The 72,089-nt window shown below is 39.7% G+C and overlaps 2 protein-coding genes across 3 annotated transcripts; both read left to right on the top strand.

Annotated features, from left to right (window-relative positions):
- Positions 1–13,787: 13,787 nt before the first annotated feature.
- On the top strand, positions 13,788–17,363 carry LOC116423441 (protein Wfdc21-like). The gene is made up of 3 exons (XM_031967571.1): positions 13,788–13,980; positions 15,541–15,641; positions 17,276–17,363. The coding sequence occupies exons 1-2, from the start codon at positions 13,887–13,889 to the stop codon at positions 15,639–15,641; spliced, it is 195 nt and encodes a 64-aa protein (XP_031823431.1). The 5' UTR covers positions 13,788–13,886; the 3' UTR covers positions 17,276–17,363.
- Positions 17,364–44,977: 27,614 nt separating this feature from the next.
- Positions 44,978–71,411, top strand: HEATR6 (HEAT repeat containing 6). 2 transcript variants are annotated; one of them, XM_031967569.1, is made up of 20 exons: positions 44,978–45,221; positions 47,215–47,322; positions 49,473–49,613; positions 50,321–50,436; positions 52,050–52,164; positions 53,658–53,759; positions 54,060–54,197; positions 55,002–55,297; positions 55,511–55,688; positions 57,166–57,372; positions 57,799–57,898; positions 58,769–59,124; positions 60,682–60,804; positions 61,402–61,488; positions 63,394–63,528; positions 64,146–64,268; positions 66,749–66,873; positions 67,126–67,222; positions 68,276–68,480; positions 69,246–71,411. In XM_031967569.1, the coding sequence occupies exons 1-20, from the start codon at positions 45,015–45,017 to the stop codon at positions 69,800–69,802; spliced, it is 3,516 nt and encodes a 1,171-aa protein (XP_031823429.1). In that variant the 5' UTR covers positions 44,978–45,014; the 3' UTR covers positions 69,803–71,411. The 2 variants fall into 2 exon arrangements, with proteins under 2 accessions (XP_031823429.1, XP_031823430.1); XM_031967570.1 differs by lacking the exons at positions 44,978–45,221; positions 47,215–47,322; positions 49,473–49,613; positions 52,050–52,164 and having other exon boundaries at positions 50,347–50,436.
- The last annotated feature ends 678 nt before the right edge of the window (positions 71,412–72,089 follow it).

The raw sequence follows: 72,089 nt of genomic DNA, 5'->3' as shown, positions 1-72,089 counted from the left end.
GGGGTAAAGGATTTTGAGGCTTTTTTTTTTTCTGCATGTCACTTTCTATTTGCATGTTATTTGTCCTCTCTGGGCCTGTTTCCTAATTCATAAAATGAGGAAATTGAGGTAGGTGCCTGAAGTTTTTAGTTTCAGTGGCCAATTTCTGGACATTTAATATAGGCACCCACTCTCTAGTCTTCCCAAATCAGTTTTTTACAGGTACATTATGCAATCCGGTCATTTTTACTGCTAATATTTGTTTTTCTCTCTGTCACAACAAAGATTTAGTGTTGGCACTTTGTTTTAAGGCTGGACATAGGACTTCAGTATAATTCCCCATATCAAAGCAGGAAATTTTCCTAGTGTTTCCTATTTGGGCAGGCCAGATTTGGGCCAGAGGTATGTTAAAACCAGTTCAAACCAGCTAGGGTATGATTATTCACCTCTTGAAAATGGGTAAGCATTGGAGGTCAGGTGATCATCCAATAATTATTTTTTTTTTGGAGAAAAAATGGGGTTAAATGACCTGACCAGATACACATAGTTTGTACATGTTAAGCTTCTGAATTTGAATTAATGTCCTTGTGGCTCCAGGGCCGGTACTGTATCCCCTACCCCCATTTGAATGCTTTAACCCATGAAGTGGATTTCCAAGAGGTAACAGAGATTTGAATCCCCTAGCTGGACCCCAGAGCACATAGCTCTAACAGTGGCTAGCTCAAGTCCTTCTCCAGGTTGAAGGCAACTTTGATGACAATCAGACCGTGGTCCCTTTCATTAGGTCCAGGTTTCTATATAGCCTAATGGAGAACATGGGCCTCTTAGAATGGGACCACACTATTGGTAGGGATATGAGCCAGTGGAAGAACCTAGAAATCCTCAAATCTCTTCAGGGGAATCAGAAAATCCTGCTGAAGGGATGGAATGTGCCATAATTATCCTTGAGGCAGCAGAGTCAGGACAGTCACTGTTCCTTATAAGATCTTGATTGATAAAAAGTTATAAGTTCAATCATAGTTGCTTCAAGCCCCATTGAAAATTGAAAAATTTCTAACATTTAGGTAGAGTTTGGATTCTGCCTAAACTGAATAGTTATTTCTTTCCTAGGAATAACTTTTTGTTTTTTGTTTTACTATTTTCTCAGTGCTGGACCAAGTTATGACCCAGATGAAAATAAATATGATAAATAATAGCCTTAATCACCAAATGGGTGTGGTCTTAAACTGAGCCTTGGGAAAGTCTGCAGCTTAAAAAAGCCTGGGTCTCCCATTGCATCCAGGGCCATCTCCAGGCATCCTGATCTAGATCTGGCCACTGACCCAGATGGCTCTGGAGGAGATAGTGAGGCAGATGACCTTGCACAGCCTCCCTCACTTCAATCCGAGTCATTTGCATGTCTCCTTCTGGCCTCTCTTTGTAGTTGAAGCAAAATTCAGGCAATTAAAAAGTTGAGATAAAACATCAACAACAGAAGATTATATTATAATGTTGAGGAATAATCAAGCCTTAAAGTGTTAGATAAATGCTAGCAATTATTGTTATTATGAAGGAAGCTAGGAAGCACAGTGGATAGAGCGCTGGGCCCACAAGCTTGTATAAATTTGGCCTTTGATGTTTACTAGCTGTGTGACTCTGGACAAGTCACTTTACCCTGTTTGCCTCAGTTTCCTTATCTGTAAAATGAACTGGAGAAGGAAATGGCAAACCATTCCAGTGTCTTTGCAGGAAAACTCCAAATGGGGTCATGAAGAGTGAAAAGACTGAAAAACAACGATTATTATTGTTCTTGTTATTAGTATTGTTATTATTACTCTATGTCCTTTCCCAGAATAAATTCTATTTTATGTAGATTGAATATTAATATTGTTGTTTGTCTCTTGTTCTGGAAGAGGACCATGATATCAGGGAGAGGCTGCCATGACATGCAAATGACTCGGATTGAAGTGAGGGAGGCTGTGCAAGGTCATCTGTCTCACTGTCTCCTCCAGAGCCATCTGGGTCAGTGGCCAGATCTAGATCAGGATGCCTGGAGATGGCCCTGGATGCAATGGGAGACCCAGGCTTTTTAAAGCTGCAGACTTTCCCAAGGCTCAGTTTAAGACCACACCCATTTGGTGATTAAGGCTATTATTTATCATATTTATTTTCATCTGGGTCATAACTTGGTCCAGCACTGAGAAAATAGTAAAACAAAAAACAAAAAGTTGTTCCTAGGAAAGAAAATCACTGAGACAATCGCTGGGAGCCCTTGTCGTGTCAAAAGTTTTGACATGGGTATTTTTTCCTTGGGTCCTTTCAAACTCCCTTCTTTGACTTCTCTCCCAATTCCTAGGAAACTTTCTTTTCCATTTCACTAGTCGCTTCTGACTTGTTGATGTTCGGACATTTTCAATTATTTCCAACTCTTCATGACCTGTTCTGGGGTTTTCTTGGCAAAGTCATGGCCATTCCCTTTTCCAGCTCATTTGACATATGAAAAAACTGAGGCAAGCAGGGTTAATTGACTTGACCATAATTACACAGCTGGGAAGTCTCTGAGACCATATTTAATCTCAGATCTTCCCAATTCTAGGCTGGTTACTCTATCCACTTTGTCATTTAGCTGCCCTATCCTTGTACTAGCAATGCTTAATCAAAGGCCATGCTGTCTTAGCCCATCCACACTTATTCTGTCCCATGGAAGTCTCCATGTATGATAACTGTCTTTTCCTTAATTCTACTCTAAATGCCAATCAAACAAGTCAACAACTGGGCTTCCTTAGAGAAGTAAAGGGGTAATTAAAACAGTCCAAAATATAAAAAAGAATGATCATTACCATTCAGTTCTTCTCAGCAAACATGTTAATCCTGTATTGTTTGCAGAGCCTTCTTTTGGAAGAGAAGTTCCATTCTGATACCCCTGCCCTCATGGTGTTTTGTGCTCCAATTAACCATCCTCACAACTTCTCTTAAAATTTTTTTTATTATATTTATACTTAGATTCTTAGGGTTAGCAATTTTATTTTATTTTTTTTAAAAAGTTTTATATTTTCAAAACCTATACATGGATAATTTGACAATATTGATCTCACATAGCCTTGTTTCAGATTTTCTCTTCCTTCCCCCTACTCTCTCCCCTAGATGGCAATTAATCCAATATATCTTAAACATGTTAAAATATATGTTAAATCCAATATGTATAAATATATTTATACAATTCTCTTGCTGCACAAGAGACATCAGATCAAAAAAAAAAAGTAAATGAGTAAGGAAACAAAATGCAAGTGAACAACAACAAAAAGAGTCTCACTACTTCTCACACATGACCTTCCATCTCCCATCCCCATGTCTTTGTCCAGATTGTCCCAGCATACCCACAGCACATGTCTCCTCCCTTCCACCTGTCAGAATCTCTGATCTTCTCCCATTTACAGGACATTCCTTGCTCCCTCCCACACACACGTAGCCGAAGCTGTCTGGTCTTCCTCCAAATATTTTGCATAATGCCTACATGCAAACCTCACAGGTGTGCCTAGAATGGCTTGCCAACACATCCTTAGCACAGCTGCAGTACCTCGTCATCTCTCCAAGGAGAAGGAAAGGACCCCACTGATAATGAATGTTGCTCATTCACCTGATGTTCTAGCCACACCTAGGACGTTCATATTATCTCCCCTGATAGAACAGTCATTTCAAATTATGTGCTGATGTGCTCATGAAGGTTTTGGAGCAAGGTCAAAACTCTTTTCAATACTAGGCCACCAAAATGTTTGTGGCAGCTCTGTTTGTAGTGGCTAGAAACTGGAAAACGAATGGATGCCCATCAATTGGAGAATGGTTGGGTAAATTGTGGTATATGAATGTTATGGAATATTATTGTTCTGTAAGAAATGACCAGCAGGATGAATACAGAGAGGCCTGGAGAGACTTATATGAACTGATGCTGAGTGAAATGAGCAGAACCAGGAGATCATTATGTACTCCAACAACAATACTGTATGAGGATGTATTCTGATGGAAGTGGATTTCTTCGACAAAGAGAAGATCAGTTTCAATTGATCAATGATGGACAGAAGCAGCTACACCCAAAGAAAGAACACTGGGAAATGAATATAAACTGTTTGTATTTTTGTTTTTCTTCCCGGGTTATTTTTACCTTCTGAATCCAATTCTTCCTGTGCAACAAGAGAACTGTTTGGTTCTGCACACATACATTGTATCTAGGATATACTGCGACCTATTTAACATGTATAAGATTGCTTGCCATCTGGGGGAGGGGGTGGAGGGAGGGAGGGGAAAAATCAGAACAGAAGTGAGTGTAAGGGATAATGTTGTAAAAAATTAACCCGACATGGGTTCTGTCAATAAAAAGTTATTTAAAAAAAATACTAGGCCACTTAAATTTCTGGTATGGTAAATAGTAACAGATAAAACCTACCTAAACAAAAATCTTTTTGGTGAGAGGACACCTTCTTTAATTTAAAGAATCTTAAAGGATCCTGAGATCAAAAAGTTTAAGAACCACTGTGATAGAATGTAAGCTCCTTGTGGGCAAGATCCTTGTATGCTTAGGACCTAGAATTTAATGAAGAATTCTCAGTTCTGGACTGTGTATAACTTCTTTTGCATATATTTGTTTGCATGTTTTCTTCTCAAAATTATAAACTCCTTGAGTAGTCTGTCTTTTTCCCTTTTTTGTGTCTAGCATAGTATTTGGCACATAGGAGACACTTAGGGAAATGTTTATTGAGGGACTGATTTTTTTTTTCTTTTTCTTTTTCTTTTATTTTTTTTCTGAGGCAATTGGGGTTAAGTGACTTGCCCAGGATCACACAGCCAGGAAGTGTTAAGTATCTGAGGCCAGATTTGAACTCAGGTCCTCCTGACTTCAGGGTTGGTGCTCTATCCACTATACCAACTAGCTGCCCCGATTGATTTTTAATAGATAGGTAGGGAAATGTACCTTTGACCCCTAAAGGAAAGTCACTCAATTTGCCTGAATTCCAATTTCCTCATCTACAAAATGAAGGGTTAGGACTAAATAGACTCTGAGATCTTTTCTAGCTCAAATTTATGGCTTTATGAATGAAATAAACACAGATGGCTACATTTAAAATGTCATATATAGTAAGTGCATGAGAGATGATCAACCAAGTATTTTGTGAACTCTGAGCAGGAAGGCCTTTGTCGGGGAGGCAGGGGCAAACTTAAGGGAGGTTTTATGCAGAAGATGGCATTCAAAGTGATTTTGAAGGGGCCACTTCAGGGACAGGGGACTATAAGGCAGGAGAATGCAGTGCATTTGAAAAGACAGAAAGTAATCTAGTTCAAATGAAGTGTGCGGAGGCCAATAATGTGAAATAAGTGATTAGTATTTCTAACTTGTGGGTCTTAGGCCATGCTTTTTTTCCAATTCAGGCTCCCCTCTGTCTCCGGTCTAGCTTTGCTCTCTTGAGATACTCCACCTTGATTTCTAGGTCCTCTTTATGCATTGTCTTCTCACATTGGAATATAAACACCTTGAGGATAGAGACTGTCTTGTTTGCCTGCACTTAGCAAAATGCCTGGCACATAGTAAGCACATGATGAATCTTCATGGATTGCTCTATCTAGACTAGATAGAGTAGTGAGTGGCTAGGATTGAGGAAAGCTTCAAATGTCAGACAGGGAAAACTGAACTTCATTCTGGAGGCACAGAGTGAGTGATACAATCATCTCAGATACGATTGATGAGCAAGAAAAATGATTCTGAGCAAGGTGTGAAGGACATATTCAAAGTGGGCAAGTATAGGTGGAAAAACTTTAGGAAACTATTATAGAAGTCTACTTTACTCACATGAGCTCAGTAGGAATGGAAAGGAGGGAACATATTCAAGAAATATTGAGAGATGGAATTGATTAAATTTAGTAATTGATGGTATATAAGATGTAAGGGAGAGGGGAACGTCAAAGACAATCCAAAATTATGAGTATTCAAGCCAGGGTATGTGTGGTGCTTTGGAGAGAACTAGCGAATTCAGAAAGACGATGACGACTTAGAAAGAATGGTCTTGTCCATTTTGAGATGCTTGGGGGATACCAAGGCACAGACATCCTGGAGGCAGTTTCAGAATGAAAGTCTGAAATTCAAGAAGAGGTCAGATTTGGAGAAACAGATTATGGGATCATCTATATGGAGAATATAGATAAAAGATAAGAATGAATGAGGTTGGGGTAGCTAGGTGGCACAGGGGATAGAGCACCTGCCCAGAAGTGAAGAGGACCTGAGTTCAAATCTGGCTTCAGACACTTAACACGTCCTAATTGTGTGACCTTGGGCAAGTCACTTAACCCCAACTGTCTCAAAAAAAAAAAAAAAGAATGAATGAGGTTACCATGGGAATAGAATGGCCAAGACAAGGAAGCTAAAGACATAGCTTCATTAAGAGTGTGTAAGAGGGCTCATTTCTTTATGAACACCACCTATGGACTACATTCATAATTGCAATTCCTGGTCCTCTCCAAGGTACTTACTGGAGAGTGCTTCTGGGTGTGTGGAAGAGCTTTGTGATTTAGTCATATGAATTAAACCCTAAGTGGTCCCTTGGCTCACTATCCTTGTGTCACCATGAGGGAAGGCTGGGTCAGTTAAAAGAAGAAACTGTTTCTGTTTAGGTGTTTAGGTTTTGACCCTTCTAGATGGGAAGTAGTGCACTCTATTTCTAAATTTTCATGAAGAGGGATAGGGGAATCAGCAGTCCTTATACTCTCTCCCCTCCCTTATACTCTGTTGCCTCCCTCAGGGAATATGGCTTCAGTTAGATGAATTTGTACTCAATCCCCTGACTGGATGTTCCACTTTCCTTTCTTGAAGAAGTACAAACACCATTTAAAAAACTTTTTTAAAAAAGCTTTTTATTTTCAAAATGTATGCATGGATAATTTTTCAACATTGACCCTTGCATAGCCTTGTGTTTCAGATTTTCCCCTCCTTCCCATCCCCTCTCCTAGATGGCAAGCAATCCAATATATGTTATACATATTAGAATATATGTTAAATCCAATATGTGTAAGCATATTTCTACAATTCTCTTGCTGCACAAGAAAAATCAGATCAAAAAGGAAGTAAATGAGTAAGAAAACAAAATGCAAGTAAACAACAACAAAAAGAGTGAGAATGTAATGTTGTGATCCACACTCAGTTCCTACAATCCTCTCTCTGGGTATAGATGGCTCTCTTGATCACAAGATCATTGAAACTGGCATCAGTCATCTCATTGTTGGAAAGAGTCATGCTCATCAGAATTGATTATCATATAATATTGATCCAAACACCATTCTTGAAGGGGACATGGCTAAGTTTGAAGGTAAACTTGTGAATTTGACAGATACAGACTTCCCGGTTCCAATGAGAAGAACAGATGATCATGATGATGGCAGCAGTAGGCAGAAAACCTGTCCTGGAGAGGCACTTGGTTAACTTGTTTTGGAACTCAGCCTGCTTGTAATGGCATTACAATTACAATAAAATTTTACCCCTTGACTAGGAAATGGGTTCAAGCCTACAAATTCTTTTGAGACACCTTGTGATACAGGTCTATGACCCCAAACTTTTGGGGTCCCCTTTCCCAACCTCAACAGGAACAATGGGTAAAAGTTAAGTGATACAATCCTGGTCTGTTAATGAGCACTTGTGTGTTTTTTATGTTTTTTTTTATTTCTTGTATGTGTGGCCCCATATAAGATTAATATTGCATATATATAGTACTTTTAAAAATTCTATTCATATGGAGAAGCCCTATCCATGAACCATCAAGTAAAATTATCCCTGGGAAATTAATGAGCCAGCTTTTAAGCATAAGAAAAAGAGTCTGGCTCTCTTTCCCTGGATTTATTGTTTAGTCACTTCAGTTGCATTCAAGTTTTCATGAACCTAATTGTAGTGTTTTGTGCAATGATACTGAAGTAGTTTGTCAATTCTTTCCCCAGATCATTTTACAAATGAGGAAACTGAGGCAAATAGGATTAAGTGACTTGGCCAGGGTCACACAATTGATTAGTGTCTAATTTGAACTCAGGAGAATGAGCTTTCCTAACTCCAGGTCTATCATATCCAGCTATGCACCACGCCACCTTAACCCAATACAAATGGCATGTGTAGGTGGCCTTAGTGGAAATGGAAATGGTACAGTACTACTAACCCCTAAAGGTATAGCAGCAATTCTAAAGGTTAGAATAGGTTGGACACATGATGAGAATCAAGAAAGATGAAGGAGGTGTTAGAGTAGTATGGGGAAGAGAATGTGATATTTCTAAAGCCAAGGAAGGAGGATGTATACAATAGGAAGGAATAATCTTCGGTATTAAAGGCTGCAAAATTTAAAAAGAAAGAACAAAACATCATTGTAGTTGATATTTATGGGATCATTGGTGACCTTTTAGAAAGTATTTTCAGTAGATTAAGGAGACAAAAGTGACAGGAGTTGAAAAGAAAGAGTTTATAAGAAGAAGGATTGAATATAGATAGCTTTTTAAAGAAGTTAAGCAGGGAAAGGAAAAAAAAAGATGGAATAGTAACTGGATAAATTTAAAAGATTAATTGACGCCCCCCCCTTTTTTTTTTAGCACTGGGGAAAACAGAGACTGTTTGTAGGCAAACGATAAAAAAATTAGGGAAGAGGAAGAATATACATGAATGATAGAAAGCAAATAATGGAGTCCCATTCTAGAAGAATTAAGAGGAAGATACAAAGAAATTTACCAAGAGGGATTAACTGCAATAAGTGGTAAAAAGAACTCTTTTGTGATCAGAAGGAAGCAACAAAAGCTGTTTGATAAAATGAGAAATCCCAAAGACTGGAGGAGGGTGTCTGACAGATCTTAGAGCCTATGACCTCAATTTTAGTAGAGGCTATTCCAACTGCCTTGAGGGGAAAAAAAAGAAGCTCTTTGGAATAAAAAGCATGAGGGATAAGATAGAAAATTTTAAAAAGATCCAAGTTGCAATAGGCCATGTATTCTTCTTCTGGAACTCTGGAACTATCAATTCAACAATAATAAATTAGGCATCTGCTCTGTTCAAAGCACTGTACCAAATGCTGGAGATACACAGACCAAAATTCTGCCCTCAAGGAGTTTACATTACTCTGAGGGGATATATTCTGTGCACAGAAAAATATATTACAGAAATGGAAGGAGAATCTAGGAAGACTTCATGGAGGAAATGATACTTCAGTCTTGTCTTGAAAGAAGATAAAGATTCTGAAAAGAAGAAATGAACAGAGAATATATGGCAGACTTGGGAGATGACAAAATGAAAAGTTGAGTTTGAGCAGATTATTTCCAGTCCTTCATGGCTGGAATGTAGAGTATTGGTGGGGCAATAATATCAAAAAAGATGAGCCTGAGAAAAATTAAGATTGTTGGTAACCTTTGAGAGAGCAAGTTCAGTAAAGCAGTGGTATGAAAAGTCAGACTGCAAGGAGTCACAAAGTGAGTGGATAGTGAAGAAGTAAAAACACACAATATAAATGAGTTTTCTAGAATGATGGCAATAAAATGGAGGATAATTTGAAGATGGTAGCTTGAGGAAACAAACAGTTAAGTGAAACCTTTGGTTTTCTCTTTTAAATGTTAAAAAAACATCAGGTAGAAAGGAGGTTGAATAAGATTAGAAGATCTCAAACAGCAAAGGATTCAAGGTACAATTAGAAAAGTTGGCCAGAAGGACCACTTCCTCCTCAAAGACTGAAACAAAGAAGTTGAAGAACAGTTCAAGATGTTAAAGAGACAAATGGGCTGTTTTCTCCCTGAAGGTGTGGCCCTTTGCTGATGAAAAGTTGTGAGGCCAGTTTGGGGAGCTTCCTTAGAGAAGCAAAATGTTGGTACCATCACCAGGAGGGATAATAGATGGCCAATGAGGTAAGAATAAAAGGATCCCCCTGCTATGCTGAAGACCCCATCCAGGCTAAATGATATCAGTGGATTTAACAAAGTCATGTAATGCCCTCAAATGACTTTCATTTGAGGGTGGATGGTGACTATGATGTAGGGGTAAAGAAAGGATGGGTACCAACGTAGGGCAAAGGGATAAATGAGTCAAAGGTGAAAGATAGAATACTGTGGAACTGGTCAACTGCAGGATCAGTACTTTAAAGGAAAGAAAATAAGGTCAAAATAGAAGTACTTAGACTGAGTGAATAGGATAGGATAGAAGGACTGGAAATCACAATGAGAATGTAGGTTTATTAGGAATGATGCAGAAGGAGGAATGAAAAGTTGAAATAATAATCAGAGAGGAATTTCAAAGTTTTTAAACAGGGAGGTGCTGAGATCTATGGTATGACCATACCTGTGGGTAGTCAAGGGTAATAAATCTAAAAGGTCATGGGAATGGAGGAGGCTGATCAACTGAGAAGCAACAGTATCAAAATTCTCAGTTCTGAGGATTAGGATTGAAATAAAGACTGATTTATAGCTAAAGAATGCCACAGGAAAAAGCATTGAGACAAAGTTTTATGGATGCATGGAGTATACTTCTCTGGGTAAGTAGAATCTAGAAATGGCAATAAGGAACTAAAAATACATTAACTCTTTCTGGCCCAGTATGATGGGCATGAGAGGAGAAACAACTAGCAACTGGAAAGGTAGGTTAGGGATATAGCATCTTTTGTGACAGCCAGTTTTCTGTTAACTCAAGAAAATGAAAAAAATCCAGAAAGAGATCTAGGATGAGAATTTGTTAATGAGAGGACAATGATTCTAGATACCAAAGTGAGTTGTAGGAAGGGATGGGCAAAAGAGGACAGAGATTTAAGAATTGGCAGAATTAATAATGAAGAGGTTAAAAGCACATGCAAAGATGATCACTTTAGCTTGTAATGCCTCAGTTTCCCTGAATTGTTCTGCCTCAGTTTTCTGGGTGGCAATCCCTCCCCCCTTTCTTGCTTCATTGGGACTGAGAGAATAGGGGCCTCTGGCCACTCTCATATTACAAAGAGTCATAAAACTCCAGATGGCTTATCTCAAATGCTTGAGTATTTCCTGGTCTCAGACTTCCTGTCTCCAGCTCAACCACCTTCTTGATGCTCAACCTGTCAGAATTAAAAAGTTATGGTCCTTCCTGAAATTTCCACTCACCCAGCGTTCTGTCCCACCTTGCCTTTGTTTCTCTCATAGCTGGAGCCCTATAAAAGTCTCTGGAATTACTTGCGGGTGGCTGGATGCTTTGAGACAACAATCCCATTCAGCTGGCTATGGCTAGTCCAAATTCTTCACTATAAAAATATTAAAAACTCTAATCTCTGTCTTGCCTCAGTTTCTCCAGCATTACAAACTCTTCTCAGCAATATAGTGATTCAAGACAACTCCAAAAGACTTGTGATGGAAAATGCCATCCATATCCAGAGAAAGAACTATGGAGTCTGAATGCAAATTGAAGCAAATTATTTTCATTTTTCAAAATTTGTGTTTTAAAATTTTTCTTTCTTATGATGTTCCCCTTTTTTCCTGATTCTTCTTTCATAACATATCTAATGTGGAAATATATTTAATATGATTATATATGTATAGCCTGTATCATTGCTCTCTGTCATAGGGAGTGGAGACAGAACAGAGGAAAAGAGAAAGATCTGGAACATAAAATCTTACAAAAATGAAGGTGAAAACTATTTTTACATGTAATTGGGGGAAAATACTATTAAGTGCAGGGGGTGGGGGGAGAAAGCACACACAGAGAGGTTCACAGGGCCATTTAGAACAAGAAGTAATCTCAGAAGTCATCTAATCTAATGCTCCATATGTTGCAAATGACAAAATGAGTACAAAGAAGTTAAAATTCACAGTTCAACAGGTATTAAGTTGCAGGGGCACAATTTGACCCCAGGGCCACTGATTAAATCCATGACTCTTTCTACTGCCTCATGAGGAGGAGGAGAAGATTAACAGACAGTGACCTTGAACCACAGACATTAGGAAATGCAAGCTCAGCCGTTAAAAGGCTTCCTTATTAGCATTATCTATAGTCATAACACATTTTGCTTGCCTAATAAATTTATATTTTATCTAATGGAAATGCTTTCAAAGCATAGTTAATCTAAAATGAATTCAATTATAATTGGAAATGAAAGTTTGCCAGCCACAACATATTCCAGGGTCTTAAAATGATGAAAACCAGTATTAGATTAGGACTCTGGAACAGAGGCAATTAAATCATATGGCGATAGTCCTCAGGGAAGGCTAGTCAGGGCAAAATGGTTGTAAAGTAGCAGAATAAAAAATTAAAGTGGCTGACCACAGTATTGACCTGGGTTTCTAGGAAGTGAGAAAACAAGTAATAAAGAGTATGAAACCTCAATCCAGTAGTTATTCTCACCCTTGAAAACACTTTGACGGTTCCAGCATTAGTCTTATGGTGGAGAGATCTGTACTAAGTCTCAACCTGGGTGGTCTAGGTGGACCTTGGTGTCTCTGTTGGGTTTCCAGCATTATATACAAAAAGAAGAGGGGAATAAAGGAGCTATAAAGGACTTTAGAAAAATCTCATCCCACTCCATTTTATAGAAGAAGAAAATGAGAAAGTCATACAAACTCTCTTCAACTGTAAAAGGAGAATTAAATTAGATTGAGAATTCTTTACCTTTTTTATGTATTGCGGAGCCTTAGGTAGTCTGGTGAAGTCTATGAACCCCTTCTCAAAATAATGGTTTTATAAGTATAAAATAAAATACATAGGTTTAGAAAGAAAGACAATTACATTGAATAAAATCATCAAGCTATTGAAAAACCAATTCATGAACCCTAAGACTAGATTATCAATTGATAAGACTTCTGGGTCTAGACCCTGAAATTTTTAGAAAGAAATCAGGATACTTCTTTTGAATCAACTCAAAAGAAGTTATAAAGGGTGAAGATCTAGGGAAAGTTTGATGTGAAAGGGAGAATGTTGGAGTGGAGAGTGGAAAGGAGTCATTTATAGAAAAGAAAAGTGTGGGAAATCATTTGCCCATAACATGAATTGGTGGCTAAGGTGAATTTGAACCTAAGTGCTTTTAACTTCAAATCAACTTCTTGTTTCTGCAAAATGTGAGAAGTCACACAGAGGTGAATACTCTACTCTTCTAGTGATTTACATTTTGAAATAGGAAGCTTTTTTACCTGATGCCTAGAATTCACTCCTTCTTCACTTCTGTTGATTAAAATCCTTAGCTTTCTTAATGGCCTAGCTTAGGGGATTTCCAGATCTATCTCCTACCTTCCTCCCCTAGTTAGTACTCTATCCTCCCCTCTGAAAATTCCCATGCATAGATTTATCTGCTTATTTGGAGAATATAAGCCCCTCTAGAACAGGGACTGTTTTTTGTTTTATGTGTCCCTGAAGCCTTAAACTTGGTAGTTGCTGAATAAATAATCATGGGATTGGACTGGATTAAAACAAATTATTCTTATTAGATCAAAACAGACCAAAACAGAAATTTCAAATAATGTAAAAAAAAAAGTAAAAAATTTCAGGTCTTAGGGAAGATATTTGAAGGCAGGTGAGACTGTCTAATTCTAGGTCACTAACCTACTTTCCACCTTATATTTAATCTTCAACATGACCTGTAATTTAATACTTAATTGAGATTCTGTCAGGAGAAGGTGGGAAGGAAAAAGGAACAGTCAGTAACTTTGTTTGTTCTGCCATTCACTGGCTTCCTTTTTTGTTTATTTTTCCTTTTCTTTCTTTCTTTGGGCTGTACTTGGCTCAAAGGGCCTGTTTTCAGTACACAGTATTTACATATGAATTTGGCAACATGAATCACACTTTCCAGAAATGTCAGTTCATTGCCAGGGCCCATCCTCTCTAGGTAACTATGCCCTGCCCTGAACCTGAATTCTCATGAGATTCAGTATAAATACTAGCTCTGGCCTGACTTTCTGGTTATCTGAAGGCTTTGGGATCCAACATGAAGTTGTCAAGTGGCCTCCTCTTTCTTCTGGTCCTCCTTACCTTCAGCATTGGCCAGCAAGAAGCTAGGGAGATCCGTGCTTCACTCTTGGGTAAGTCAGAAAAAAAGTTCTCTTTAGAGAAGGCAACCAGAAAGAAGGAAAATGAAAGACCAAAGCAGGGAATCCTGAGACATCTTCTGCATGAAATCACCAGATAAGGGATGACTTTACCAACACTATCCTTTCCACATCAAACTTTCCCTAGATCTTCACCCTTTATAACTTCCTTTTGAGTTGCTTCAAAAGAAGTATCCTGATTTCTTTCTAAAAATTTCAGGGTCTAGACCCAGAAGTCTTATCAATTGATAATATAATCTTAGGGTCCGTGAATTGGTTTTTCAATAGCTTGATGATTTTATTCAATGTAATTGTCTTTCTTTCTAAACCTATGTATTTTATTTTATACTTATAAAACCATTATTTTGAGAAGGGGTTCATAGACTTCACCAGACTACCTAAGAGCTCCACAACACACAAAAAGGTAAAGAATTCTCAATCTAATCTAATTCTCCTTTTACAGTGAAGAGAGTTTGTGTGATTTTCTCATAGTCACATAAGTAGAAATAACTTGGAGATTCTTCCAGTACTAGTTTGATGACTCTTTAATCCTTTCTCCTTTATATCTTCAATCTCATCCTTTCCTACCTTTTCTATCAGTCACCCTTTCTCTTGTGTCTTCAAACTTTTCCTCTCCATTGGTTTGCATGTGTCATTTAAATTAAAGCCAATATGTAAATACAAAACTTCCCACAAAACCTTAAGAAGGATAGGATCTGCTGTCCTATCTCTTTATTCCAATGCCAGACTTATAGAAAGATTAATTTATATTCATTGTATCTACTTCCAGCCACTTACTTTTTCCTTGAATCCTTTTGGACTCCATCCTTACATCATTTTGCTAAAACTGTTGTGTCAAAGGTCAGCAATAACATCCCTAATCAGCAAATTTAAATTACTCCCCCCACCAAGTCCTCATCCTCTTTAACTTTTCTTCAATTTCTAACAGTGGTAATCACTTTCTTTTTGAAACCCTAACGTTTGACTTCAATAAAATTACCTTAGCCTCATTTTCTATCTTTCTATCTTTCTCTCCCACCATAATATGCACATTTCCCACATTATTGTCCTTGACTTTTCAACTGTTCCTTTTTCATAGGAGTTCTATGATCCTGTTCCTTCTTTTGGTTTCAAGGATCACCTTTACATATATGATTCCCAAATCTATATCTCCAGCTTTGATCTATTTCCCAAACTCCAGAATTTCTAATTATGTTACACACACACACACACACACACACACACGAAAAGACCTCTCCCCCAAACAACAACAGTAACCTTATTATTCATTGGCAGTTCTGACTAAAGAGCTGAAATGAGCAAAAACACAAGATTTGTTTAAATTAAAAGTTCCAAATACTGGACCAGGGACAGCAGTTCTATCAGGAACCGGATTAAAATATAGTTAGGAAATATTTAACAAAACAAAAATACAACAGATAATGTTAGCAGGTGGTTTTCTAAATCAAAATGAATCCTTATGCATAGCTGGTCTTACTTGCTGTTACATACTATATGGTTAATTTTCTCCCTTTGATTTTTCCCTGATGTTAGGAAAATGTGTAGAGCTCTGTTATGGGGACTGGGACTGTGAGCCTCATGAAAAGTGCATCAGCAATGGATGTGACCACTATTGCTCAGAAGGTTATTTTTAGGTAAGAGAACTGAGCTTTACCTTGGCAGAAGTCTAGTTAACCATTGATGAGCAAAAGCCTAATTGTGTCTCTGGGCATCTCTTCCTTCTTGGGGTCTCCTCATCAAACTCTCACCCCTCCACTTAACTGTCCTTCTCAAGGAAAATGCTGGCATTGAAGGGAAAGATTGATTTCTCTAACATTTCATTCATCTTTTTATCTTCTCTCATTTAAGTAAACTGAGAAAACAATACATATAGTAATAATAATAATAATAATAATATCAACTAGTCAAATTGCTTCTTCCCCCCTCAATTAGGAAATATTTGATAACAGCATTTCTTCCAAGCACTTTCATAAATATGGAGAAGGAGGTTTTGAGGTCATTTAATTAAGAGGCCTCTCATTTTATAGATGGCCCAGAAACAGGAAAGGATTGTTTAAGACCCCATAGCTAGAAAGTGGCAGAGCCAGGGATGAGGCAACATCACATACTGAAATGATCATTGGCTCTGGCTCAGAGAATCTGGATTCAAATTCTATCTGTGATGCTTTCTTCCTGGGTAATCTGGGACAAGTTTATTAATCTCTACTGTGGTCACAGTGCTCATCTGGAAAATAAGGGGTAGGATTAGATCATCTCTGACATCTCTTCTAGCTCTGAATCTGTGGTTTTATCAACTAGATAGTCTTTGGGGTTCCTTCCAATATTTGATCTATGGGCCAATGATTTGAACTAGAGTAACCAGTGGATTAATTCCACAATCTTGCCAGATAGGAATCTTGACTCTGATACTAAGAGTAGTCACTTATTTAGCTTTGTAACCCTGGTCTGGTCAATACACTCACTGAACTGCAGCTTCTTCATCTGTAAAAAGGGATAGTGATATTTGTGATACCAACCTTACAAGGTGATATAAAATTCAAATGAGTTATATTTATAAAATGCTTTGCAGATCTTAAAAGTCTACATGAATACCAATTTATTTTTAAATTATCTGGTACTGCTTTGCTTTATAGGTATGTCTCTGCTTTTAGTACCTTCTAAGTTTATAACAAATTGAGGGCAGGTATCTTATCTTTCAGGGGGATTTGTATAATATTTAAAGCATCATGATAATAACTGTTCAGTGATGAAAGTAAACAATTTAGGAAATGAGGATATGGGAATTTGGGCTATTCCACTTATGCCTGACTTTCATTCCCAGCTGGCTTTCTTGGATATGACACAGATTAATATTAATTAATTTAATAATTTTCCTCAGTTACATTCAAAACCATTTTTTCATTTGTTTTTAAGATTTTTGAGTTCTACATTCTCTCCCTTATTCACTCCCACAATTAAGAAACCACATGCAAAGTTATGACACAGACTATTGCAGAAAGGAACCAATTGGATCAAAAATTGTCGACCATAGAAAGAAGGTACTCTCCAGTATGATCTAAATGAGCCAGAAAGGCCCTAGGGAACACTTGAAATTGCTCTTGGCAAGGGAGACCACGGTTCCCTCAGAGATCCTGTCACATGCTTCTGTCAATATGATGACTATGGATAGTGGAAAGCCGCTAGACAGGTCAGGGCAGCTGTAGACTCACTCAGTATGTAAGAATTTGGCTTTAATTTTGTATGTGTTTTTGTTTGTTTCATTTACCAGAATCACACTAGAGAAGAAATCACTGAAGAAAAGTCCACTGGGAGTTGATCATATGTTGCTGGAGTTCTTACCTTAGAAAATCAGATAATTTAACATGTATAGGACTGCTTGCCATCTGGGGGAGGGAGTAGAGGGAGGGAGGGGAAAAATTGGAACAGAAGTGAGTGCAAGGGATAATGTTGTAAAAAAATGACCCTGGCATGGGTTCTGTCAATAAAAAGTTATTTGTAAATATAAATTAATTAATAAAAAAAAAAAAAGAAAGAAAATCAGATAGATAATGGAAGCTTGTGGGGGAGGGGGATGGGCTGTGAGGGTGGGGAAGGAGAAGGTGGACAGGAAGTGAAAGATTAAAGGGTGGGAGAGAAAGGGAAGGCCAGGCTTCTATCTTAATAAATCATTAACAATGCAAGAACTCAAGCCTTACTTGCATTCCTTGAGAGGTTGCTGTATTATTCCCCAATTCAAACTAATGGCCCTTAAACTTTGCCAAGATTTAAAGCCTGTGAAATAGGTTTCAAAGAGATTTTTTTTTATTCATATTAATTCCATTCCTCCCACAACAACCCCCTCCTTTCCCCCACCTTGTTTCTTATAGTTCTCTAGGTCCAAAGCATCCCAAGGAAAGCACTTTCCCTTATTAAAATGCGTAAGGAGTCTTGTGACGGGTGGCTGGTCCCATTTAGAAATCAAGACTCTGAAAGTATGGGTATGACTGAGGAAGTCCACCTTCCATTGTTGCTTTCATATTTTATCTAGTTTGGAAGGATGACATTCAGTTTCTCAAGCTAAGTCTGCGTCCTAATAACCATACCCATTACTTTCCCATAAAGTACACTGTGCCAGTCAATATCTTCTGACCAAAGACTCAGTGAAGCAAATGACTTAATTAAATTAAGATTTAATTAATTAGATTGGCAGAATCTTTACTTGAATGTGACATAAATTTTACATCCCATACAATATCCCATTCCAACTACAGGGATACAAACAGGCTGCAATTCATTCTCTGTCTCTGTCTCTGTCTTCCTCTCTTTCCTCTTCCTTTCTTCCTCCTTCCTCTCTCTCTTTCATATTCTCTCTTACCTTTCCTCCTGACCTCCTTTCTCTCTCCCTCTCTCTACTTTTCTCTCTGTCTCTGTGTGTTTATCTATTTCTTTCTTTGTCTCTCTGTCTCTGTCACTTTCTTCCTGTCTGTCTGTCTTTTTCCTCTAATTAGATACTTATGGAAATAACTCAATTATCATTCTTCACTGAGATTAGAAAATGCTATGGAAACTTTTAGTCACTTTCCTGAACTCTGATATATTGGCAAAGGGAGACACAGGAAAATGACTCTAAATCCTAAAATGCTCTGATCCACTGAGGTCTATATTCTGTAGCCCCTAGCCCACTGAAACCCTGCTAAAATGCCTAAAACAAAGGGCCTATGGCAAACTTGACTGCCACAAATCTAATACCACCAATGGGAGGGAACCAGATAATTGTATCCCTGCTTGCTTCCTCTCCATTTTGCCTTCAGACTAGTGTTTTTCTACACATATCTTACCAGTTCATCAAATAAATCTGATTCGATTCTGAAGGAGCATCACCAATAATGTAGTCTCCACCATCTCCCATCTTCTCCACAAACTCCTCCTCCACCACAGCAAATATACCCACTCAGGTCTCATAGATCAGATGTTAAAGGAAAACTACATCAATCATCACTTTTTTCCCCGCAATAATCTTGTCATCCACCAACAATATTTTGCAAATGTATCCTGAATTGTAATTTAGGAAGATCACAGATCGCTTGTAGCCACAATGCCTTACTCCAACCAGAGTTGAATAGTGTTGCCCACAATAATGGAAGTTATTGTTAGAAAACAGGCTAGCCAAGCATGAGAGGACTGGAAAACTTCTCCCACTTGATGGGATCTTTCTTTCGTTTCTCTAAAATGCAATTTGATGTGACTCAGGGATGATGATGCATGATCATGGCAGGAAAGAGCCTCCACTCTCTAGCTGCCTCTGAGTTCTGACTTCTACCCTTAAGGAAATGACTAAGATTCTGGCTACCTAAGCTGTCTGTGAAGGGAAGACATATGTCTGCTCTCTCAGCAGGGCTGAAAAAGAGCTTCCAGGTTCTCAGTCCCTCATTCAGCCTGCTAGTGTAATTGTAAGAATTGCATTTGGAATCCTACCTTTGGATTCCATTGCAGAGAGATTCCTGAAGTGAGGCTTGCTATTAGAAACCATAATTCCCGCTCCTTCCATATTGCCCTGTCTTGTTCTTAGTCCTCAGGGACCCCTCCATATACCACAAATAATCATCGCAGCATGGTGGCCATCCCTCATTCATTTGTCCTTGCACTATTTACAATCCACTGAAAGGTAACATGAGAAACTAGAAAGAGCATGCGATCTGTAGTCAGGCTGTAAGTCTCTGTGACTTACTGCAAGTGTAATTTTAGAGGAATCACTTAAATTCTCTAAGCCTCAACTTCCTCATCTACAAACTTAGGGGAAGTCAAAGAGATCATAAAAAAGGGAAAAAGATCCACATATGCAAAAATGTGGTAGCTCTTTTTGTAATGGCAAAGAACTGGAAACTGAATGGATGCCCATCATTTGGAGAATGGCTGAATATGTTATGGAATATGAATGTAATGGAATATTATTGTTCTATAAGAAATGATTATTAGCAGAATGATTTCAGAGAGATCTGGAGAGACTTATATGAACTAATGCTAAGTGAAATGAACAGAACCAGGAGATCATTATACACAGCAACAACAAGATTATATGATAATCAATTCTGATGAATGTGGTTCTTTTCAACAATGAGGTGATTCAGGCCAGTTGCAATGGTTTGGTGATGAAGAGAGCCATTTAAACCCAGAGAGAAGACTGTGGGGATTGAGTGTGGATCACAACATAATATTTTCATTTTTTTGTTGTTTTTTGCTTGCATTTTGTTCTCTTTCTTATTTTTTTTCCTTTTTCATCTGATTTTTCTTGTGCAGCATGATAACTGTGGAAATATGTATAGAAGAATTACATGTTTAACCTATTGGATTACTTGCTATCTAGGGGAGGGGATGGGGGAAAGGGAGGGAAAAATATTTGGAACATAAGGTTTTACAAGGGTGAATGTTGAAAATTATCTATACATCTGTTTTGAAAATAAAAAGTTTTAATTAAAAAAAAATTAGGAACAATATATTAGATGACCTTTAAGATCCCCCAGGTCAAAATCTACCATCCCAAATCTTGTTTAATCATACAGTGTTGGTTGTCTTTGTAGAGTTCCCACCATAGCACATGGCAAAAATAAAAAAAATAAAAATAAAAAAGTTTAATAAGTCACTTAGAGGAAGGAGAGCTGAGCTAAGATGTAAGACACCAGGGTTTTAATCACAGTTCTCCAGGTAACCAACTTTAGAATCCTAAACAAGTCAATCTCTTTCCCTTTCTGGGCTTAAGTTTCCATCTCCACAAAAAAAAAAGGAGCAAGTTCAATTAGATGACCTTTAAAGTCTCTGACCCTTAAGTCTCTGAAAACGAGTGAGTTATAATTCTGACAAAATGAAACTGACATTTGGGCAACTCTAACAGTCTCCAGTTCAATTCTAAAACTGGAAGAAAAAGAAAAACACTGAGGTTGCATAGCCTCGAAAGTGGGGTCCATACTATTTAAGAAATGTAAGTTCTCTGGAAAGCTAGATGGTATAGTGGATAGAACACCAGCCCAGACGACAAGAAGGACCTGAGTTCAAATGTTGCCTCACACACTTAACACTTCCTAGCTATGTGACACTCTGGGAAGTTACTTAACCCCAATTGCCTCAGGAGAAAGAAAGAAAGAAAGAAAGAAAGAAAGAAAGAAAGAAAGAAAGAAAGAAAGAAAGAAAGAAAGAAAGGAAGGAAGGAAGGAAGAAAGAAAGAAAGAGAGGAAGGAAGGAAGGAAGGAAGGAAGGAAGGAAGAAAGGAAGGAAGGAAGGAAGGAAGGAAGAAAGAAAGAAAGAAAGAAAGAAAGAAAGAAAGAAGAGAAAGAACGAAGGGAAAGAAAGAAAGAAAAAGAAAGAAAGAAAGAGAGAGAGAGGAAGGGAGGAAGGAAGGGAGGGAGGGAGGGAAGGATGGAAGGAGGGAAGAAAGAAGAAAGAAAGGAAGGAAGAAAGAAATGAATGTTCTCAATTTCTACAACAAACAGAAAAAGAAGAAATAGACAAGTTGTGGTTAGAGAGAGTTTGTTATGGTTAATGAACTTAAAGATTTGAGTAATTCAACAAAGAACTATCTAGCACAGTGGAAGTGAATTACATGTGGAGGAAGAATTCACAACTTCTGGGCCTAGAAGTCTTTTTTGCAGCTCTATTTGGGAGCAAAACTTCAGCTGCATGTATTACTCAACTGGGTTCCCAGAATCTTTTCACCACAGCTCCCTTTTCTGCTGCTAAGGGTTCTATTTTTCAAGGTTGCTCCCTCCCTGAAGTACCTGTCTTTTATACTCATGTCTTTCTGTGTGAGTGTCACTCATCCCTCAAATGTGCCTAAAGTTTTTTCAAACTAACTCTCTTACTGCTGTTACAGGCAAGTTGATGTTAGATGCCATGTCCAATGGCAGAAGAGTATGAAAGAGAGAATTGCATCCTCCTATCCTGCAAAGGTTGCCTTCCCAAAGGACTTCTGAGTCTATTCTCCCCCCAAATCAAATATTATCCTTAGGGCTTATCTATTTAAAGCCCTACACAGGCCTGAACACTTGTTCCTTCAAGGAGGTTGCTTTCTTAATGCATAGACTGGGGAGTAGGAGCATCTTTATTGATAATTAACCCCTTGAGATTTCATTCTAAGCCCTTTGGGCTGGGAAGTTGGACAAAAATCAACTTCCTTCTACCTTATTGGGCACTGGAACACTTTAAAATAAATATATTGTCAACCACCAAGTATTTATTGAGTAGCAGTCATAAGGCAATCAGTGGGATAATAGAGCTCTGTCCAAGATGAATTTTTCCCAGCATTCATGAGAATCACAGGATTGCAGAATTGGAAGGAACTTCAAGGACTTCCTCATTCAAATCACATCTGAAAAAAAAAATTCCCTGTACTAAACACTCTACTTGTGGTCAAGCTCATATCATTCTGTTGTAGGACTTTTCCAATTTTTTTTTTTCTGTGTTCTGTAAGACCTCAGGAACACTGGAATTGCAACCACTTATCATCACAGAGTTATATTAGAGTGTTCAACACATAGTGAATGTGAACAGGCTGGAACATAGAACATAGGACCTACAATAAAGGACTTTGAAGAAAAAAGATCAAAAGGTGCCATTAAAAAAATGTATGATAGGAAGAGAAAAAAGATGAGCGTTAGTCTTTTGTGATAAGTAAGAACCAGAGTCATTTACTGGTACCTTCGCAACATTGGTTAGACTCTTGATAGGGAGGCATGGCAGGTTATATACTGGATGATGGGAAGGAACTTCCAAGCAAGTTAATGATTCACTGAACTTAAATAGGGGTTGGTCATCCCTCTGTGGCAGGCGTCTCCATCAGTTTCAAGTATGGGCAGAGATAGACAGAGAAAACTGCTCCAAACAATGTCATTGTTCCATAATATCATTAATACCTTATAACCAAATATCACCAATCCCTCCATGTAGCCCCCAAACACAATTCCCTAAAACAAATATTGATGAAGCACCAGCAAGCTCTTTGCAAGGCACTAAAGTAGTGCCTAGGGTAGCTAGGTAGCATAGTGGATAGTCATGGGCCCAAGTCAAGAAGACTCATTTTCATGAGTTCAAATCTGACCTCAGACTCTTAAGCAGCTGTGTGACTCTGGGCAAGACACTTAACTCTGTTTCAGTTTCCTCATTTATAAAATGAATTGGAAAAGAAAGTGATGAATCACTTCAATGTCTTTGCCAAGAAAACCCTAAGTGAGGTCTTTGAAGGAATTGTCTGACTGAAAAAAATAACAACATTGTTCTTGGGGGACATAAAAAATGCAAAAGGATAGTTGTTACCATCAAGCAGCTTACATTCACTGGGTGATAGGGAAGGTGGGGGGGAAGAAATGAGGTAGACAGGATATAATATTCACACAGATAAATCAATACAAGGTAAAAAGCATCCGAGCATCACTTAATAGTTCTAAAGTCCTTCCATAATTAATTTTCCATTAATTGCCCATTTGTAATGTTGATCCTTTAGAAATAACCCAGATCCAGGTAGAGTATATTGTAATATAGAGTTGTGTTGGGGGGAGCTGAGTGGTGCAGTGGATAGAGCACCAGCCCTGAAGTCAGGAGGACCTGAGTTCAAATCTAGCCTCAAGCACTTAATACTTCCTAGGTGCATGACCTTGGGCAAGTCACTTAACCCCCAATTGCCTCGAGAAAAAAGAAAAAAAGAATGGTTACATCCTAGCCAATGAAAAGGCTTGGGTCTTTTACCTTTTAAGTCCTGGACAAGGTGGTAGCTGGCCAGGTTCCAGGAACACATGACAGAAGTTGGGATGACTCTCAGGTGTGTTTGGGCGTCTCCCTGCAGGGACTAAATAAATGCTTTCTCTTTGTACCTGAAGACATCTCTGATTGTTAATTTGGGAAAGGAGTCTAGCCCCTGTCCCACACACCAGTTCCCTTACTGGATGAGTTTGGGCAAGGCTCTTCTTTTTTGTGACTCAATTTTTTCATCACCACCTCCTGGCCAAAAAATTCCCTTCTGTTTATTATGTGCCATTTATATGGTAGTGATGGAGGTGAACCCTGAAACTGTGTCCCCTTTAATCTATAAAAGAGGGGTGATTCAGGGTCTCAGGCTCTCCCCTAAGAACAGCATAACTTTCCCAAACAATGCCTTCCCCAAGTTAAGTGATTTTATTCAGTTGGAGATCTTGGCCTGATAATCCTATTGAGTGGGAAACTCCAAGTACTCTCTTTTCAATTGGAAATCTAGGCCCGGGGCATTGATTAAAGCCTGAGCTTCAGATAGCTAATAAAAGATAATGCTGAACCCCAAATCTTTGCAGAAGTCCGAAAGGGAATTATGCTTTGCCAAGGAAGCTCTCTTCTTGGCAAAGCTGCCTGTCAGGATTCTTGTCCACTGTGAAGGTATTCTCTTCTCAGTGTTAATCTTTGTTATTGAAGCGGGTTGTAGTCCCTTTAAGAAACTATTTCCTATTGATCTGTGATTCCTTTCAGATTCCTAGATCCTCCTGGCTGAGACATATCCTCCCTAGACAAGTTATCTTTCCAGGATGCCAGAGCCTTACAAATCCTGGTCAAAAAGCATCTCTTTGAATTCCAATAGGAGATTCCGGCTTGTCCCAGCCCCAACTGGGTCTGAGCCAACTTGGGCTCTCCCAGCCCCCACTAAGACACAATATAAAAGAGCCAATCTAAAATCCTCTCTTTGCAGAGGTTCCAAATATGCCAGCTATGCCATGCTTGCTATGCCAAGGGCCTCTGCCCACTGGAATATTCTTTTCCAGTGCCATCCTCTCTTTACCCTCATCAATTTCCTAACCAGACTTTATGCCTCTCTGTCAGGATTTCTCACCTTACTTCCAATCCCCATAATAAACCTCTTTTAGCAATGTAGGTTTTTGGGTCTGTAAATTCCTTTACAGAGAATCTCTGCGCTGCCAGAAGGGAGTCCCCAAAATGCCTTATCTTTGCGCCAAATCCCAAGGAGGTGAAAGGGAGCCAAATCTCTCCATTTGGTTCCCTGAACCCCAAACCTGCCACTAGACCTTATCATTTAACTGCCTGATCACCAGGAACCCTAATCTCATTTTGGTTCCCTAAATCTAGACTTTATCATTATTTCCCTAACAGAAACCTAGAAGTCTGTCTTCCTAGCAAACCCAGCTTCTCAGTGCCAACAATAAATCTTTTTTGCCACACAGACTTTTCGGGTTTGCTAATTCTTTCACATTGGACCTGCTCTGGCCAGAAGAGATTCCCCACCCCAATTCTCATACCACTAGCCTCATTATTTCCACTTCATCAGTAGGGACTTGTTGATCGAAGCACATTAATGTGGGGTTAGGATAGTTCTATTAAAGACCAGCCAGTCAACCCCCCTTCATTTTATAGATGAAGCAACTGAGGCAAAGTGTGTTTAAAAGACTTGCAGAACGAGATCAACCAAATCATTTCCAATGGAACAGTAATGAACTGAACCAGCTATGCCCAGAAAAAGAACTCTGGGAGATGACTAAAAACCATTACATTGAATTCCCAATCCCTCTATTTATGCCCACCTGCATTTTTTATTTCCTTCACAAGCTAATTGTACAATATTTCAGAGTCTGATTCTTTTTGTACAGCAAAATAACGTTTTCGTCATGTATACTTATTGCGTATCTAATTTATATTTTAATATATTTAACATCTACTGGTCATCCTGTCATCTGGGGGAGGGGGTGGGGGGGTAAGAGGTAAAAAATTGGAACAAGAGGTTTGGCAATTGTTAATGCTGTAAAGTTACCCATGCATATATCCTGTAAATAAAAGGCTATTAAATAAAAAAAAATAAATAAAATAAAAAATAAAAGACTTGCAGAAAGTATTTTCATCTTTTTTTGTTTATTTGCTTTTTGTTTCTTATAGTTTTTTTCCCTTTTGATCTGATTTTTCTTGGACAATATGACAAATATGGAAATATGTTTAAAAGTATTGCACATGTTTAACCTATATCAGATTGCTTGCTGGCTTGGAGAGGTGAGAAGGGGAAAAAGAAAAATTTGGAACACAAAAGTTTTACAAAAATGAACATTAAAAACTATCTTTATATGTATTTTGGAAGAATAAAATGCAATTAAGGGAAAAAATAGAGAGACTTTCAGAGTGCCAATTGAATACTAAGTGTCTGAGGCTAGATTTGACCCCTGGCCTTCCTGAGTTCAAGTCCAGTGCCCCATCTACTTCAAGATCCAGATTTTCAGGATCCATGACCTAATCAATGTGGGTGTGTCTTCTAACAATTTAAATTATAAACTATCCATGTCATGTACTTTTTAGAAAACTTTTATATTTATTTGTCTTATTTTTATATTTCTTTATTACACAGTATAGTGTGTAATACTGTAGTTTGTATTAATACAATAATTTATGTTAGTATAAAAATTTGGAAAGTTGATAAGATTTACAGTAAGGATACAATTGGTTTTCTTGCATTGAAACTTGATTTAACAGTGTTATGTTGGCATTTATACTTGCCTTGGATTGTAGAACAGAAAATTAAAATAGAAAATATATTAGGTTTACGATTATAATCAAATCATTTTACCTTTATCCAGTTTTTAATATAAAACTCTTAAATTTTGAAATTCACCATGTGACTAATTGCTTGATGTGCTGAAGTTTTATTAAGGAATCAGCCTGATCAGAAAGCTCTCATTTCCTTAGAAAGCCAAACTAGAATAACTTTCTAGAAACAGCATGGGTTACAATGTCTAACAGTTCTTTGCCAATTTGTTCCTGTGTTCATATATGTGAGTTACAAATCTGAATCTTCATTTTTAAATTCCACCATGTTGTTACACATGGTCATTTTCTAGTTTTTTATCAGACTCCGCCATCTCACAATAATATGCATCAACAAGCTTGAAAAAAATTTTTTTCCATGTTTTTTCATCCAGTGATATTCCCCCCATAGACTCTACTCCATGGGGACTCCACCCAATGTGCTGGGGATCTTTCTCTAAGACTTTTAATTAGTATATACCAATGCTTCCCTCAGCTTATCTATCTCTTACTCTCATGATGGATGTATTTCCTTTTCTGATTGTTCATTTCTTGCATGCTCTCTAACCAAGATCTTTCTAATATAGTTAGAAATGTGCTGCAGCATACTCTATGTCTCTCTCTCTTTGACAGCCTCTGGGCCACCAACAACCTAGATTTTTTTTTTAATCTTTCAGAAAGAAAAAGAACCAAAAACCATAAACTTGTCTGTTACCACTAAAGATCTCAAGTCCAAAGATGGTACTCAGTGAGATCATATGAGGAAACTTTTATTCAATGGGCATTTATTTAGCTTCTACTGAGTACAGGCCATCACACTGGCCACATGGTTTCCCCACTCAAAAAAAAATAAAAAGGAAGCATGAGACATTTTCTCCAGAGCAGCTACTTACGAGACTGCTGAAGTTGTATCTCAGGGGATGAAAATGACTCAGATGAATATTCCCTTTTATCAAAGAACTTGCATTCTAATTTAGGAGATTGAACAAATAGGAATTCATTTAACCAATTTATGAACCAACATTATTGCAACAGGTGCACTACAATATGGGACAAACTAAATTTGTCTGGACAAATAGAAGAAAACAGAAGGAAGTTTAGAAAAAGACAAAGACAAGCAAGACATCTTTGAGATTAACATGTTAAATTTATTACTCACTTAAAAAAAAGCAAGCTACATATAATGGAAATCTACATTCTGATGTACAATATTATTTTCCTATTCTTCTTTGGACATGGATGTGCTCATGATTGTTGGTTTCTGTCAAGTTCATGACAACAGCAGCAACAAAAGGTATTAAAAATGTGGTATGGACAGAAGGGATGAGAAGAGGTATTTCAAGAAGTAGAAACAATATAAATAGAATTTGAAGTGTCTGAGTTGGAAAGGATTTCAGAATCTATGGAATCTCACCCACATCTGACTAAGAATCCCTTCTACAACTCTCCCAACAAAATCTAGTGTTTGAAGGCTTCCAGAGATGGGTAACTGAGTATGAAAGATGGTACTCAGTGAAATGGTATGAGGAAACTTTCATTCAATCAGCATTTATTTAGCTTCATCTGAGTCCAGGCCATCATAATGGCCACTTAACAAAACAGCTCATTCCATTTTTGGACAGCTCTAATCATTAAGAGCACTTTTCTTAAACTGAGTCTAAATCTGCTTCTTTGTCAACTAATGCCTATTATTCTTCGCTGTGTGTTCTGGGAACAAGTATAAATAAGTTTAATCCTGCTTTCATGTGACAAACTTTCAGATCTAAAGTATCTTGAGTCTTAGGTCCTCTTTTCTCCAAGTTAAACATTCTCATTTTCTCCAGCTGATTATTATATGCTAAGATAGGGCAAGAAGAAGAATCATCAAGAGAGCAAATCAAACAACAAACATCTGTTAAGTGCTTATTATATGCCAGGTACTGTGCTAGGTTTGAGGGAAGACAATATTCAGTATAATCATTGAAATGATTTAGCATTTTAAAGTATGCAAAATACTTTACACATATTTGAAAACCACAATAATTTCTTCTTATTCCCATTTTATAGATGAGGAAACCAAAGCTCAGGGAAGTTCAGGGGGGTTACCTCTCTCCATAAAATTAGTAAATGACAAAGAAAGAATTTGAATTAGGATCTCCTTGATCCCAAGTCCAGCATTCTATCACTTACACCACATTGGAGTAACCAAAAAACCACAAATATAATGATGATGATGAGGAGGAGGAGGAAGAGGATGGAGGTAGTGGTGGTGGTAGTGATGATGATGATGATGGCTAGCATTATATAGGTATATATACCTACTTTTTGCCAGGCTCTATGCATGTTATAACTATTATCTCATTCAATCTTCACAACATAAAAGAATCAAGATAGTATGAAATAATTGAAAAGATTTCCATGAAGAAGAAAGGAGTTAGTCAAGTACTCTAGACGGCTTAGAGAAAATGAAAGCTGAGAGAAGGCCCATTGGATCTGGGGGAGAAAGCCATTGGTACCATAAGAAAGCAATTTCAATAGAAGGGTGAAGAAACAAGCCAGATGGCTAGAGGTTCCACAGAAATGGCTAGTAAGGCAGTGCAATTAGTGCTATCAACCACCCACTGGAAAATTTGACAGTAAAAGAAATAGGATAGGAGCTAGAGTAATCAGTCCAAGTGGGCAAGGATTTTCAATATAGGTGAGAGGAAGGGAGAAAATGTTTTCAAACAGGAATGGAATCAATAAAGAGAAAAAGGAAAATACACACACACACACACACACACACACGCACACGCACACACACACACACACACACACACACACACACAAGGCCCCTCAGAAGCTGGGAAGAGATGGAGCTTACAGCATGGGAAAGGAAGGCAGCTTTAGAGGAAGAATGTTTAGAGGAAGTTATCAGACTGGAGAGAAACATTAAAGGAATGACTCAGAGCCAGAGATGTGTCAGTATAGAAGAAAAATTCATGACAAGCAGTGAGACAAGGGGCAAGATTGGCATCTAAGGAGAGCAATGTCCCTTTGTTTCTACTCACGCAATTGTTCCTCTATATTAGGACTTCTTAGTCCTTTTCCACTCATGATTCCATTTTGCTTGAGAAATTTAATATACCCCCAGGTATATAGAGACATAAAATAGGATTACAAATCAAACATTTATTGATAATAAATCATAAAGAAATTCATTTTAAAACAGTTCTCTGGCATATATATATAATCTTACCACTTATTAAAGATGAAGACAAATTTTCATACTAATGAGACGGATGTGCTGTTTATTTTTGCATAAATAATTAAATCTTGGTGGAATATTGGATACTTTTTACTGTTGCCAAATTTTTCATGACCCCCACATTCAGTTGTGTAACTCCATAAGGAGGCACAAACCCATCGTTTAGGAAGCTAAGCCTTGGGTCAGGCTTCAGTAGGCTTTGCCTGGACTATTACAATTAGCTTTCTGACTTGTCTCAACTCTCTCCTTTTTTCACTCACCCTCTCCACAGCCCCAGAGTAATTTTCCTAAAATGAATCTCACTATTTTATTTATCCTCACATTCAATAAACTCCAGTAGCTTTCTATTACATCTAGGATCAAATACAGATTCCTCTTCTGGGTTGTTAAGCTCCTTCACAGCAAAGTCCCTTCCCTGTCTTCTTTTGCATTACTCCCACCCACCCTCCAGATCCAACCATAATCATCTAACTTGCTAATCCTTATACCTAACTTCTCATTCTATTTTCCCACATCTTTGCCCTGACTGTCTTCCAAAATTCAAATAATCTTCCCCCTGACCACTGTCTCTTGTAATTCCAAATTCCCTTTGAGACTCAGTTTAACTGCCATTTTCTATAGGAGATCTTTCTTGATCACTCTACCTATTGATGTCTTTTCCTCTATGTTCACCTTATATCTACTTTGTATATGTTCTAGTTAGTGATATGGTATACCTCTATATCTATTTTCTATGTATTTTGATTTTATCTATATATGTATATGCGGTCTTTCCTTTTATCTTAGAATGTAAACTCCCTGAAGGCAAGGACTGTTAGTCTTGGTATTCCTAGTAGTTGGAATTTAGTTGGTGCTTAATAAATGCTTGTTGTTTTCTTGATTAAAAGATAGGATTTTAATTTAATCAAAGGAATGGGAAAGTTCAGCCTAGAGAAAAAAAAAATAGGGGGAACAAAATAACTGTTTTCCAGAATTTGAGATGACCATTGGGAGGAGTATATCAGGAAATGAACAAAAGAGGAACAAAAAGTTTGATGGAATAATGGGGTTGGGTTTTAGAAGCTGCTGTCTCAAAAGAATTTGTAGGCTTAGACCATCTCCAAATCAAGAGGCAAAGATTTTGTTATTACCATTGACTGATGGGCTGAGTTCCAAAAGAAAAGTTAGTGAAGTAGTAAGGGGGGGAAAGTGTATTTATGGAGGTAAAAGAGATTTTTTGGGGGGGAGGTTTAGATTATTAATTTAGAATATTAATTTTTATGGCTAGAACTCAGTTTCAAGGAAAACCTCTGATATGTTAATTTTATGGAAGCTACTGATTTGCTAATGGCTCAGTTCCAGGATGCTTACTGATATGCAAATTTTATGGCTTAGAGGTTAATTGGAGTTAGGGTTAGCCATCTTTCTTCCCGGGCCAGCATCCATGTTCATAATTTAAATCATTCCTTTTTTAAAATTCAGTAGTATTTTATTTTTCCCATTACACTATAGAGATCGTTTTCAACATTCATTTTTGTAAGATGTTGAGGCTTTTTTTCCTCCCTCCCTTAGGACAGCAAGCAATCTGATATAGGTTGTACATGTACAATCATTTTAACTATATTTCCATATTAGTTATTTTGTGAAAGAAAAATCAGAACAAAAGGGAAAGATCATGAGAAAGAATAACAAACAACAAAAAAGGATGAAAATAATATGCTTCAATCCACCTTCAGTCACGGTTCTCTCTCTGGATACAAATGGCATTTTCCATTCCAAGTCTATTGGAATTGTCTTGGATCATTGTATTCCTGAGAAGAGCCAAATCTATCATAGTTGATCATCACATAATCTTGCTTTTACTGTGTGCAATCTTTTCCTGGTTCTGCTCTCTTAGTTCATGTAAGTCTTTCCCAGACTTTTCTGAAATCAGCCTATTCATCATTTCTTATAGAAATAATGATGTAAATCGTATCCCCTTTAATCTTTTTGGGGGCCCTAAAACTTCATCCCTCTTTGGGGAGGAATTCCTGAGTCTCAAACTCTCCTAGCTTCTTGGGAGGGGCCATATCCTTTTGTCCATTAGGGAAACTCCCAAGATAAGTAATTTCATTCAATTGGAAATCTTGGTCTGGGGCATAGTCATCAGTGAGTGGCTCAAACTCCCAATTAAGTGATGTCATTCAATTGGAGATCTCATAGTCACTAGTCCTCTATTGAGTGGCTCAAACTGCTTCCCAGCTCCCAGGCCAAGGTGTACCCCGTATAATCAAGGGTTGATCAACCTATCTTGGCAGAAGTCCTAGTAGGATCTTGCTGAAGATATTTTCTTCTCAGTGTAACCTACCTTTGTTATATTCCTTGCCCCTTAGAAGGCTGATTTCCTGGCAAGCTGGCTTTGTGTAAATAAATCCCATTCTCTGCACAAACCTTGTGCCTATATTCATTGGGGTTTGAGAATTCTTTCACAAAGCCTGCCACAGGCCAAGGGGATCCCATTGCTATTAGGGGATATGTTTCTCTCAATTCTCACACCTCATCATTTGTACCTCATCAATAATATTCCATTATATTCATATACCATAACTAAGTCAGCCATTATCCAATTGATGGCCATTCACTCATTTTCCAATTTCTTGCCACCATGAAAAGAGCTGCTCCAAACATTTTTGCACATGTGGGTCCTTTCCCCTCCTTTATGATCTCTTGGGGAGACAAAAAGTCATTTCTTTTTGAAGTCAATATCCAGGCCATAAAATTATAATCTAAAAATTATCTAAAGGTAAAAATCTAAGGGCAAAGACATCTTAAGAGTCAAAAAGAAGATACTTAAGATGACTTAACTGATCAAGACAATTTAGAGCCATAGTTCTGTATTTCTGAGATTGCAATCACATTATTGGCTCCTTCAAACATCATTCTTGAGATTACAGTTACTTCAATGGGGAAGGCCGATCTGCCACCAAACGGTGTGGGTTACAAAATGTCCTCTTTTGTGCCATTGTGCATATTCTGCTGCAATGTTCTCATTTCAACTACTAAAGGGGAAGAAAATCTATTGCATCAACTTGTCACAGTCTAGAAGGATATGTGGTGACTTAGCTTATTCACACACTCTGTTTTGTCTCATTTGCCTAGAAAATGATACTGAAAACTGCTAGTTTCTTACTAATGATTTAACTTCCCTTATAGTCTTTCCATCAAAGTGGAGACACTGGATATTGTTCTAGTGGGGATTTTTCCTGGTTAAGCATACTTGTGATGAGATCTTCAGTATTAAATGTGATTAGCAAAGTAATTGATAAAAATAATTCCTTAGGCAAATAGAAAAAAGGCTCTGATAATGGAGATTAGTTTGGTTCCTCCATCCCACCCTCTAAAGGTAAACCAAGGAGAAATCCAAGTTATGTCAAGCTCCTGAGACCCACACTCTGTGGAAATCCCAGTCATGTCCCTGAGATTAAATCATCCCATGGATGCTACCTTCCTTTGAGTCAGTCCTCCATAGCAATCTGCTTTGTGTATCTTTCCTTTTTCCCTTCCTCCATGCCTATCTCCCCTAACTCCACTATGCTTCTCAACCCTACTTCTCCTCCTTGCAACTAATTAACTCTATTGGGGTACTGAGTCCCTTTTGGGATTTGGCCTGTCAACTAGGGGCATGCTCCAATCTCATGGGGTATTCCCTTTCTACTGGGCAATTGTGAGTTCCACTGAGGAACTTGTCTTTCATGTTTTCCTACTCTATTTCATATTTACCATTCTTGGTGTCTATTGTATCCCTTCATTTTGCCTGTAAAATATTCCCCTAAATAAATCTACCTTTTGCCAAAGAGAATGACCATTGTGAATTCGCCACATGGCTGAACCCCAACTTTTGATGCCTGCCATCATTTGGTGACAAACCCCACATTATATTTCACATCACATGTGTACCATAGAATCTTATATTTGGCTGTATGCACACAGTTTTTTATGTGTCACACACAATACCATCCCAAAGCTAAAGCAAAATGCTGAGATGAAGAGTAGATCCAGAACCCATGTGAATATTTTACTTCAAAGGCAGGTCCTTTTGGGGTGATTTCAGTTTGTTTATGTCTTTATGAAAAGTCTGTAGAGTCAGATACAGGGTGTCCTAAAGGTCTCAGTGCAGTGATAGCTTATGTAAACAGACAAAAAAGAAAGCCCAAATATCTGCCCTTTGAAAAGGATTCATTCAAGATTAAATAGAAGAAAGAAAGAGAAAGAAGATGGTTAAAACCCATTCCTTGCTCACATTCAGAAACCCTGTACTAATTGATAAGGGACAAAAAGTGGTTACAATTAGCCAACAGCAATAAGGAAAGGGTAGGAGAGAGAAAAATACAAAGGTAATAGAAAATCCATCAGAAACAAATTTCCTCACCAGTGGGAAGTTGGTGATACAGTGGAAAGAACCTTGTATAATTCATGTAAGTTCTGGGGCATCTTTATTCTTGTCCTGGCTCTGGCTCTGACCTAGATGATTCCTAGTAATATATCTTGTGGGGAACTAGGGATATTCCCAAGTGGCTGGTAATTATTTTTCTAGTGATATAGCTCCTAAGCCTCCAATGAGTGTTCTTTATCATGATTATGAGTTGATTTTAAATTAATCAGATGAATTCATTTGATACAGCAATAAGTTGTAAAAACCTCCTCTCAAAAATTCCACATACTTTTCCACCAATACATACAAAGTCTAGAGGGAACAGGATTCTAATACAGGGGCATATGATGCAGAAGGGTAACACAATTCTTGCTAGAGCTTTTTGCTAGCATCCTTGACGTGGTCTCCATAGTGGAAACCTCAGGTGTGCTAGTTTGAAAATTGTGTTACATTTAGGAAACTGGGAGAAGGCTTGATTATTGAGGGATGAGAAACTTCCTTTCACAGTCACCTATCAAATCCAATCTAAAAAGCATTTATTAAATATTTACGATGTATAAGAAAAAATAACAAATAGTCCCCACTTTAGAAGGACTTACATTATGCCAATAACATTGGCTGTACTATAGATGAACATAATATATTACTATATATATTAGCAAGTTAATAAAGGCTTTCTAATTCATTCTTTCACTCATTTATTTTGGTGCTTGATTATGTTAAGTTCTGCACTTGGATATATCTTCTCACAATGTTCTTTGTTTCCTCTCTTTGACTCTTATTTCCCCACCCACAAGCCTCTAAGCTTAAGGACAATTATATTCCAAGTTTCTAAAATAACAATACTTGTCCTAGCACAATGCAGAGAAAACAGAGTATGTCCTGACTGTAGCAGAGAAGAACACTACACAATCACCTGAGGAACAAAAAGAAATAGCCTGACCCGATTCTCAGGAGAACATTTTGAGTTTGGATGCCTCTCTTCTGCCTCTTGCTGCCTACTCTTAGCTCTCTGCAAGGTTCAACTCAAGTATCATTCCCAGTACTAATTGTTACTAGTCCTACTCCACCCCATCTTCCTCCAAATTTACCTTGTATTTATTTTCTTTACATGTTATATTAACTTCTATGTGTATGTGTTGCTTTCGCCAAGAGAATGAAAACTCCTTAAAGGCAAGACCTGTTTCACTTGGTGGGGTTTGTATCTTGAGAATCTAGTACAATACTTGAAGTAAGAGGATTAGGTAATAATAATATACAGTAAAAGCTTAAATTCTTGTTGAATGAAATTGAACTGAACTGAATTGAAATATGCAGTGATTTAGGTAGGTACTGCTCCTAAGAATGAAGTTGAGGAGTATGTCTACAGCCTTCTCTTCTCTTCCCCCCTCCCTCCCCAAATGAATAAGCATTTATTTCTTCTGCCTCCTATCTCCATCTATGAGAGGGGAGAGCAGAATTGTTGTACAAATATGCAATTATCTTTTGTTATAATCCCTTTTGTTGTTATTATTTTGTTATTTACTTGTTTTCAATCATGTCTGACTCTTCATAGCTTCCTTTGGATTTTTCTTGAAAAAGATACTAAATTCCTTCTCTAGATTATTTTACAGATGGGGAAACTGAGGCAAACAGGTTAAAGTGACTTGGTCCTGGTCACATAGCTAGTAAATGTCTGAGGTCACATTTGAACTCAGGAAGAATGAATTTTCCTGACTCCAGATCCTGTGCTCTATCCACTGTGACCTTTCTGCCCACCTTAGAATTCCCAGCTTCCTTTAAAGCTCAACTCAAATGCTCCCCCCTTCACAAAACCCTGATGCCCTGCAATGGGATAAATACTTCTCTTTTTACAGTTTAAACTGATGATACTTTCCTGGAAATTACTTTGTATTTACTTAAGTTGAATTTTGTATCCACTTTTCTGAGTGTCAATAATATCCCCCACAACAAAACCCAAGATCTCCAAAGCAGGCATCCTCATTTTTGTCTTGCTGTTCCCAGTGCCTAGCACAGTGCCTGGCTATAGTAGATGCTTGTTGAATGAGCTAACATATGAATGAATAAATATGATCTCTGGGTTTTCCCCTGCCTTTCCAGCGAGAAGAATTGTAGTAGGAAATCCTTTTTTCAGGAAGTCATTAATGGAAACATTATATCATTTAACTGAGTCAGTTTAGGTCTGCAAATTGGGCATCTTTCTTATTCACTCTTCCTGACAAACTCCAGATTTAGATCTTGCTTAGAAGTATGGCAAAACATCAGGTTTAGTTGCAAGTCTGGATTGTTATTTCTACTTCTATTCCAAGGCTCACCTTGGCAGTTACGATCTTGACACTTAATTTTTTGGTGTTTACTTCTCATTCTCCTCTTTGGTAGAAAGACATTATAAAGGAACGTCCCTGGGAAGATGGAAATAGTTTCTGCCAATTAATCTTTTAATTGCTAATTAATTTTTGACATTATGAAATGGGGCAGGCACACCTGGTTCTTCGGGTAATTTCTGGGAAAGGCCAAAATGATGGCGGGAAGTGAAGTTGCAGTCACACTTTAATAAGGCACAGAGGGTGTAGAAGAAAGAAATAGAAAGTAGAAAGTACACAGAAAGTAGAAATAAACATTGAAAAGGTGTGTAGAGGCAGACAACACGGGAAGAGGATGGAGAAGGGGAGAGGCCCAGAGAATCACTTGCAGAATCATAGATTAGATCTGGGAGCTCTTGGCTGCAGAGACCCAGATGGAGATGGAAAAAAACAGGAGTGGGGAAGGGAGGAGAAAGGAGGGAAACATGAATAGGAATGTGAACTTTTATAGTTTTTTTTTTTTTGGGGGGGGGGAGGCAACAGACTAAGTCTAATTTGTACAACCTTGAGGTTAGTTTGTTAACAGATACAAATCACCTCAAAGTTGTTAGTAAGCCTTTAAAATTAACATATCCATGTCAGTTCAAAATTATCAGCACCATTTGGTGTTTTGGCTGATCTTAGCTGCAAATATCTGGAAGTCATCTGAGATTTACATATCATGAGATCCAAAGGCCCTGACCGCCAAGTTTACATGGCTTTCCCCCTCCTGATTCAGTACATATTACCAGGTTGTGATTTTTGGTTTATATATGACATAAATTGCAGTAATGTTCCTTTGATCTTCAGGATAATCTGTACTAATTTCTAGATCCCCTTTTAGCAGTCATATCTTAGCATTGATGATCTATATGGGCTATTTATAAACTTACTAATACTGACTAGAATGGGGGGTAGTCAAGTTGATGAGGACCACCAAGTCATAAAGGTGGGGAATTGTCAGGAATGAATTCAGGCCATCTCTAGGTCAAAGGAGCAAAACTTTATTATGACACTTAGGTAAATGGACAAAGTTCCTTTTGAACTTAAAATTAACAAGGGGAAATATAGGAAAGGAGCCAAAGCAAGATATGCTACCTATGCTCACTATATATAGCAATAAATCAACTGGATTAACATCTATAATTTAACCTCAAGATTGCATAAGATAACAGTGGGCATTAGTATAGGAAAGCTCTGTCTGTACAAGATAATTTTTTTCAGTTCAAGATAATTCTATAGGGTTAGTCTGTTCCTTACTGGGCCCTATTTAGATATTGAGTCGCTATCAGGAAATTTTGCTGGAGTCCATTCACTTCATCAAGAGGAATAGTACAAGAAACAATTGAAATATAATCACAAAGCTCCTTAGGGAGCTTTTCTTCTCATTTGATAATGTTGAGGCTCAAAAGAACACCCCAAAAGATTGGAGTCACAGATCAGTGTTGCAAGGTACCCCCAAAGAATTTGTAGGTTTGAACCTATCTATCTCGAAGACAAGGGGCAAAGTTTATTGTAATTGTAATGCCAATTGAAGTGGGCTGAGTTCCAAAAGAATTTAACAAAGTACAAGAAAGAAGAAGATAATTTTATAGGAAAAATACAGAGACATGAAGTGCTTCATGTCACTGATATGCTAATTTTATGGCCAGAGGGAGAACTGAGGAGTGGTCTGGTATGCATCTCACATTTGTCTCAAAAACTTGATTATCACTGACCAGCAGATACCCATCTGAAAGTCAACAATGTTTGTATATGACCCATGATTTCTTTGGTATAGGAAGCATTGAACATGGAACTTAACCTCCATTGATACAGATCAGCAACTCCTTTGCAAGTTAGTATCTTAAAGAGTCATCTGGAGGAAATTACCAAAAGATTGTTACCAAGAGGTCAAGTGGCTTGCCCAGGGTTACTTAGCCAAAGTTTAAATTCATGGCTGCCTGATTCCAAGGATGATTAAAAAAAATTAAACAGCAACAAAAAAACCAACTTTACTCTGATTATATTAATATATTCAGTTTAAACACACACATATTTAGACACATATTTTACATACATATAATACATAACACATATATATACACACTAAAATATTAATTCTTTTCTTTACTAAACGGTTAAAGTAAAAATGCAAGGGAGGCGAAAGCACAAGATGCTTTCTAGGAGGGATTTTACTTTACCATTTTTCTGGGCCATGAACTCCAGGCTTACTTCTCCTAATTTAAACAAAAGTGAGAAGTTGGTGGAAGGTCAGGACTAAATCACTCAGTGGAATAAGAAGTTATATAGCAAGGACTCTTATCTAGAGAATAAAATAAAGTTATAAAATGGAAAATTGATTTTAATTCTATTTTTAAGGCTTAATCATGGTCTTATTCTCCCAGCTTAGTGAAAATCTAAAATCCTTACCTTTGTAATTCTATCCTGCATCCATGACTGAGATTTACATGATTGGATTTATGTGATGAATGAGAAACTTGCCTAAAGACCAAGCTTTTGTTTTGTAATCATCTTGCACTTTTGGACTGAATTCTATTGAGAACTGACTCTCCCTTGTATTGTCTAACCTCTTTCACTGCCCTCTTTATCCCAAATTCTAGTTCTCTTAACTCACCTGTTAGACATTTTAATATCTAATAATGAGGATTGTCTTGATGGAATGCTAGGCCAAAAAATCAAACAAACATACAATGCTTGAGATTTTTCTCTATTATCTCGCTAATTATTAGAAAAGACTTTATCAGTCTCACTCAAAGTCTTTGGTTATTGAGAGAGACCATTGACTCCATTCATTCATTATTGCTAGCCTAATAAATAAATTTATCATGCGCAGAACCTTGTCTCTCATTTACCTTAATTTGTACCATAACAGATATGAAACAAGAGCTTGGTCCCATGCATAGAAGCAGTGCCACAGAAAGCTAAGCATCAGCTAGTGGTAGCCAGTGAGCTGAAGGATGGCTAAGAGAGGGGGACAATGGAAGAATTTAAATTGTGAGCTCAGAGATAACGACTCAGGACAAGCTACAACGAGTTCTGATGGTACTGTGTAATCCTTGCAATGATCATTTGGTGTTTCAATACCAGTAATCACTCTTGCCTACTCCCTTCCTCTATCCAGGTAAAGAGACACATTTTGTCCTGATTCCCAGCAACACCCTCCTGCCCCATACATACACAACAAAATCTTTGCTAAATCCCTTTTAGGGTTAGGTAAGGTTTTGGGGTTAGGATTGTAGGTAGTTTTAGGTTAACCCCTTTGGAGTTAGTCTGCTAAACTTCTAGCCTGCTAGTCAATAGCATGTTCCCACTTCTTGACATTTTCCCTTTAAAGGCTTTTTTCTCCTGATTAATTGTGAGTTCCACTAGGGAACTTGTCTTTCCTCTTGTTAATTGTTAAAAACCTTTCTTTCCTAACTCCTGCGAGATAATTTACATAATAAATAGCACTCCTTTGTACCTGTGATAAATGTCTTATTACGCTTGCTCCATGCCATGAACTGAATTTCTATTATGTTATTTTTATATAATGTTCTTTTTTTTTAATCAATTGTTCTACCAAACCTATTTCATATTTACCACTCCTGGTGCCTATTTAATCTCTTCAGCTTCCTTTACCTTGCTTTCTTTAGCAGTTTCATGAGATGAAGATAAGAATAGGGTGTAGTTTTGATTTCTGTCATTATTTACTTTCGTTCCAATGTTAAAGTATAGGATATTCAGGGGAAACCAACAGGTCTGAGACCTTTTCAAGGTTGCAAGTTTACTTTTGATGTTTACCTGGCACGTAACTCCCACCTGTAGCTCCAAGAAATTGTAGCATTTGAAACAATGAGCACGCTCCTTTCCTTCCCCATAACAACCATCTTTGCAGATGAACTAACAAAGGTTGAGAGCAATTGACAGGCTTCAAAATCTTCGATGAATAGGAGAATAGCTACCCTAAGCATGTGAAGACTTCCCCCAGTGGAATGGGTAAAAGAGAACAATTTATTCCAATAGCTATGAAGGCAGCTCAAGCAGGCATTGTGGAGCACTTAAGAGCTTAGTCAGACATAGAAGATGCCAAGGTCATCCACTGCATTCTAGATCATCATCTTAACTTTTTTCTGCCACTTGAATTCTGTGACTCTGCAAGAAAGGTAAGTTTGACAATGATGAGGGCAGGGTCGAGAAGGAGAGGCATGGCAGAATTGGGTGAGAGATTTCCTTGTTCTCCCAGGCACGGGTTAGTAGTGAAGGAAATTCACTTACTCAAAGGCTGTGATAAAAAAGCTTTTATTGTTAGAAAGACACCAAGATAAAGGCTTTCTTGGAGGGCAATATCATTCTCAAGAGAGAAGTGATTTTGCAAAGAGACATTTTCTGAAGGCCTGTTTTATACAGAAATCTAAGAATAGGCAAGACCATTTGAGTTTGTATATGAAAAGAGATATTCTCTGGATATTCATCTTCCTGTCTCTAGAGTATGTAAGACCATTTGAGTTTGTGTAACTTTTTGTTGGTGATTTTACATAACTTTACAAGGCTGAATCAGGTCAGAGTCTTGCTCTCATCAACAACTTTAAGCAACTCTGTCTCATGCAATTCACATACAGGACATCACACATCATGAACTATTTTAGTAATTCACAATTTTATTATTGTATCTACCATGAAGTCCTGGGGTAACAAATGGGCGTTGAAATTGGGACCTGTAGCCACAACTCTGTACAGGTAGTCCAAGGTACTGAGTTATCTTCTATCTGACTGAAGCAGTATGGGGATTCAGCAGCCCCCTGTGTGTCTAAGCAGCTTTTTAAAAGGACTTCATTGCTCATTAATTGGTCTGAGAAAAAGCCTAGAAAAGGTAACCTAAAAAATGTCTGCTTCACCAAACCTGGTCTGCTTCCTAGGGCAGGTAAGGATTCCACCTGTAGTTGAAATACAAAAAAAAAAGTGCAAAAATTTTTGCAAAGATGGTTCTGCTCACATGGAATGTGCAGATGCTCTTGGAAAACACAAAACCTAACAGGCTTGAGAAAATATACTTCTTGTACTCAGCAGGTATTGCATATTCAGAAAGCAGCCCTGAATAAAAAAAAGCTGGCAAATGAAAGCCAACTTTTTGAAGTTAGGAACACATGAGGAAGGAATCACGTGATTAAGACAACTCTATAATAACCAAGTTTCAATGATTTTTTCCCCTTCTATGGTTTTTATGATATTCACCGGGGGGTGCATCTTTGGTGATAGACAGGTTGCTCTCTTGTTAGGTTGTGTTGGCTGCCCACATGCTTAGATGGACAACTTGGTTGGTTTGCTTCTTGCACGGTACAACATTTCTGCTGGATAGTTTGATCTGCTGGACACTTCAGCTTTGCTTTTTAACAAGCAGCTGTAGCTTTGACTACCTGCAGTATTGGGCTCAGGTGAGTGCTACTGTAATGTTTTAGAAAGGGCAGAGAAGTTTTACCTAAAATTAACAGAAGTGTCTCCAGGTCCATTCTTTCATGGCTTTGATTTGGAAGCTTGTTATCTCCCAGGGAAGAGAGGTACATCTCTTGTTTAACAAGCCTTTTTTCAGTCCAATGTCCTCAGCTAAAGTGGGGAGCGGTTTCATAAGGCCATTATTTGAGAGGAGAGGATTCTTGACTGTACAGGTACAAGTTGATGCTTTTAGCACATGTAGCTGCTCTTGGGATTGGAAGGGCCCTGTCCTTGCTCATGAGTACCCCCTGGTGGCTTTATGTCTATCAAACAGCACAGTGACAAATGAGCCCTTTTAAATACCATTCTTTTTGTTGGGAAGATAGCAGAGAAGGGAAAAGAAACAATCAAAAACAGAACAGAACAGAAAAAAAAATCTACCCAACACTGGGAAGATCATTTTTTCATAGGTATATAAGGCTTTCTGTTGAAGGTGGAATTTTTAGCTGGGACTTGAATTTTTAAAAAATCTAGGAAAGGCAGATAAAGAGGAGAAAAATTTTTTGGCATAAACATGGGAATCGGTGAAATTTCGTGGAAATGGGAGATGGTGTGTTTTGTGTGACAAAGTGCAAAGTCTTTGAATATGAGTCATTCCTGATCTGTTTTGTGGCTAGTGCCTTTGCTCTTTATTATCTTCAGTTTACACCATGGATAATATACTTTTCTGAATGTTTTCTTTCCCATTAGCTCATGAGCTCTTTGAAAGCAGGGACTGCCTTATCTTCTCCTCTGTCTCCTTCCATCCCCACCAGCTCTTAGCATACAGCATGATGCATAGTAGGTGCTTAGTTTATTGACTGCTCAGAGCATAGACTTTGCAATCCCAACAATTACTTTATATCACAATGGAATTTTAGGATTGGACTTTTGTGAAACCATTTTAAGCAATACTGTAAAATGTTTCAGAAAGTTGATTTTAAAAAATTAGATTTGACAAATAGGTTTTTGGTAAAGCATTTATTAATTACATGCTTTGTGCCAGACACTACGCTAAGGGCTAGTGATCTTGGAAAAGGGGGTTTCTTTCTTTCTTTCTTTTTAATAGTAATTTTATGTTTTTTTAAAAATTTAATAGCTTTTTATTTACAGGTTATATGTATGGGTAACTTTACAGCATTGACAATTGCCAAAACCTCTTGTTCCAATTTTTCCCCTCCTTCCCCCCATCTTCTCCCCCAGATGGCAGAATGACCAGTAGATGTTAAATATATTAAAATATAAATTAGATACACAATAAGTATACATGGCCAAACTTTTATTTTGCTGTACAAAAAGAATCAGACTCTGAAATATTGTACAATTAGCCTGTGAAGGAAATCAAAAATGCAGGTGGGCAAAAATATAGGGATTGGGAATTCAATGTAATGGTTGTTAGTCATCTCCCCTGGGAGTAGCCAATTCAGTTCATTACTGCTCCATTGGAAATGATTTAGTTGATCTCATTGCTGAGGATGGCCAGGTCCATCAGAACTGGTCATCATATAGTATTGTTGTTGAAGTATATAATGATCTCTTGGTCCTGCTCATTTCACTCAGCATCAGTTCGTGTAAGTCTCTCCAGGCCTTTCTGAAATCATCCTGTTGGTCATTTCTTACAGAACAGTAATATTCCATAATATTCATATACCACAATTTATTCAGCCATTCTCCAATTGATGGACATCCATTCAGTTTCCAGTTTCTGGCCACTACAAAAAGGGCTGCCACAAACATTCGTGCACATACAGGTCCCTGGAAAAGGGGGTTTCAATAGAGTTAATATGATTGGAAGCCAGGTCCAAGGGATTTATTGAAAGAAAATTCCTCCATTTTGGTTTAAACAGGGCAAAATTGATGAAGCAAAACTCAAGACAAGGAGCATTAAAAGGAGTTTGTTAAACGCGTGTCAGGGCAGTGTAACACACTGACAAGCTGGAGACTGGTGATGGTTCACTTTAGGTGACAGGTCTCACTTTTATTGGGAACTTTTATAAAGAAATAGAAGACAATTCAGATGGGCCAAAGTCTGCGAAAGAGGTCTGGCTCTTCCGAGCGTCCCAGTTCCTCCCCAAGGTGCAAGCGCCTAACAATTTAGAGAGAGCAGAAAATATTTGTAGGTAGGGATCAGTGACAAAGAGCGGGTGACTAGTCGGGTGACGCCTCCCAAGCAGGTCTGGGAGCAACGGGTCATCAGAGATAGGGACGGGCAGATGATTTAAAAAAAAAAAAAATGATGATGATGATGATAATAATAATAATAATGATGATAATAATAATAATAATGATAATAATAATAATAATGATAATAATAATGATAATGATAATAATAATAATAATGATAATAATAATAATAAAAGAAAAGTGAGGGCGGAGATTATTCCTTAAGAAGGAGAGGTAGATAAAGGGCGGTAGCTTTGAGGATGCTCCAAGGGAAATTTTTTCTTTTTTTTTTTTTTTTTTAGGACAGAGAAGACATCATTATTTATGGATGGGCTCAATTTTCTCGGCAAGTTGGGAGGTGAGGTGTGAGAAATGAAAATGGAGGAGGGGATGGAGATGTGCTTCCCGGCACATAGTAGGAGGTTCATAAATGTTTATTGATAACATTGATTCGCGATCGGCCGTTTTGGAGAGATGAAGATGGGGGCACAGGGAAGAAAGATGCGCCTCTTGGAACATGATTGCAGCTTATAAATGTTTATTGAAGCGGTGATCATTGCTCATGGGCTCAATTTTGGAGATTTGGAACACGCACTATAAGAAAACGTCATTAGAGACGATTAAAAAGGTGGTCCCGCTGCGTAGGATAGAGAAACTAAAAGGGACAAGGGCTCTTCCGTGCCTGGCGCATAGTAGGCAGTTAATAAATACGAGCGGACTGCGGACAGACTCCAAGGGAACGCGGTTTCTCTACGGTTCCCCCAGGCTCCGGGAGCCCCGGTCACCTCAGGGGCACTTCCGGGTCGCCCTCCGTGGCGTCCCGTTGTCATGGAGACGGCGCGCTCTAGGGCGGCGCCGGGGACGCGTGCCCCCGGAAGTGCTCGTCCGTTGCCATAGCGAGGGGAGGAGGGCGGGGGGAGGGAAGATGGCGGCGGTGCAAGTGGCCGGGGCTCCGGTGTGTGGGGCTCGGGAGCCGCCGCCGGGCCCCGGGAGCGGCTTCCGCCGCCTGTCTGCCCGCCTGGGCTCGCTGCGCCCCGCGGACAGCAGCTCCGCCCGCACCGAGATCCACCTGCTCTTCGACCAGCTCATCTCGGAGAACTACAGCGAGGGCGGCGGGGGAGTCACGGCGGAGGTAGAGGGGCGCGGCCGGGGAGGCAGCGGGGGGCGGCCCGAGGCCCCACCCGCCGCCGCCGGGGCTCTGCTCCCCTTGCTTCCGTTGCGACGGTTTCCTGACTTAGCTCTCCAGAAACCGCCCCAACGTCGATCCCAACGGTCCTGCTGGCCCCCGGGCCTCGGCGCCGAGCCCTCCCGGGGGTGTGGGCCTCCGACGCGTCCGCCTGGGGGAGTCTCCCCGCCTCGGGGCATCGCACACCCGGCGTCTCGGTCCCCGGTTTGGCAGATGGGGAAGGGACTGCCCCCGCCCCCTTCCCGGTCACCGCCCTGGTTTGGGATTCGAACCTAGGGTTCAACTGACTTCCGAGCCTCGCCCCAAAAGTTTCCCCTGGGTTGTGATTTCTGCCCTGGTCATGGCTAGAAAAGGAGCCCCGGAGCCCTCCCCTCGCCCATTTTACTAATGGGCAAACCGAGGCTCCCTGGCCCCTCTCAAGAATCAGTTAAAATCTCCTCCTTCCCTCCCGCCGCTATCGACTACGGGCCATTGATCCCACAGGGACTGGAAGCTCCGCAAGGGCAGGCACTGGTCTCTGCCTTTCCTTGCGCCCCGCCCAGAGCTGACAGCCCGGAGGTGCTTGCTGGATTCTTGTTCACTGACTGACAGCTGGAGGCCCCTGGAGGTCAAGGGACTTGTCTGGGAAGCCGCCCTCCCGGGTTATCCACTCTGACCTTCCACTCCCCGAGCCCAGTTTTGCTTCTTTCCTTGATCTTTTCAGGAGGATGCAAACTTTTCTGTTATCTCAGCTCATCATCCCTTTATTAAACTGGCTCCAGGTCTGGTGGGGGATGGGACAGCCATAAAGCAGTCCACGAGAATCTATCGTGCAGGCGCAAGAAATCCTGTTGCTTTGGTGCAGAACCTTACCTTTCAGATGACCCCGGGCTCTATCTAACCCTAACCCTGAATGCCTCGAGACTCCAACTGAACCTTAAAATATGACTCGTGGCTCTAACCCTAACTCTAAGATAGAAGGGCTTTGGTCACTGGAGGCTGTTTACACTATGTCCAGAGGGAAGAGGGGTTTGGGGTCTGAAATCAGAATCATGGAATGTCAACTTTTCTTTGGGCCTCGGTTCTCCGGACCAAGGCTTTGGGTGGTCCATGAATCCACAGGGAATCTGTGAACATGAATGGAGAAAAAAAATATGTCCTTGTTTCACTGTAACTGGTTTTCTTTATATCCTCTGAATATTATTTTATGCAGTTAAAAACATTCACCAGACTGTTTAAGGGGTTCATGACACAAAGGTCAGAAGTATGTTAAAATCTCGACAGACTCCTAGTTTGTATGTGTGTATACATGCATATATATGTACACATTGGACACATGTATGCTACAATCTGTACTCAAATGTGTAGATATATATATGTGCTAAGTATATTTGTGTATGGATTTATAATTGTGTGCCATATAGTATATACATGTCTGCATGTACATATATAGTTTATTTCTATACATGCGCACACTATGCATCTGTATACACATTTATAGATTTGTGTATATATGTATTTGTATATGTAGTATGTATATCTGTGTACACAGATCTACAAATACACACAGCATGCGACAACATGTCAAGCGCACACATGTATACTATATGCATGCCCATGTGGATTCATGGCATGTATATATATTTGTAAACCTGTATTATACAGCATATATTTACATATATACACACATCTATTAATGCATGTATTTACGCTAACAGGAGGTCTAACTCCACCTGTCCTTCCACAGCTTTGGTGTAATTTCTGTCCTGCTGTATTTTGGGCTTTTGCTTATTTTTTCTTCCATATATTATTAATATGTCTCCGTTGCCCTTTTTTTCATCCTTTTTCCCATTTTGGAAAGCTCATTTCAGCTCTGGTGTACTTTGTTTTAGCGGTTTGAATTGGACAAAATGGTATTATTTGCTATTGTGTTTATTATTGTTTTCATTCTTTCTTATAGGATGTCAGTGCTTTACTGGTCCAGGCCTGTCGATTAGTCCATCTTAATCAGGAACATCTAGTCAGCAAGGTTTCTCAGCTTATTCACCATCTACTTAATAGATTACAGGTGAGAGCACCCCCAGTTTGGATTTGGGGAAGAAATGCCTCTTTGATCGAGACCAAGAGCAAAGACTTATCTGTGATTTTTTTGGATGTGGCAGCCTCTGTTACTTACTCAATCCACCCAATTCTCTCACTTAGGAGGCAGATTTTAAGGGGCTTGGTGAAGCTAGGTAACATATGACTCGTCCATGGGGACGTTACAAATAAATATCAGAAGCAATATCCGAATCTGGTTCTCTGACTGCAAAAGCCTCCCTTGACTTGCCGCATCAGATTTCTTTTCTGACTCAGAAAAGCCCACAGAATTATCTGAAATGTGGATTTTTTTCTTCATCCCTTGTCCCTTAGTTAGTTGTATCATGCTTGGCTGCTGTTGGGTTTTTTAGTTTTTGTTGGGGGAAGGAATGTGGCTAATTTGGATCTAGGAGACACTGTGGAATGGGAGATGGAGCATCTGACTGTCAGAAGATCTGAGTTCAGAACAGCTCTTTCAGATACTAGGAGGCATAGAACCCTAGGCAAGCTACTTCACTCTGTGTAACTCAACCTTCCTCAGCTGTAGAATAAGGAGTTTAGACTTGATGACTTTTCCAGTTCCTTCCAGTTCTAAATCTATGTTCTATATAAAATATAGAACTTCTTGGGACACTTGTGTTTTTCCTACATGGTTAAAAAGATTTATTTTATTCCACCTATCTTTTTCTAGTCCATTTATATCATGACTTTGCTCTTTTCTCCAATATTTTTCACAAATTGCTAAATACATTTTAATGCAAAGTGTGCAGTAAGGCTATTATCAAGTGAGATGATTCTTAAAGATGTTCCAAAATGAATTGTTCGCAACATATATCCCCTTATGTGGATGTGAACATATAAGGCTGTTGCCCAAAAGAAATTAGATTGCAGTCAGAAGGAGGATTTTCCTAGGTTGAGGACTAGAATTATAATTTGATTGGCAGAAGGAGCTCCCGGGTGTGGAAAGTCCCTCTCCCAATGTGCTTGTCACCTTCCTAGCTCCGGACTAGGAGGCAGCTCTCTGTACTCATTTCCCCGTGAGTAAGATGGGGGTGAGAGGGCCAACCTCACAGGCTTGTTGTGACAATCAGAGGAGTCAGCACATGTGAAGGCTCACCAGCCTGAAAGATCTAGAGGCGCTAGTTGCAAGCTTGGGGTGCCAAGAGGTGAGTGACTTGGCCAGAGTTGTTTGGCTGGTATATCACAGATATATCACCTAGGTCTTGCCCACTTCGAGACCGGTCCTCTTCACTACACCCACCTCTGATTTTAATACTGATGGTAAACTACAGAAGGCAGTGTCTATAGTGTCCCAGAGTCTTAAGACTTTGGGGCCTCTTCTATTTGAGGTTTGACTCTCCACTACTGATGGGGCATCATATCCGTAGCCCTGATCAATTGAAAAGGATCCCGATGTCCTGTGGCACATCTAATCCGTGCATTTGCTACTGGCTTATACTTTTTCTCACATTCAATCAAAGTCATTTCAATGAATTCACAGGTCTGGTCTAAAAATATTTTTAATTAAACAGACATAGTAAACACCTGCTTTGTCCAAGGCATTGTGCTAGATGCTAGGAATGCAAAGAGGAGAAAATAATCTTTGCTTTCAAGGATACCAGAGTCAAATGGGGGTAGACCTGGTGAGAACTGTAAGCAGTGCTGTCCTGCCAGATACAAAATGATACTACAAGATACAAAATGATACTATAAGATACAGAATAGAAAAAATGAGGAGGCTGTTAGGCTCATCCAGGGACTAGTAGGTGGCAAGAGTAGGAAGGAAGGGATGGTGCAAACGATGCTTTGAAGGCAGGATCTACTTATTTCAAGTGTGTATAGTTATTAGTTCTCATAGAATTGTTAACTCCGTAGAGAGTAGGAATTGTATGTTAAATTTCTTTGGTTTGGTCTTTAGGCCTGATATTATACGGGTCACATAGTAAAGACTTGCTCACGGCTTGATTGAGTACCTACTATGGCCTGGGCACTTGAACTGAGAACGTTCATTGGAATATGTGTACATAATGTAAGAAATAGAGACACACACACACAGATGTATGTGGGTGAGTATAGTTAACGTATATTTAGAATGGAAATAGTTTTCAAAGTACCTGTTTTTTTTCTCCTTGGGGGTAGGTGATTGTTGATGAACAGAATCTGGATTTCCTTTTGGCATACACAATCTCTGCTTTTCAACAATGTAGTTCCTGGACACACATGGAAATTCTTCAGGCCTTGTCTGCTCTGGTTTATTACAATGGCCCCAAATGTCAGAAGGTAATTTGTATTTCCTTTCTTCTTTACACTGCCAGGAGGGACGGAGGAGATTCTTCCCACAGTTTCTCTCCATGATTCTTAACTGTTCTATAGAAATCATATAGGGGCGAACCGGTTCTTAGCAGTTTGTAGTATTACTGCCCAAAGGCTCTCATTCTTCCCCCAAGTTGTCTGTATCATTAATGTTAAGAGTTGTAAGCAATAGTAAATTATCTTTGACAGTCAAACATTTGAAAGCAAGGAAACAAAGTATGGAAACTTTTTAATGAGGCCCTTTTGGCCTCATAAAGTTGCCCAGTGTTGTAAGGATCTTGGTCAGGGTATGAGCATCTCTCTGTTGCATCTGCTGGGCCTAGTCTGGTCCGTGGCCCAATGAGCATAACATGGAGCTTCCCTGCTGACCTGCAGGCCCTCCCTCAGATGTAGTTGTGATGAAAGAACTTCTGCTAGAACCTCTATTTCTGATGGTCTAAGCACTTTGTATTTCTAGTGGGCCTGAATGCTATATTGATGCGTCTTAGCTTTATCGTGTGTAAGACACATGTAGCGGAGGCCCTGCAGTGCCTAATTGCCTTTTTGTACATTCCCAGCCCCTGCCCCACTTACTTCTCACCCAAGGAAAAGAGAAAGAAAGAGAACTTTGTCAGAGTTAGAGTCCTTTCCTCTCAGCTCTCTTGGGTTACCTCTGACTGTTGTATTTGTCCTAGTACCTGCCAGACTTGCTCGGGGAGACTGGAATCTTGATGAAGTTGAGCGATCCCAGCCAGTCGGACCCTGATCTCAGAAGAGCTGCAGTGCACTGTATGGCAAACATATGTCTCAGGTACGGGGGTCAAATAGGAGATGGGGCCTGGGACCATTTGTGGGGAGTAGAGCCTGTCTGAAGTTAAGGTAGTTTCCGGCTTAGCATCTGTGAAGTATCCTAACAGTGTGTGTCACAGGAGACTGGTTTTCCTATTTTTCTATTTTGCTTATAAGACTACCATATGAGGAAATTTTTTTTTTTAAATTGCCATGCCATTAGTCACCCAATCCATCTTCCCTTTAGGAAATGCCCAGTTAGTAAAGAAATATTGAAAACTACAGCCTTTTCTATTTGCCTGACCTAAAATGGAATGATTTGTAAGTCTGAAAAGGCTCCCTTGTTAGGCATTTGAAACTCCTTTGTCAATCTTTAGCATTTATTATGGCCACTTTTTTCCCTTTTAAAAATTGTTGTTTATAAAAAAAAGTGCTTAAAGTTCAGTGATTTGATCAGCTCATTCTGGATCAACACAAAGGAAAGAGGTGTCACTTGCAGTGATTCAAGTTGTCCTGTCCATGTATCTGGCATGGGAAGAGTCTTGGGCTTATGGCCACAGTCACAAGCAGAAGGAACTCTAGACCCTGGAGGCCTGAGTCCCCATCCTGGCTAACCTTGAGATCACAGCCCGACCACTTGGCTTCCTTATCCTTTGGTCTCCTCATCACCAGACTGATGGGGTTGGCTCAGATGAGTGTTTTCAGCCTTTTGGAGGACATGGATCTCCTGGGTAGTCTGGGAAAATCTGTGATTCTCTTCACTGAAGAATGCTTTTAAAAGTGAAAGGAAATGGCTAAATTTTAGTGAGAGATCAACAAAAATGGAGATGTAATATTTTTCCTGCTTAGGTGCCTGGCCCTTGAAATCTGTGCATGCATGCACTCCTCCCTCCAATTAAGAACCCATAAATTACGTGAACTCTCAGGTCCCTCCAGTATAAAAAATCTAAATTTCTGTGCTTCTGTAATACAAATAATTATACAATGTGGTCCTTGCCTTTCCTGGGTCTTGGGTCCTATGTTCTGACTAGGAATGATGAAACATAAACCGTGAAAAATGAGAAGGTTAATCAACCTTAATCAATAGTTCAATATAGCAGCCAGATGGGTGTGCGGGATTGCCCATCTAGTGAACTGCATAGTGATTCAGGGCAGTTGTGACTGGGCACTGTTCCCTGGAGTACAGGATGGATAAGGGAACCTCAGGAGAGCCTGGGGTGGTTTGGAGAAACTTCTCAAACTTGTTGAAAGAGGCCTTTGAAGAGACTGGAGGTCAGGGCTTGACCCTGGGCTTCTACCAACGAGAAGAGGGAGATGCGTGTCATTCCCCTGGGCCCTTTTGCTCTTCTTCTTTCCCTTTACAGCTTAAAACTCTCTTACTAGTGGTTCACTTGTTGGGACTGAGAAACCTTTGTCCCTCCTGTTGATCTCTAAGCTCTCCTCTGGTCACCAGCCCTGCAGTGTGCACACTGTTTTCCCTTCCCCAGATGCCCAGCGGAGAGCTTTGTGAACTCCCTTGTAACTCGTCCACCTCCTCCTCCTCCATGGGTTGGAGATGGGTCATGCTTAGTGGTGATTTCTAAGCTCAACTCAAAGCGTCTGGAGTTTGAATTGCCTCCTTTGCTTGTGTTTTAGTGTTCCAGGACAGCCATACTTGGATGAGCCTTACCGAAATGTCTGCTTTCAAACTTTCTTAACTATTTTACAGTCTTCCAAAGTTTCTGGTATGGACGATATCACATTTTGCATGGTAGGTAGGAACCTAGTGTTCTACAATACCTCACTTATAATGTAAGTTACTGTTGTACATGAAACACATAGTTGCAGAATGCAGGAAGTAAACAAAGGTATCCACTTGGCTTTTTTAAGGTGCCATTATGAGCGGATGTATAATTTTAGCTTGAAAAAATATAGGAGAACTTGGGCTGCTCGATATTGCCTGGAACTATTCTTCTGGATGAAAGTTTCTTGAATAACAGAAATTAACATTTAGGTACTGGAATTGTGCTGCTGTCTACTTTGGTGTCAATATTTGCTCTGTAAACACACACACACACATACACACACACACACACATACATTTGCATTACATATACACTTATAATACATGCACACATACACATACTCTCTCTCTCTCTCTTTTTCTCTTTCTCTCTCTCTCTGTTCTTGTGAACACAGCCACAGGGGACCCTGTGCCTTTGCCTTTGACGACCCCAGTAAAGCCTGTGTGCCGAGCTTCTCCCCCCAGCTTTCTGGGAGAATGTCTGCTGTTTTTCACCGCTGCCACTCCCACACCCAGAGCAATTGCTGCCACAAAGGCACCCTCTTTTCTAGCTCTTTTGAACTCTCTTCAGGGTTTACAAAGAAGGTTGCCCATGCACAGATAGCACTGATCATTCCCTGGGGCTCTTTTCCTTATGCTTAGGGACTCTAATTAGGGAAGCATTTACTAACTGCCTTATTGTTTGTCCTTCATTCTTGAAGAAGACCATGACATCAGGGAGGTAACGCCATGACACGCAAGTGAATTGGATTGAAGTGAGGGAGGCTATGCCAGGTCACCTGCCTCACTTTCTCCTCCAGAACCATCTGGGTCCAGTGGCCAGATAGAGATCAGGATGACTGGAGATGGCCCCAGATGCAGTGGGAGATCTTGGGCCTTTTTAAGCTCAGGTCTTCCACAGGTCTCAGTTGACTGGGCCACACCCATTCAGTGATTAAGGCTAGGTAACAATTAAGGCAAAGAATGGCCTCTTGGAACTAGAACAAAAAACCCACAAAATCTACCTGCCTAGTCTGCCAGGCACTTACACTTGAGAGTTCCCAAAGTGTTTGCATGTACATTCTCTCATTTGATTCTCAGAACAACCTAAATGAGGGAAGAAGGACAAGTAGCATCATTCCCACTTTAGAGAGTAGGAGACTGAGGGTTAGAGCAATATGGCCCAAGAGTGTGTGGAGTGAATAGTACCCACAGGCTTAGCAGCCAGACCTCTGCATTCTTAGGGCAGCCCTTCTTAGACTATAATACTCTTCTCACCGTTTTTTATCATTTCCAGGTCTGGGGCTGTCCATGGCTGCTTTGTCATTGTTTGCTGCTCTTGTGTTGCTGGCAGAGATGTCTTTTTACAAACTCTGTTTTGGGATTTGGTGCAGTTGGGAATGCTTGAGGGTTCTGGAAGCCTAGTGTCCAGATGGCTTAAGGTTTGGCTGTCCCTGTAATTTAGTCTCCTTTTCCCCCAGTTGTTACAAAATGCACTGAAAGGTCTCCAGTCCCTTCTGAATGGGGGGAAGATGAAGCTTACACAGACTGAGCAGCTTGGGTCTCTTCTGGCTGTATTAAAGGTAAGCAAGTGTAACTCAGTTCCTTTTTTTAATGGCTGCAATCTTTCCTATCTTAACTTTTAAGTGGTGTTAGGAGCCTTTTGCCCATTGATAGTTAAATATGTATTTTTAAAAAATCTCTCTCAGATTTGTATTTATTAACTGAAACATATTGGACTTGAAGAAAGGGGAAAGGGGCAAATTTGCTTTCCATCTTTGTTTTATTAACAATGAAAATGTTTGCCTTGTTCATCTATTTAGATTTTGATTTTGTGGTTTTCCTTTTTTTTTTTTTATTTTTTTAATCTTTTTAATATTTAGAAATACATGTTTCATGGGCTTCCTGGATTGAACATAGAGATGCCTGCAGTTTTATACCCGGCTCCTCTTCCTCAGTATGATGGGCGATCACCTCTCAAACAGGAGCCGTTGGAAATAAATCCCTCAAAACCAGTAGCGGTATAATTGCAGTTTTATCGCATTAGCATTTAGATTTATTTTGTAAAATATATTGTACATAAACACTTTCACTTGCTTTTATTATTATTAACTGAGAAGACCCTTCATGAAAGCAGTTTTTTACTCTTTGTGGGCTTTTTATATAATCAGTTTAAAAAGGTTTAGGGGGATCACTTAGAGTATGGGCACTTCTCAGAGGTACTGTGCATGTTATGGCTTTTGCGGCACCAGGATACTCTTCTTCCCAAGTTGGGCATCGTGATCCTGAGTGTTTCCTTGTCTCCTGCCTCCACACTTCTACCATAATCCCTCTCGCCTTCTCTCCAGTTTCCCTCTCTTTTCTGTCCAATCCTGTCACAGTTAGAACATGAGCATGTTCCCTGGCCTGTGATTGCTGGCTGTTTAAATAGCAATCCTTCCTGCCCAGACCTTCCATGTTGCACCTTATTTAAGCAGTTACTTTATTACTCCCCAGTTACTTCTAATGAGTGTCAGGACAGTGGGAGCATGGGTTTGGTTTTTTGCGGGGAGTGGATAGTGGGGGAGGACCGTATTGCCCAAAAGTTGGTTTCTGAGATATAATAGGAGCTTTTAGAGAACGGAGAACATCTAGGATGTAGGAGTCACGGATGAATGAAGCGTGGGCTGCAGAGATGTGGTGGAACATGGAGCCTTGGGCTGGGGGACGCTGGGGTCGCGATTAGGAAGGAGCTCCTCAGGTGCTCCCCAGGTCTGCAGTGTAGAGGACAGGGGGAAGTTGGGTGTAGATAGGAAGTGTCAGACTTTTAATTTGTTCTCTGTCAGAGTAAAAGGAAGAAGGCAAAAGGCAAACAAAAGAAAGGCCATCAAGGAGAAGAACTGAAAGAAGCGAATGGAGAGATCGGAGCCGGTGCCGCCAGCGTCCTGGGCAAACTGACCCTCCATGAAGGGAGCGCCGTGGGCTCTGCCTACCTGAGTACCCCAAGTGGGGGATCTGAAGGGAGTAGCCCCGCAGCCCGAGACCGGGCCTCCTCCTATCTCAGTTCTTCCCCATGGAAGAGAATCAGCAGTAGTGAATCGGACTATTCGGATGCCGAGGGTGGACTGCAGAGTAAGATGAGGTCTGAAAGTTGGTTCTGAAATGTCTGTTCTTGGGCTATTTTATGAATTAATTAGGCTTTTTGTAGTTGAGATAAAACCACCATGTGAATTTTGGGGTTCATTTAAAAAGCAGAGTTCCTAAACTTATCCCTTCATTTGGTCTTAGTAGAAGGATCCAGTTTGAGTGAGGGCTCTTGTGTTTCATTGAAACCTCTTGTCTATTTTCATTCAAGATCTTACCAAGCCAAAGTCCGCCAGGGAGCTTTAGCTTGTTTCCTTTCCACAATAAAATCAATAGAGAAGAAAGTTCTCTATGGCTACTGGTCTGCTTTTGTCCCTGATACCCCTGGCATAGGAAGCCCGCAGTCTGTGTCTCTGATGACGATTTCACTAAAAGATCCTTCTCCAAAGGTAAGAGAACTTTGTTATTAACCTTTTAAATTTTTTATTAAATTTTATTCCTTCTCTCTGACCCAATTGACTTAATCTAAATACAGATCTCTCATTGATTTTAATGGGAGTGCTGACTTAAAAATTGTTCTTTTGGCTTCAAAAGGAAACAGGACAAGGGTTCAGGTAGATGGCGAAGTAGTCTGTATCTTGGTCTCTGGGAATTCAGACCCAGGCTTCTTGCCAGGAGAGGGGCAGTCCAAGTCTGAACCTGTACCCTTGTAATTATGTATCCTTTCTGAATGAGGCTAAATACTAGTCAGCATTTGTAGTGCTGTAGGGTTTGCAGAGAACTTTAAAAACACAACCTCATTTGGTGTTCATCACAACCCTGTAACATTTTAATCATCTCATTATTGAGGTGAGGAAATGGAGGCAGAGTGAAGTGACTTGCCAATGGTCACACAGCTTGGAAAGGTCTGAAGTAGGGTCTAAGCCCACGTTTTCCTAACTCTCCTCCCTGTACCCACCATCTTGCTGAAGCAGTGCCATGCAAACTTCCCCCTGACAGAGGCTATGTGGACTGATGCTAGCTGTGATGAAGGGAAGGAAAGGATGCTTTAATGCTGCTCTCTGTTTACCTTCTGGAAAGCAGCTCATAGACCTAGAAAGGAAACAACTTGTTTTACAGTGGAAATGTTTACTAACTGGCAAAGAAATCCTGGCATGGGTCAAGCTCTGGGTGAGACAGCCTTGCCCTCAGAAACATCGATCCTACTTATCACCTTGTAAGCAATTTACATTCCCATTAATTAGACTCATTTGAGTTCTTTTTTAATACAATGATATATTCAGGAGTAGAGGCAGTGTGATAACAATAGATAAAGTAATAAAAACTTAGGTTCAGATTCTACCTTTTGACATTTAGCAGCTGGACAGCCTCCACTTAGCACTTAACCGGATTTTGTGGCAACTACTGGGATTATCTGGTAAGATATAGAGTGGTTGCAACATGACAAAATCATGGCTCCCTTATGTCTTCACATGCACCATTAGTATAAGAGAGTAGCAGCCTCCTTGTAAAACCATCCTATCCTTGAGGGTTAGTCCATTGCTTCTAAAAGGAAATTCTGGAGATAATTTATCAAAAGTCCTGGATTGGAATAGAAAGCAAAATAGACTGGGAAGTGGGGGATTGTATCCTTTTAATTGTACCCATATGTGACAATCCCTCTGTAAATGATTTCAGATTTTGAAGTGAAGTGTAAAAGTCATATTTCTTACAAAGCAAAGTAACAAATACTGAGTTGGAATATATCATTTTGTTTGGATCAGGTAACCCGCATGGACGATAGAAAACTAGCGTAGAAACAAATCTTAAATAAAAGTACCCCTATTGATGATAGAAAAGGTGTCCATATGTAGTCATAGCCCAAAAGTTTGAAAAATAAAAATGACTTGTTTCATTATCAACAAATGAATTAATTTGACATTTCAGACTCGTGCCTGTGCTCTGCAAGTATTATCAGCCATCTTGGATGGCTCAAAGCAGTTTCTTTCCGTTGCTGAAGACACAAGCGACCACAGAAGGGCTTTCACGCCCTTCTCGGTGACCATTGCTTCCAGCATTCGCGAGTTACATCGATGTCTTTTGTTAGCTTTGGTGGCTGAATCATCCTCCCAAACCCTTACTCAGATAATTAAGGTAAAGGAAACTATGAGCCTAGAAAATTTTTGCCATGTCAAAATAATCTGACTAAAAGAAATTTTAAAATGTTGCAAGAAAAAAACTGCAAATTAACTGAGTGGTGATTTTTAGTAAAATGGTGTTCTTTACAAATGTGAATGTATCTTATAATTTAATTTTTGGAAAAATTTCTTTGCTTCTAGGGATTTAAATTGTATCAAACAGATCTAAATATTGTCCAAATGAAGGACTGATTTAAAATATATTCTTTCCAATGTAAAGAATTGGGGTCCTTGGGTTTTTTTTTTTTTTTTTTTTGCAGTTTTTATGTAAATGAATTTTTAAAAGTGTTAACTGCTTTGTTATCTGTTTATAATTCCTTAATTAAAAATTAAAAATTAGCTTGCATATGAGGTGCCATTTTCTCATATCTGTGCTTTACAGTGCCTAGCAAACTTAGTATCAAATGCGCCTTATAATCGTCTGAAACCCAACCTGCTGACTAAAGTCTGGAACCAGATAAAGCCCTACATCCGCCATAAAGGTTGGTGACCTATTCAGCTCAAGTATGCTTTATAAACAATATGATTAGATAATAGGTTATTAATAACATGGTCCCAAAGCCATTTACCATTTATTGGTTCATCCCAGTAAGATGAACTCAAAGCAAAGAGATGGGACCACTTGTTCAAAGAGTGTCCTCTAAGAAATGATGTGGTTACAGAGTTCATTCTTCCCAACCTTCAACCTTCAGAGGAATCTTTTCCAGCCTTTGGGGAGAGGTGATGTTACTTTGAACATCCCATCTTGCCTTTGCAATGTCTTTGGGCCTGGAATGGAAAGAAATGGAAAAGGGAACTGTAGACTCCCCAGCTGCTTCAAGTCATTCTGTATATCTTTGATACTGGCAAAAGAATCATGTTTCTACCCCCAAACTACTCCTAAGTAATTAATGGGATTATCATATAGTTGCTAGACTTGTCTGGTATGTAGTTATTCACATCTCTTAGGTTCTAGCTCAAGGGAGGTGGAGGATAATGGGATTCTCACTTTAAAGACAAATAGAGACAAAGAATAACTTGGTTAAGGATATATTCCACACTGTAGTTAAGAACAAAACTTCATCATTCTGATCTCCAGTTTTACTTTAATAAAATTCTAACATTTGAATCTTTCATATCTCTTGTATAGTCTACCTTGAAACTATAAATACTCTTTGGAAGTGAAGTTTTAGCATCAGAGCTCAGTTGGAATGAATTAAGTTTTGTTCTCATCTGTAAATATTGAATAGAAAGGGTTGAACTGGAAAGTACTTTCCAGCTTTAAGTTTCTGTTCTCCTGGTATGCTTCCTCTATCTCAGTTATTATAATGACTGTTGGCATGGCACCCACCTCTCACTGTTTCCTTTCATAGATGTCAACGTCCGGGTCTCAAGTCTGACCCTCTTGGGGGCCATAGTATCGGCTCAGGCTCCTTTGCCTGAAGTGCAGTTGCTTTTACAGCAGCCTTGTTCTTCTGGGCTTAGTAGTAATAGTTCAGCCATGTCGTGGCTCAGCTCTTCTGACTGGCGCCGAGATGCTTCCTATGCAGAAACTCTAGAGGAATCCACAGATATGTTGGCAGCTTCCAGTGGCGAGCCCTGCTGGCTCATCCGCCTCTGCATCTCCATTGTTGTACTGCCCAGAGAAGATCCCTGTTCTGATAGCGATACTAGCTGTACAGCTGGTAACATATATGAACCATCTCCTGTTCGACTGGAATCCTTACAGGTGAGAGAGTCTAATACTTGTGTTTACACAGAGAACCATTTGTTTCAAAGTGTCGGTCAGACTTGTTCCAACTCTTGTAATTCACAGCTCACAGAGCGTCAGGGTCTGGAGGCACCTCCCTCTTGAGCCATTCAATGCAGGCAGCTTATGCCCACTGAGAGAGACCCACCAGGAAGGAGAGCTCACTATCTCCTATGGCAGTTTGTTCCTCTCTTGTTAGGAAGTTAATAGTTTTTCCTGATATCAACCTAAATTTGCCTCTTTGTGACTTCTGCCCATTTCTTTCTGATGATACCCTCTGGGGCCAAACAGTATTAGTTTAATCCCTTCTTAATAGATGGTCTTTTGGATACCTGAAGATGTTATCATGTTCTACCTGGGTCTTCTCTTCGCCACGCTAAACATGCCTAGCACCTTCACTTCATCCTCATTTGTCATGGACTTGGGGCTCATCAGCTTCCTGGGTGCTGTGCTCTGAATACTTAATCAGTAACCTTTGTAAACCATGGGCCCAACGCCGATGAACATCACATTTGGCCAACTTTTTGAGAGTGGTATCCCACCTCCCTATTCTCATTATCTTAATTCAGTTCCAGACTTATGTCCTACTGCTGACTCACTAGCAAGCAGGCTCTTAAAACTCACATCTTTCTCAGAATGACTGCTACGTGTATGCATCATCTTTTTATCAAGTGCAAGACTTTACATTTATCCCAGGGAATTTCATTTTACTAAGTTTAGCCCAGTGCTTTAGATTGTCAGGACCTCTTTGGATCCTGTGTCTCCGGGGTCCCTTCCAGCTTGGTGTCTTCTGCATTTTTGATGAGTATGGCAACTCTGTCTTTATCCAACTCATTGATGCACTTGTTAAAGCTGCTCCCAAGCCAAGCACAGATCCCTGGGGAGACTTCTGCTACCGTTACATGGAACCGTTGGTTGTGATCTAGCCATAGTGCTGAATCCATCTGATTGTATTATCACTCAGTCCCTACTTCCTTTATGTTCTTCACAAGAATATTATGAAATGTTATCCAAAGTACTGCTGAAATTTAGGTAAAGTGTATATCCATTGTATTTCCCTCATCTACTAGTTTAGTACTAGTTTCCAATTAAAAGGAAATGAGAGGATCAAACGAGGGTAATACTCTTATAGCACAGGGTCTGGCACATGATAGGTGATAGATATTCCCTTCCCTTCCCCCTAGTCTGATATGACCTCTTCTTGAGGAAGCCGTGTAGTCTCTTTATAATCACCACTTCCCTCTTCAGATGTTTATTAGCCATCTCTGATGATCAAAAGTGAGTTCTAAAATCTCCCCAGACACTAAAATAAAACTCAGTGGCCCAAAGTGTGCAGATTTTTCTTTCTATTGAAAATCAAGGCAATGTTTGCCTTTCTCTTCTGCCATTGTCCAAGTTCTTTCAAGTTCTGTTTATACCCAAGGATGTGGTTCATTAAACATTCTAGAGAGCCAGCCTAAAATGTTACTCCCTGCAGTGAATTCAGATTATGATGATTGGTTAGCCCATTGCTGTATGTGTGTTTTTTCCCTGTAGGTGCTGGCCCTTCTGGTGAAAGGTTATTTTATAATGGCTCAGGGCTATTTGATGGAGCTTGGGGAGGTGGCCTGCAGGTGCATGGAGGAAACAGACCCATCCATTCAGCTTCATGGTGCAAAAGTAATATTTGCTTTTTTGTTTGTTTGTTTATTTTGTTTATTGCATATCCTACATATCCAGCAGTTCAATCATTTCTTAAGGTAATTGTAACTGAGAACATGTTTTTGTATGACATTGTTTGAAGCAGGGAAATTAATACATGGTGGTGCTCTGCAGCAGTGGGGTCAGACTTATAGTGAAATGAGGGTTACTAGACCTTGTGGATCACATAAAAGTGGAGCACATACATTCTTTATGTTTTCTTGCATTTTTCTTTATTTTGTGAAATATTTTCCAATAACATTTTTATCTGACTTGGGCTACAATTGGAGTGTAGTTAGCAGATCCTGTATTTGATACCTCTGCTCTATGGTATTATGTGTCTATTCAGAGAGCACTGATTTCATTGATGGAAGCTGATTGCTTGTGATTGATGGGTTAGATTTTTTTTGAGTACCTTAGCGGTCTGTGTTGAAACTTGAACTCCTTAAAAGAATGAAATTAGTATAGAATTAGTTTTTGTTGGGTTTGGTGTGACCTTGACCTTGAAGAAAGCCCAAGTATATGTTGATCATAGTTCTGATGGTTTCTTCGATAATTTTTTTTTTTTTTTGGCAGCTTTTAGAAGAGCTAGGAACAGGTTTAATCCAGCAATATAAAGCAGACTCAACTGTTGCCCCGAGTCAAAGAGTCCCGGTCAGTTTGGTAAGTAAATGGCTGTTCATCTGGCCGTTAACCATTTTTTTGAATTTCAGTCAGAATTTGACCTCCAATTGTTTTTGTCTTTTAGCACTCAGCTAAGTGCCGGGCACTGATTCATGAATGCTTGTGGTTAGATTAGAGTTAATTGGACTATGTTGTGTCTACAAATGCTGTGAAATATGAACTGTTATCCAATATGCCATGAGGGGATTGGATGTTCTCTTCTTGGCAGAATGTGTCAGTGTTCAAGGCTTAGAATTTTCAAGAGTAGTCTGTCAGTCAGCATTTATGAAGCCCCTGCTGCTCAGTATTAGTGACTCTGTAAGGAAATTAAAATATTCCCTACCCTCAAGGATCTTATATTTTACTTAGAAAGTAAGAAAAAAATTTTTGTTGATTGGCATTAGAAGAGTCCATTAAGTGGTCTCCAAAGTGGAGGCTTGGGCCTCCTAAGGGGCTATGGCCTGACTCCAGAGCATGTTTCATCAAAGACTGGGAGGAAAAGTGGGTGGGGGGAAGATTGGTTGCATCCCACCCATGAGACAATCAATCATGGGTCTTATCTCCAACACAGCCCCTTACTCCCCAATGCTCAGCTCTGTCCCTTACCTGTGCTATGCAATTTTTGAACTTTCCCACTCTAAATTAGGCAACTAACTTAGGATCTAACTTGTGTATTTAATCTGGGCTACCACAGCAGCAGCTGCCAGGTGTCATTTGGAAAATTCTGCCCCCATCCTCTCATGTCTGCATCAAATATTCCCTTGGGTCAGACTTTGCACTCAGAGGCAGTAACTGGAAAATCAGAGCTCTATTTTCCCTCCCCCTGCTTTCCATTTTGGGTGGAACAGAACAAAGAATTACAGGGAATGGACAGGCTTGGGTGGATCATGCATTTCAGAGCTCATTATTTTACTGCCACTGCCCCCATCCTTCTCCCAAACTTCCCTAGCACCACTGAGAGCACCCCCCTCCTCCTATCACTGGGGTTCACAGTACTGTCTCACTTTGTGTCGCCCACCATATGCAGTCAGTTGCTGGATCTCATCAGTTCTGACTCCACAACTCTGGTGTCTTCTTCTTCTCTCCAATCAGAATCATCGTCCTGATTCTGATTTTATCAAACCTCAACATAACATTGGGTTCCTTATCTCATGCCTCTCCCTAGGCCAGTGCTCACCATGCTCAGGTGTCAGAGTGGTCTCTGCTCACTTATTTTGAATGGCCTCTTATAGCTTCCTGAGCCTAGGATTATTTTCTATGATTTTTACAATGTATGTATTTAATTAGTATAAAAATAAATGGGTATTGCTTGTAAATTGGCTAAAGCATATACATTTGGCTAAGGTAGGTTGAAGGGCTTAAAATCAAAAAAGTCTAGAGACCACCATAGAAGAGTAAGTGATTAAAGAGTCCTTTAGAGGGTTGGTTAGCTTTGTATTTGCACAAGTCACTTTTGCTGGTTTCTCTCTCTATAGAAGGGGTGGTGTGTTAATGATGCAGCTCAAAATTGTTACGAGCTGTATAATGTGTGTCAGAGGAGTGTAAAGGAACAATTCTAGCCTTAAAAGAAAAGGAGCTTGGCCTTGTGGCCAAGATCTCCTGTAGCTCCATGCTAGAGTGGAAGCTCCATGAGGGCAGGCATTCGGTCTTAGCTGAATCTTGTGCTTCTGCTGGCACTTCATATATAGGATGGGATGAAGAAATGATTGTGGAATCAAGTCTCAAATATATCAATGCTCAGTTTGGGAAGGACAGATGACAAAGAGTGGGCTCTGTGACCTTTACAAGATTATTTATATGTAATTAATTTAGCTAGAAATGGGACGATCACACCCCTTGGATTCAGGGTTGCTAAACTGAGTAGGGTGTTTCCTGAGCTTTGTCTTGATCAGTTTTCTCTTATAGGTGGTGATGTTTTGGGCTATGATGCTGAATGGTCCTTTGCCCAGAGCGCTTCAGAACTCACAGCATCCAACCCTCCAGGCCAGCTCCTGTGATGCCCTCTCCTCCATCTTACCAGAGGCTTTCAGTAGTCTGCCGGTAAATGTTCTGTTAAACATCACCTATTTATTGCCAGCTGTAATTGGACTGTGAACAGCCTTTATAAGCCAGTGTTTGATGTAATCTCTGGGGAAAGAGGGCAGGCTCATATTTCTGAACTTAAAAAAAAAAAAAAATAGAAGTCTAGGTCTTTATTATATTTATTAGTGGTTGAGATTGAAGGCCAGTCTTGCTTGCCCCTCAGTCTCTAGGGCATCTGTTTCTCTTTCTTGTGCTCTCTAAGCTCATTGTAAGGAAATGACAGGAAGGAAGTAGAACTGGAGCCTGATCCTGCATCAGGGTCTTTCTTGGTACCAAAGGTCAGCTTTGATGAGCTCTCTATGTGCAGTATTTACCATGATTCCTTGAGGCAAGATCATGTGTTACATTCCCAGAGCCATCTTTTCCTCCTCTCTAAAATGAGAGCTTTGGGCCCAGATGCTCTCAGAGCTCCTTTGCAGTCCCAAGTCCTTGGATATGGTGATTTATCTGGGCCCTGTTCCTCCACTGCCTAGCATGGGGTACTTGTGCCTAGTAGCTCACTGACACACTTTGGGGGGAGGGAATAAATGGAGCTTTTCTGCTGACTTGCACCTTTCTGTTGTCAATAATATCAGAACGACAGACAGATCTTGTGCATCACACTGCTGCTGGGGCTGAATCACAGCAAGAACCCTCTGGTGAAAGCAGCTGCTGCCCGTGCTCTGGGTGTCTATGTGCTCTTCTCCTGTCTGAGGCAGGTAAGGACACGCCAGGCATAGTGCTCTGTGAAGACCTTCAAAGAGAGCCTGTGCCAGCAGTGCCAGCGTCGGAGGAGGATAATAGACCCCTTCTGTCCCTTCTCCCACCCCCAGTTATGTCCCTAGGGATGATCCCCTGCCTAATGACATGGAAGGTGTATGTGAGCAAAAGATACAGGCCACATTATACACTGTTGAGGAAGGCTCGAGTGCTCCCAGCCCTTTTAATTTCAAGGCCAGTTGTGGTTTGCCTATTTAATATGTGTGTATTTTGGGAGAATAGACCTGTTATTTTATTAATATAGAGAGGACTTGGTGATAAATAATCTCTGTCCCACTGTAGACTGGCACCATGTCTGCAGCTTAGTTTTGCCTGGGGTACTGAGTGGTCAAATAAATGCCGAGGTCATATATAGACTTTTAGAAGTTTCTCACATTTATTGTTGTAAATGTAGATACATGCTTATGTAGAGATCCCTTTTTCTAATTAACATGTATATATATTTATATGTGTATAATTTACTTAGACTTTTTAGTTACCATTGATAACTATGGGACGACAGATTCTGTATATTACTTGGCTGCTTGTACTGAATTTTAAAATTCTGTGTGTGTGTGTGTGTGTGTGTGTGCGCGCGTTCATATCCTCACTCCCTCAAGTTCTTGTATATCAGAAGTATGGGCAATATAATAAAAGAATTTACTTTCATAAGGGAAATGGGTTAGATATTAGTGCCTAAGAAAAATCTTAGAAGTAAGATTTGATTCCAGGATAATGCTGGTAGGGATGATGGGGTTTGATCAGGTAAAACTTCTTGGAGCAAATGTGGGTCTGGCATAGGGCTTTATGGAAAGGGGAGGGAGGGAAAAGTGTTGTTTTTCACAGGATAAAAGGAAAACAGGGCCTGAATTGACTTAAGAAGGTCTAGTTATTGGATATAGATTGGGACCTAAAGGAGATGGGAGATCACAGGACAAACAGAAGAGGAGCTGAGGAAGGACAGAGTAGCAGTCTTCAAATATTTCCAACTTCCTGATCACAGTACTATTAAATAAACATTCAGAGTTTTTGAACAAAAATGCTTTCAATCAAGAGCATAAAAACACAAGGCACACAAGGGATAAGCCCCTTGCCCAGGACCTCATCTTTCTTGTCACGGTGTCCTCCTGTTCATGTTGGAAGTATTTTATAATACCCGATTATTATCATGCAGAGGTTCATCTTTTGTCACTTCTTAGTTCCCTCATGACTCATCCCTTCCCCAATACTCCCGCAAGCTTTCCTCAGTCCTGTTTCCACAATAGACTTTATCTTTGCCTTGCTCTGATGTACATCTGTAGAAGACATGAGGCAATAGGGTCTCTCACTTCTCTTGCTCGTGTAAGCTGTTCTCACCAGCCGACTAAATCCCCCATCGCTCCCTGGTAGATGACCAGCATGCATCTTTAGCACAAAGACCGTGACTAAATAAGTTGTTCAAACTGTGTGGCCCTCATCTCTTCATGAAATCAGAGATTTGAATGAGATCTCTAAAGCCCTTTCTACCTTTGAAGCCTTCAAGTGGTATATATTGTCTGCTCGTGGCACATAGAGTAACTGACAAATAGTCACAGGGAAATAATAATATTGAAAGCAGCTGCTTTACATAATACTTTCTCACAGCAAATGAGTTCAAAAGTTAAATAAAAGACAAAATTGACAAATCCTATTAACGTTATTTGTACTACTACCGTAATTTAAGTCCGGCATTTTCTAGTCTAGAGGCTTAAAACCTTGTTTTGTGTCATGAACCCCTTTGGCAGCAATCTGCTGAAGCCTATGATTCCTCTCTAAGAATAATATGGTCAAACATAAAAAACAAAATGCGTAAAACTAAGGAACCAATTAGATTGCAATACAGCCATCAGAATATTAAGAAAACTAGTTAAGAACCCATGTTCTTTCCTTGTCATTTCGAGATAATTTTAAAATGTTATTTACTCTTAACTAAATTTAATGTCATGGGAAAGCCAAGGGGAAAATTAGGAAAGATTTATTCAGAAGGAAAATAGTCTAGCGATCCCTGGAAATATGCCTCTCTGTATTATGCACTGCGCCTATACATAAATTTTAAAAAAGCCCTTAGTATAGAGACTACAAATTGTTATTAGGAGTAAGCTGACCTTGCCTCCAGCCAGCTACCCTCTACTACTCCCTTGAGGGATGGTGGGGGGTCCACGGCCTTGGAAGCTAACAGCATTGATGGGAGGGCAGGATACACAGTGAATAATGGAAACACCAAGGGAAATTTTCTCAGAATTGGACTTGGGATTTTTGTTGAGTGACTAGTTGAACTTAATATATGAATAAATTCCCAATTACAGACTTTTCACAAATGTTTGCATTCATGTTTGTGATTTGTCACCAAATATAAAGACTTTGCAACTTCATCAATGTCCTTTGGGACTCCTGAGGTAACTTCATTGACCTTCTCTTGTAGGATGTCATGTTTGTGGCCGACACAGCAAATGCGATCCTGATGTCTCTGCATGACAAGTCTCCAAATGTCCGTGCCAAAGCAGCCTGGTCCTTGGGCAACCTGACAGACACTTTGATTGTCAACATGTAAGTAGTTCTTGGTTCCAGACTGAGGTCTGAGGCTGCAATCTCTTGTGAAGGCTTTGGAGCTACAATCACAATATCTGGATGCAAATATTTTCACTTGGCTTCATGTGATTTGCATAATTATAAGTTATGCTGTTCTCCCTTTATTGCTTTTATAACCTTATTAGTGAATGAGAGTGTAATGCTATAGCTATAATGCTATTAAACTGGATTTCACCTTTTGGACACTTTTATTTGCTTTGGTTTGAACAGGGAAATGTTGGGCCAGAGTTTCCAGGAAGAATTTTCCGGTCTCTTGCTATTGAAAATGTTGAGATCAGCAACTGAAGCTTCTAAGGATAAAGACAAGGTAGTACGATCTTTTCTTGGAATATTTGACTAAGCTGTCTTTAATTAGAGGCTTGAGCAATGACGCTCAGAGCTCTGGTCACACCTTAGCTCATTCTTTTCTTGGAACTAAGAGAGTTGGTATTATGGAAAGAATCCAGAACAAGCAGGGTCCTGGAGACTTAGGATAATCGGGGGTGCCTGTAGGGCATCCCTTATTAGATTCAAGTCCCAAGTCTGCCATTAGTTTGCTGAAGAACCAGGAACAAGCCATTTTCCTTCTCTGAGCCCCAGTTTTCTTGTGAGTTCTAAGTTCCCCCTCAGCTTCTAAGATTTCATGATTCTTTGAAATTGGACAGGTGAAATTTTTATTGTTATTATTTTCCCCGGTTACAAGTAAAATAAGATTTTTTTTTCGACTAACCGTGTACATTCATTTTTTACATATTTCCATATGGATTATGTTGAGAGAGAAAAATCAGAACAAAAGGAAAAAATCAGAAGGAAAAAAAAAGTGAACATAGAGCATATGCTGATTTACATTCAATCTCCATAATTCTCTCTGGATGCAGATGGCATTTTTCCATCTTAAAGTTTATTGGAATTGCCTTGGGTCACGGAACCACTGAGAAGAACCAAGTCTATCATAGTTAATCAGTGCACAATCTTGCTGTTGCTATGTATAATGTCTTCCTGGTTCGGCTTGCTTCACTCGGCATCAGTTCATGTAAATCTTTCCAGGTCTTTCTAAAATCAGCCTGTTCATCATTTTTAATAGCATAATTATTATTTTCATATACCATAATTTATGCAGTCATTCCTCAGTTGATGGGCATCCACTCCTTTTCCAGTTTGATGAAATTCAAACACAGTCTTGTTTTGGGGATCGGTACACTGATAGGAATCTTATATTCACCATAAAGAATTCTAGAACCTTACAGTACCCGAATTTCTCCTACCAGCATTGTTGTCCTGTTCACAAGATTACAGAATCTAGGAAATTATTTAAAACTAAAAAGCATTTAAGATTGTCTATGGGGGAGAATTTTTCTAATCCTTTTTTTTTCCCAATCAGGTAAAAAGTAATGCCGTTCGGGCACTTGGAAATTTGCTCCACTTCCTGCAGCCGTATCATATAGTAAAGCCAAGATTTACAGAAACCATCGAGGAGTCTATTCAGGCCCTTATCTCAACTGTTTTGAGTGAGGCTACCATGAAAGTCCGATGGAATGCGTGCTATGCTCTAGGAAATGTATTTAAAAATTCTGCTTTGCCTTTGGGTGAGTAAAAACTTGTTTTTGTTTTTGCTTTTTTTTTTTTATTCTGCAAAATTCTGAACTCTTTTAAATAAAATATTGCAACTAGGCTTTGGTATAAAAGTGATAAAAGAGATTCTGTTTGGAAAGAAGAAATGCATCTCTCTGGATTATAGTTAGTAATACTCCTGTCCTCTCCCCTTCTCCCCCAATTTGATCTTAGGCACTGGATTGTATCCCCCCGCCACATTCGACATTAAGGGTCAGATTGTAAGAGAGTCCAATGTTCCAGCTTATGACATTCTTGAATCTATCAGCATTTTCCCTGTGAATTAGTGTAGAGCAAACTCTCCAGATTGTGGGCTTCTGGTCAGCTAAGAGCTGGGCAGGGCAGGTCAGAGGAAATTTATCAAGTGGCAGTGTAATGCCATATTGTAGCGTCATAGATAGAATTGAAGGGAGTCTCCAAGAGATACTGTACTTGGCCCCTTTTTTTTTACAGAGGAGAAAACATGCCCCAGAGTCACCAAGGCAGTGAGTAACAGAGCTGGAGGACTAAACATGAAGCTCCATGTTTTTGAGTCCAGTGCTTTTTGGAGGATTATAGAAGATATATTGTTTAAGTTACTAAAGATCCAAAGAGCACATGTAGGTTTCTCTTCAGCACAGGAGCTGATTCTGCTCACTCTCTAATAGAAAACCTCTCAGCAGTGTGGCCTGTTTGTCCATAGCCATTGTTTGATCCCCAATCCTTTCCCAAACTCACTCTGTTTTCCCAACTATTTCCAGGGACGGCTCCTTGGACGGCACAAGCCTACAGCGCTCTCACATCGGTTGTGAAATCCTGCAAGAATTTCAAAGTGCGAATCAAGTCTGCAACTGCTCTTTCCATTCCGGACAAGAGGGAGCAGTATGGGTCTGTGGAACAGTATGCTCAGATCTGGAGCGCGCTGGTGACGGCCTTGCAGAAGAGTGAGGACACCACGGACTTTCTGGAATTCAAATACTGTGCCAGCCTCAGAACCCAGATCTGCCAAGCACTGATTCACTTGTTAAGCCTAGCCAGCAGTGCAGATCTGTCGTGTATTCAGGAAACCGTGGAGCAAAGTGGTGATATGGTCAGGCTTTACATCTTACAGTATTTAAAGTCAGGAGTGGAGGGAGATGACACAGGCTCAGCCCCCAGCCCCCAGGAACGAGACAAAATGCTCTCCGAGGCCCTGGAGCACGTAAGAGGGATCCAGGAACCCTCCGGAGAGGCCGCTAAGAAGGCTATCACTGCTTACTTGGAAGGCATCCTGACCACATACACCAGTGCAGCTGAATCATGTGGCTCTTTGCTCTAAGGCAGACCAAATACCGATAGACCAAGGAAGAGGCAGGAAGCGTGCCGAGAGGGAATTTAGAAGCAAAGAAAGGGGCCTCCTCTGGCAGTGTGCTCAGTGGGATCTGGGGAGCGGAAGCTAGAATGTAAAAACTCAGGCCTCCGTGGGGAGCATGGTAGTAACCTTTCAGCCATCCCCCTCGCACAGTGCTCTAGCAGTAGGATACACACCAAGCAGTCACCATCTGACATGTGGGTCTGCCGGCCAGGCCGGGCTAGCCCCCTCTAACCAGGAGCCAGCTGGAGGGAAAGGGACAAAAAGTAGAAAGTGTGTCCTGAGCAGGACCGGCTGTGGCCGGGGCTGAAAGAGCCACCAAGGGGCCTGTTGGGCTGTGCCCCACCCTTCCCTGGGAGCCACCCTCTGGCCCTCTGGGGCTTAAGGCTATTGCTATGACTCCTGGCCAAACTAATCGGTTACTTTATGACTGTTTTCAAGTGAGGCTTCTTTTACAAATAGCCTGCCGCTCCCTCCTCTGCCTTTTAATTAGTTCCTATTCAAATCCCAAATTTCACAAGCTATAGAAATAGTTTTTTGCCAGTCATTATACAATATGTAAAATACTTCTTCTGCCAGCAGCACTGTGCCCGCTAATGTTTTTCCTAGAGTTTGATTATATCTTTGCTTTGATGACATGTATACTAGTACTTTGCACTTTTGAAAGAAACCCAAATAGAAAATTAAATAAACATATTCTTTTAAATTACGTTCCAAACATAATTTATCCTCTGTCAGACCGAGCTGAGGACCTTGTAGTACCTAACATGGCACTAGACAGTTTACACCTGGTAACTCGGTTGTCCCAATGACTGCTTTATTCATGTGCCTTCTCTACATCGATTAGGGCCTTTCAAACGAAGTCTCATTGAACCTCTGAGCTCTGAAAAGAGCAGGGATGATTTAGGGGCTTCCTCAATGAACTGAACTACAAAGCCTTGGATTATTAAGAGAATTACAAAGGAGAAGGGCGGCTTACACACCTGGCTCCCTGGCTTGCTGTTTGTTTAGGATAAATGTCACAGCTTCCTACCATTGTCCGGGCTCAGAGTCACAGAGTGCTCCAGCAGGCCTCTGACTGCTGATCCCGGCGAACCTCAACGCTGCAATAGATGAAGTGGCCGTTCCCTTGGCCTTTCGATGTTGGCCGCCAGGTTTGGTACAGACCCGTTAACGCTTTCCGTAGCTTGGGTTGGCATTTCTCAGAGGCTTTGTCAGTTCACCGCACACACACATTCGGGATGGGGGGTTGGCATTTTTGACTTTTTGACTTTGTCCTCACTTGTTTGACAGCAGTGATTTAAGCATTGACAGGGGCACAGAGGTCTGTGCAGCAAATAATCTTCCCCTACTTTTTATCTGGTGTATAATATACAAGGAGTATAATAACAGCAATAACACTCACTTGTTGAAAGCTAAAATATTGGACCTGAGGTAGTCCCTGAACCTTACTTCATTGTCTTGTTAATCCTCTGTCCATTTGAGTGACATTAAATGGGGATTTTAGTAAGAAATGTGTGGCAATATTTGTTTTAACTGTTTTTTACATCACTATTAAAACACTTCTCTAAAGGCAGTTGGATTTGGATTTTTTTCTTTTGAATTATTCCCTTAAAATTTTCTTGAGTTCTGGACCATCTTGTTTCTCCAAAATGCTAATGGGTACATATGCAGAAAGCCTGTCAAACTGTACAGTTATTCAGAATGCTTAGGGAAGAAGTAATAATCTGTTTTCTTACAGCAGGTAGGAATCTCATCTAGTTCTCAAATTCTGTAATTCCATATTGTGTGTGATACTTTGTGTATTTGCTCCTGACTTAGTTTGTTTCATTATTGGGATTTTTGGTTTTTTGTTTTGTTTTTGCTGAGGCAATTGGAGTTAAGTGACTTGCCCAGGGTCTCACAGCCAGGAAGTGTAAAGTGTAAAGGCCAGATTTGAACTCGGGGGGTCCTGACTACAGGGCTGGTGCTCTATCTGCTGTACCACCTAGCTGCCCCTATTATTGTTTTTGATATTTGTCTTTTTCAAAATTCTGAGTTCCAAATTCTGTCCTTCCTAGCATCTTCTCTATTGAGAATGCAAATTCTTTTTACATGTGAAGTTTGGCAAAACATTTCTATATTCATGTTTTTTAAAGCAAGAAAAGTAAACTGAAAAACAATATCCTTCGATCTGTACTCAGGTTCATCTTTAGAGATGGGATAGCATTTTTCATTATGAGACCTTTGGAATTGTTTTAGATAATTGTATTGA

The sequence above is a fragment of the Sarcophilus harrisii genome, chromosome 4, assembly GCF_902635505.1.
Source record: "Sarcophilus harrisii chromosome 4, mSarHar1.11, whole genome shotgun sequence".
Taxonomy (NCBI): Eukaryota; Metazoa; Chordata; class Mammalia; order Dasyuromorphia; family Dasyuridae; genus Sarcophilus; species Sarcophilus harrisii.
The sequence above is the reverse complement of the archived record's forward strand: the minus strand, read 5'-3'. Positions and strand labels throughout refer to the sequence as shown.

Excerpts from the sequence above, each read along its gene's own strand:
- LOC116423441 (XM_031967571.1), top strand. The coding sequence starts at position 13,887 with ATGAAGTTGTCAAGTGGCCTCCTCTTTCTTCTGGTCCTCCTTACCTTC. Across the intron at positions 13,981-15,540 it reads GATCCGTGCTTCACTCTTGG|GAAAATGTGTAGAGCTCTGT; the intron begins GTAAGTCAGAAA and ends CCCTGATGTTAG.
- HEATR6 (XM_031967569.1), top strand. The coding sequence starts at position 45,015 with ATGGCGGCGGTGCAAGTGGCCGGGGCTCCGGTGTGTGGGGCTCGGGAG. Across the intron at positions 57,373-57,798 it reads CCCTTACTCAGATAATTAAG|TGCCTAGCAAACTTAGTATC; the intron begins GTAAAGGAAACT and ends TGTGCTTTACAG. Across the intron at positions 67,223-68,275 it reads CTTCTAAGGATAAAGACAAG|GTAAAAAGTAATGCCGTTCG; the intron begins GTAGTACGATCT and ends TTTCCCAATCAG.